The following is a 72089-nucleotide window of genomic DNA, read 5'->3' on the forward strand; positions in this document are numbered from 1 at the left end:
GGTGGCCTGTAATCAAGCCGGACAATCTTGCGATCAATGAACCAAATTATCCAGTTGTTAATGTTAGATTTCAACTTCAGAGTAGATTTTCAGACACATGATCTAAAAGAATAATTAGGTTTGATTGCGTCACAGCTGTGGTCAGTTTAAACAATTCTTTTGCAGTTGGTTCAGCACAGATAAATGATGCTCAGGTTATGCTGAAACTCTGAGGCGGTACCAACGGCGACATCGATTCATTTCAATTAAACATTCAATCCCACTACAGAAGAAATACAGTTTGTGGTTACAGACAAAAACTGCCGTAGAGAAGAAAGTACACTCATAGTGCTGTGGGATTATATTTCAAAACTGAAAAGGACTTTACCAGTGCTGAGGGTGGAACATGATGCACATTGCTGTGTTTCTTCAGAATTGTGATAAGGCGGAATTTCTTAGTGTCAGTCAAGTAGTAGAGGATTCATCCCTCCTATTGTACAGGTTGCAAAAATATATTCTGGATGTACGATTCACCTTCCAATGTGTGGTAATCAAGATAACCATTTTGCTTAAGGATACAACAGTTTAGGTTTACACAAGTCAAATGCTTTACATGTACATTGTTATTATAATATTCTGCCAGTGGTTCTTACACGTTTCAGTTTCCGTGTGTAGACCACAACTGCTTCCGAAATATTTGACTGGAATCCATAGTGGGTGTTTTCTCATCAGTGCTATTGGGTGTATATAGGGGTCTTTGTTTGCATCTGTCTGGAACAGCGTATATTATTTTATTATATATTATTTGTTTCTTGTCCCATTGTTGTCCAGTGCGTTATCTTTACATATACCTTTAAGGAATATGTCGTCAGTGACAAGTGAATCTTGCAATTTCGGAAGGATAATGCGATCGCTCATTTAAAATGTCGATTGAAGCTGTTGGAACTGACGGTTAGCATAAAGGTATCCCACGAGTGTTGCAAGTTAGCTTAACCAGTATATGGCACCAATCCCTGGAAATGCTCAAATAAATTCTACTCTGTCAGGATACCCACCTCCACATAGAGGCGTACACCATCACAATTATGTTATTACATAATTATTAAGATAAAACTGTAGCAGAGAGAGTTCGTATGGTCCTGACACAGCCTGGCTCATCATCAGCTCAGCTCAGGGCCCTTGCCCCTCTACACGCAGCCCAGGCAGCGAATGGGACTTTTTTTAGTCGAACCAACAAAGAACTTTAAGGAGAATATGAAGGCTCCCCAACAGTGAAGCCTTCTGCAATACCCAGAGTGTCAGAAGGACTGTGCCCCCGGTGGAGAACTTGGGCACTCTCCTGATCTGCGCCAAGAGATCAGGAGGTACCAAACCAAGGGCACCGAGAACAACGAGGTACCCTACGACAGTGTATTTGGGATGCAAGCGAGACATCTCAAAGGCGAGGTCCGCATATATAGCATGCTTTTCCTGAATCTTGCCAATCACTTTGCTGTCAAAAGGGACAGAAAATTCCCAATCCTAGTGACCAGCATACATAAATGTATTAACGATTAGTGTTGAGCCGCCACTATCAAATCATCACATTGCCAATTGTGTACACAGCGTCGAAAACAGATTAAACCTCGCTGATCACATGTCATGTTTGTCAGTTAGTCACGATCCGCTTTGAACTTCCTTGTCTGGCGACGTCGAAACGAACGCCAAGCAATAGTGAACCTGGCACCTCATGGCAGATTTGACGGTTGATAAATGTATGCCTTCCAAACAAGGAAGTGGGGGAAAGGAAGGAATGAGATCCTATTGTTCGGTACTGAGATAAAAGGGTGTTAACTTCCGACCTTCCACTTAGAGAAGGCGGTGGTCGCACTGACCCGTCTAGTCAAAACCAATGCTGAATGATAAAGAGTGAGTGAGTGAGTGAGTGAAAGAGTGAGTGGTTGAAGGAGTAAAAATGTCTGTGAAAGAGCGAAGAGGGAATGACAGTGAACGAACAAGTGAAGGAAGGAGGGAGGGATAGAAAAAGGAATGAGTTCACCATTAACAACCTGACAGATCCTTACAGTCATACTCTTGTAATGAGTGAGTGAGTGAGTATGGTTTTACGCCGCTTTAGCATATCACGGAGGGGGGACACCAGAAATGGGCTTCACACATTGTACCCATGTGGGGAATCGAACCCGGATCTTTGGCGTGACGAGCGAACGCTTTAACCACTAGGCTACCCCACCTCCCCTATTATTGTACAAAAGGGAACTTGTCATATGGTAGGTCAGTCATTTGGTTTGTTGATTGGTTGTCTAGCCAAAACTAGCCACAGTAATAAAGCCGGAATACTGCTGATTGCAATGTCAAACAATACACAAGCAAACAAATCGAAACACGTTTCTTTGTCAAGAACTTCATAAATGCCCTTTGCTTCGAAGTGATGAAATGCTTATGGGCAACTATTTCTCAACTATATTCAATTTGAAGTGTAGCTTGGAATACGATTGACTACAAAGAGCCGGAATGTCTTCAATACATGCGGTAACATAATTATTGCAGCTGCGTAACTTTGTTAACCCTTCTCGTAATGCACCCTTGATGGCGGAGGATGGAACCCCATAAACATGAGGCGTTGGCGCAATCAATTACCATGTTGAATAAAGGCCACCTCTGTAATGACCATGTTGTTTCAAATCTTCCACGTTTCAACTATCTTGATAACCGTTTAGCATACCCTAGCTATATGTTCCCCCGATTATATTAATAATTTTGTTTCTATTTTATTCTTATTTTCGCCACCAGACTACTACATGCATGCATACGCAGTATACTAGTATTTCTATAAGGAAATACATGCAGCATGCACTTTGTAACCTGGGATTAGGTTCCTCGAAACATATTTTATCTAATGATTGATCTACCTGAACATCTGATCAGTAAATGCTGTTGGTGTTCATGGTAAGCTGGCATTTAACTGAACCATATTCCTGAACACCTCCCGAGTATGCTGAAGCCACGTATTTTACAGTTATTTGACGTTCTATCGCAGTTATCATGAACTTTGTTTATACAAGGAAAACAAAACAACCTTTCGAAACCTGAATTTGCGACAGATATTCTCCTTCCGTCTTAAAATAAGTTACGGTTTCATTACAAGTGTGTGTTTGTATGTCCTCAAGCATTCACTGGGAGGGAGCGTATATATCGTGTACGTGTCATGTTTATGATGCTCCCTCCAGAAGACGCTTCAATCCCAGGTAAGACGTTCACTCTACCTCTTAATTCGTTGTGGCAACATCTACTCAAAGACAAATCTAAATATGTTCTTTGATTGGCATTCTAGAAGTTGGGTAGATGAAGAATGAGGGCTATTTTTATGAATATACTACTTCTTTATTCTATAGAGGAGAAGTTTCGACATAGATTCTCATGTCCTTGTCAAGCAAGTGGTACATGGGAAGTATTTTAGGTGATATATATACACGAGATGCTTGTACAATAGGTGGGGGATGAGGCGAAAATGAGTTGTTTATACAATAGAATAGGTTGATAACACAGAATTAAGTAGGTTGATAGGACGCCAGTAAAGAACATGTACATAGTTGTATACATATGGGATTAAGGATGTCGATAAGCTGCCAGTAGGGAATGATATACATAGGTTGTTTACATAAGTGATAAAGGGACTGTTGGGAAGCCAGTGGCGAAGTGATGTTTAGACAATGGATAATGTACAGTGTTACACAATGGATAATGTACAGTGTTACACAATGGATAATGTACAGTGTTACACAATGGATAATTACAGTTTTACACAATGGATAATGTACAATGGTTGAGTAGGGTTACATGAAGTTAATTGAGCAAGCGATGATAGGCCTTGGGGGTGAAATATCCTTCATCTCTGTTGATGGCTGGGTACATCTTCTTTATATGGACAGCTTCAAGTAGTTTTCGGGTTTTGAAATCAGGCTGGTTCATTTCGATGACGTTGGTGGTGTTTCAACTGATGTTGTGGTTTGGGGTGGCTTTAAGGTGGTCGGTTATGGCGGATTTAGAGTCTTTGTTTCTTACTGAGGCCTGGTGTTCTTTGATCCTAATGGTGACTGGTCATGATGTTTCACCAATATAGGAATCGCCGCAGTCGCATTCTATCTGGTAGACTACACCTGCGGGATGTGGCTTCTTTGCCGGGGTGGGTCTGCCTGTGGTCTACCAGATAAAATGCGACTGCGGCGAAAAAAATTCGTGTACGCCCGATAGGTTGCAAAGCTTTATATTTAGATAGTACTGAGGGCTCGCCCCACCTTTTTAGCGAAACCAATAAATGAATAAATTATGGTAACTACTCCCCTTGAAAAGTATACATTATGCGCAGTTTTCATTGTGTTAGATGTGAAGGTTAGGGTTGAAGATCTGGTTACTGAACTTTCCGATGCCGTTGAAAAGAGGAAGAGGTTTGGCCTTGCATGAATATACCTTAATTTATCACATTGTCCCCTAGCCTGTGTATATAAGTCAGGAGCACGTCTGTGTTTGCCCTGAAATAGATATATCCATTCTGCACTGAAAACGTATGTAAACTCATGATATGAAAGCTTCCGCCTTCCTTGCATCAGGACAATTGACGCAACGAAGGTGATGCGTATGTATGTAGATCATATGTATGTATGTATGTATGTATGTATGTATGTATGTATGTATGTATGTATGTATGTATGTATGTATGTATGTATGTATGTATGTATGTATGTATGTATGTATGTATGTATGTATGTATGTATGTATGTATGTGTGTGTGTGTGTGTGTGTGTGTGTGTGTGTATGTGTGTGTGTGTGTGTATGTATGTATGTATGTATGTATGTGTGTGTGTGTATGCATGTATGTATGCACATTTCACCCGTGCATGTCCGAGATGGGGGAATGAGGACGACTCGACTCATTGCTGATCCTTACGTTCTATGGACATTGTACGCTGATTATTTTTGCAAAGGTGATTGCAACACCGATGATTGATACACAGGTGAACACTGATGGTTTATTCAAAGTAAACAGTTGCGTTGCTGTCATGAAAGACACGTCGATCAACACGACTTATAAACATGTCAACAAAGGGTTTGATTATCTCGACCTGTCGAATGGCCCTTCCTTGCACATAAAGGAATGGTGTCCGCTCAGTTACACCCGTACCTCAAAACCATAACCGGTCTACCGACAAACCTGTCATGAGATGCCAGGTTGATATGGCTGACCGTACGTTTCGATCGTCACTAGACGCGAAAAAGCCTAACAAGGAAGTGCAAAGCGAATCGTGACTCATTGACAAACATGACATGTCATTAGCGAGCTTTTTATCAACGTTCGATGCTGTGTACACGATTGAAAATATGACGATTTGTAAGTGGCGGCTCAACACGTGATCGTCGAACGTTCAGATGAGCTGTAAATGATGATTACCTGCCAGAACTGTAACCGACTGACACCATGAGGTGAAGATGCTGCAATTAGATTCTCCGTTGAAATGAACTCACGCATCTATCTTTCGTTCTTATCTGTGTTTGTTATGACCTGGGACGCCCTAAACGGAATCGACGGCAACATTTTGGGTTTGATGCTGTCAGTCAATGGTCAGCTAACCACAGACCATACCACGGAACCTCGAGGTCATTGCATGCTGACTTCTACCAGTGTCCAGTGTGTGTGTTCCCGGGTGCTACATCATTTGTCCATTCCCAAACAAAGAAAGATGTCAAATAAATCACAACGGTGTGATAAGCATTTGTTGTTGTATGTCAATGGTCACCTAACCGCAGATTATACCAATAAACGTCGTGATTATTACATGCTGACTTCTATTTCCGGTATGTTTGTAACCCGGGCGCTGCATTGTTGTTCATACCCAAGCAATGAATAATAATAATAATAATAATAATAATAAATAATAATGATTAATTTGTATTGCGCTCAGTGGTGGTTAATAGTTTCTGATCTATATGTCAACTTTGGATTAAGAACTGGAGTTGTAGGCGTCATTGAAGAGGAAAGTTTTCAAACGGCTTCAAAATGATGAGTAGGTATCTGCACTCTTGATCTGTTGTGACAGGTGATTCCACATATTGGGAGCCTGCACAGAGAATGCTCTGTCAAGTAAATCCCAACAACTATATATTAAGCATAATCAAAAATACATAATAGCCTAGAGATATTAATCTACCTACCTTGATAGTATCAAACCAGGAATGACGTCCTTCAAGCATGTGTGGCTCTCCTGGTGGAGCCACGTAAAAACATATAGGATATGTGTTTTGGCGTTACGTTTTACAGACATAAACGGTCTTAAATAGGGCATTTGTCATCATCACTTTGTTTACATTCACATCTCAGTATCTCCTATTTAAGACCATGTGATCACTGATCACCGTGGATTTAGCAATATTCCGCGGGGGGTAAGTTAAAACTGGACTTCATATCTCTAGTTTGATATTTGCTCAGTTGCTCTCAGATTACCAGAACAAATGCATTTATTTATTTATTGTATTGAAGATCTGGGTTCGATTCCCCACATGGGTGCAATGTGTGGAACATATTTCTGGTGTTCGTGTTATTGCTGCAATATTGCTCAAAGCGACGTAAAACCATACACACCCACTCCAATAGCATTACGTACAGAGAAACAATTGACTGTGCACATGTCACTTGAATTCAAATTCAAATTTGCAGTTGGTGCAGCCGGCCAGTGCGCCATAGCAATCGTTGGATCGTCGTGTGTTGTTCTACTACTGATGTACTGCGTATGGATAAGGTACGTATCCATTGTGAGTGAGTGAGTGAATGTTGTTTGATGCCAGAGGTAGCGATAATCCATCTATTTATTGGTGCTGCATTAGCTATCGAACCTGACCAGATAAACATATGAATGATGGTGAAAGTCATTGATCTTCGTAACGGTGCGATGGACCGTTGAAGATCCGGGTTACAATTGGCATTCAGTAAACCATGCTTCCCACAAAAGGCGACTATGGTCGTAAGAGGCGACTAACGGGATCGGGTGGGCAGGCTCGCTGACTGGGTTGACACATGTCATCGTATCCCAATTGCTTAGATCGATGTTCATGCTGTTGATCGCTGGATTGCGTCGTCCGGAATCCGCTAGAAGTATTAACAGGTTGCCGCCATATAGCTGGAATATTGCTGAGTACGGCGTAAAAAACAAACAAGGGTGCGAGCTGTAACGAAATGACGACAAAAAGGGGAGCAAACGGTCGGATCCGGTGACTCGGATGCTGCATGTCATCGCATCCTAATGGCCTAGATCGATGTTCATTAACTCGACCATTTACAGGCAACCGACATACTTATTGAGTGTTGCCGAGTGCGGCATCAAACAACATGCAACGAAACCAAACCATTTACATGACACAAATATTTCTGAACAAAAACAGCGCCAGATGGGAATAGTTGTTTACTAGGAGTTCTTGTGTTACAAGCATATATAACACAGGGGCAACAGTAAGATGTATGAATGATTGCAATCATGAACGTAATAAAGGACCTGCTGATTCCAGTCGATTGGGATGGTGCTTCTGAAATTATTTTGAACTATCTGGAGAAAGGACCCTATGGTTGCTAAACAATTTTCGACATTACCTTGCATTGGTTGCGTTATTTTTTGCCGTTAAAGTGAACGTTTAAACTTTAAGTGGATGTTTTGGCTCCTCATCGATTGCAACAACACTGCGTGAATATACAAGAATCATTGTTCCGTAGATGCAATAGTTTCAACAACACCCACGTGAAATGAGATTGCTATGACTGTCATTAGTGGACATGATAGCTTCCACTGTGAAATTAAAATATGTTTTCTTTTCAGAGGTCTTAAACTTCCTCGGTGGGTGTCGAAGCGACGCACGCGCTACAAGACTCCCGTTGCCCGATATCACAGCGATTATGGCGTTGAGTTCGACCTTGACGACGCCTACGCCTACGCAAGCGTGGACGACCAAGACCTAAGAAATGAACCAACATCTAGTCAGGAAAGGACAAGCAGTTATGATCAAATAGGTGGCGCTTCCGGCATATATGAAGATACGTCATTAAGACTCCAGCCTAACGCCTCGTTGAATACCAGTCTAGAAGGTACAGATTACAGCTACAACCACCTGAACCACAAACCCAAGCCAAGAGTCCTCAACCATCAATATGACTTAGTCATTCCCCAAGGACTAGAAGCTGCGCCACCTTCAACGCCAACGGGTTCTCAGCACCACGTTCTTGGTCCACCTGTGGTCCAAACATTGGTAAAAAATGACTACGACGTTGCGAGGACATCGTCAGTAGTTTATTCAGTAGCCTCAGATCCTAGTAGCCCCATACAACCATCAGAAGCTGATGTAAAGGACGACAGCAGTGATGAGGAAGCGCGCAATTCTGACACTGATGAAAACCAGTGTATTAACAATGTTCGTGTCAGTTTAGATGTTGGCGGAGAGATAAGTCAGTGCAGAGATGAAAGTGAACCTGTATATGCATTGGGCACCGTCATGGCTAGGCCTGACAGTACGTCTCAGATATACGACATCCCGATGCTACCAGTGTCTAAAATAGGAGCGTCGGAGCAGAAGGAAAAGGCTGTTCTACAAAAATGTCTAAGTTATCCTGAAACCGTGGCGGAAACCCAAAATGTTCAGCAAGTGTATTCAGTGGCTACTGGTATTGAGCCTGTCTGTGAAACTAATGCCAATACCAACAACCGTGAAATCCGGGAGAAACAGGAGCCCAAACCTGCCAAGGTCAAACCTCCCATAAAGAAGAGGCTAAAGGTGAAAACACCATCCAGGTCTGTCCAGGCCTTGGCAACGTTCTATGACACGCAGCTAGATGCTTGTTCACTTGTGAAGAAGCCTCGTAGTCCTAGCTCAGATCTGATATCTGAGTGAGTGAGTGAGTGAGCGTGTGAGTATGTTATATCAGTCTTAACCCACTCTTAGAGTCTCACAGTTAGTGACTCACAACGTGTCAGCTTAATGTTGGGGAACTGCCCAGAAGACAAGACTGCCCATACTCAGACCGGACCTAGATGTGTCTACCCCTTTGGTGAAACCCATGAGCACTGCTATGGTCCTGACAAACCGAGATTCATAATCGGCAAACCTTGATAGGAACACAAATGCTGGGCAGGTTTCTTGTGTGTTGAATGGAAGCAACTCTGGCGGCAACCCCTTTGCTGAAAACCGGACAAGATGCTGACACAATAGACGTGACACAAGATGTTGGTCATTTGCTCAGACCAAGGTGTCTGAGGAAGGTTTAAAACTTAGACTAAAGGACTTCGAGGCTCGTGTGTCTTTATTTTATTATTCACGTGCAACTTTTGTAACGCTGGAATTAGCACCAGGATTGTACACACAGCCTAGAACGTGCACTAATTCTGGAGTTTCTACATTGAGAAATTAAGACGCCATGATTAACGACATTCTGCCGCGTGTAACCAGGCTGAGGACTCAGGACTCATTTTCGTTTGTGTATATATAACTTTTCTTATAAAGCAGGAAGTGTTATCTAACATTCGAAAGAGTCAATGATTAGTAGTAATATTGGATTCTTGATGATTATGTTTGACCTTTTTATACTCGTTTCTGGCACCTACCATAATTAATAGTATCGAGGCCTGCTTCATCTGTTTGAGACATATTAGTAAAAGCGAGCGATGGCACATTATGCCTCTTCGCGTTAAATCTCATTACCTCTAAGAAAACAAGCCTTACAGCATGCACAGCGTAATTTGCAATGCTTTTATAAATCATATTTGTTCACCACCTCTGAGAAACTATAACCTTCTTTGTGTGTTATTTAAAATCAAAGTTAACAGTACTTCAGAACGTCACCGCCTATGTTACGCATACTAAAAAACATATGGTGACAAATGATTTCAATCTCTAATATCCGTTCTGAAACACTTGAAAACGCATATTATTGTATAAATATGTCGTACTTGTAGTGTAGGTATGAGATAATAAAAAATGTCGTTATGGTTTGAATCTTATTGGAAGGATTTGAGGCAGATGCGTGAGCTCGTGAAGATCCGGGTTAGAATTGATCTTCAGTAACCCATGCCTGTCGTAAGAGTGAGTGAGTGAGTTAATATTTAACGTCACATCGGCAAGATCTCAGCCATATCGTGACGAGAACAATTTAACTTATATCAATATAAAACAATAGATTGAGAAAATACAAACCTTTCATCGAAGGATAGTAAAACTACTAGAATATCACAACTCTTAATTTAAAACTAGTACGCTGTCATACAAATATATCACTATAGACAAATATACAATATAAAACCGGTCTATAGATCACCAGCAACTGATATTAGGGACCATGGGCACTTACAGTACTTTGGCTACCTGCATGGACCCTAGCTGGATTTTCACCACCCCTTAAGCCACTGGTGATTGTAGTGAAATTTAGCCATTATTTAAAACAACAATTATTCTACGATTAAAATTATGCAGGTCGAAATTGACTTTGAAAGTTTTGAGACTTACGTATTCTCTCAGTAGAAGCCTGTCGTAGGAGGCGACTAAGGGGATCGGGTATTCAGGCTCACTGACTTGGTTGACACATGTCATCATATCCAAATTGCGTAGAACGATGCTCATGATGTTGGCCACTGGAATATCTGGTCCAGACTCGATTATTTACAGACCGCCGCCTTATAGCTGGAATATTGCTGAGCACGGCGTAAAATTAAACTCACTCACTCGCAGATGCGTGATCTGTGATAGGTGGTGATGATCATGACCAACACGCATACTCTCGGCATTGAACATTCATCCTTGTTTATTCAATACTTATATACTTATACTTATATTTGGTCCGCATACCACTATCTTCTTTTCCAAAGTGTACACTGAAACTGAACTATGAATTCATTGTTAATTTAGCGCATGCAAATACGGGTATTATTTTCATTTTTGGTAATTCCGTACTGCGGAGTCTAAGTTGTTATAACTAGTCCCCAGTACAATAACTTTGTGAACACATCGTGTTAAATCCACTGGTAAAACCACATGATTGTGACATGCTATTTTTGTCCCGTAAGGTCAAGTGTGATGGAAATGAATAAACGGGCACACTTGCAACAAGGAAACAAGTCCCATATGAAATGTAATGATAGCATACAGCAATACGAGGAGGCTAACCGCTCTGATCATTATGCGCATTTTAACTCCAAATTCATACTGTATAAGATTAAATCGTGCTGATATTAATGGAGTCATTAAGTCGGGTTTAATTTGCACTGAGTTTGTTCGTTCGTTCGATCGTTCGATCGATCGCTCGCTCGTTCGTTCGGTTGGTTAGTTTGTTGCATCTTTTTTTCTTTCTTCTTCATCTTTAAAAAGTTCACTTATGTCGCACTCACCAGTATTACCATAATATAATAACGAGTTCCTGTACTGAATCGTTTTAGGCTTACGATTTCATACAAGTGGTCGTTATTATGAGCAGCTATCCAGACCAGTCAGGTCATGATGACACGCTGGGTATAAATGAGAGAGTTTAGTTTTACGCCGCTTTTAGCAATATTTCAGCAATATCACGGCGGGGGATACCAGAAATGGGCTTCACACATTGTACCCAGGTGGGGAATCGAACCAGGGTCTTCGGCGTGACGAGCGACGCTTTAACCACCATAGGCTATCCCACCGCCCCCGCATTGTATGATGTCACGGAACTTGTCCCACCTGACCCATACTGTCGCCTGGTACCAGGAGAAGTGATTCACAGGGTCTGTCTTAGCGTCCTGGTCGCCGACTAACCTCTCGAATAGCAGGTGTCATCCTGGTTAACTGACTGACTGACTGAGTTTGGTTTTACGCCGTTTTTAGCAATATTCCAGCAATATCACGGCGGGGACACCAGAAATGGGCTTCACACATTGTACCCATGTGGGGAATCGAACCCGGGTCTTCGGCGTGACGAGCGAACGCTTTAACCACTAGGCTACCTCACCGGGTTAACAATGAACTGTGTATGAGTGGGCCTGGGGCCGTATTGATCATTTTCGTCGTTTCTGTCGCATGAGTGAGTGACTGTATGTCTGTAAACAATGGTCACTTTATATCAGTATGGGGCCTTCTACTACTGAGGAGGTTTTTTATGACGTGTAGCAGACACCGATAACCTTTTTTGTCATTTATAATCCTAGTGCGTGAGTGAGTGAGTGAGTATGGTTTTACGCCCTTTCTAGCAATATCCCAGGGCCCCCTTAACCCCCGTCCCCTAGCCCCCTGTTGTTACAAGCTACTATTTAGTTTCTCTAGCCCCTCGGCTGGCTGTTCTGTTAGCTGTTCTCACTCCCCTGTAACAGGATTAAGTACTATTAATCAACTCGTCATCTCTATCTGCATATTGCTTTCTACCTGTAGGAGCAGTCTGTCCACATTTAAGTTGCAAAAGCTGTACTTGGCTGGATGCTTCCTCGTGGATAAATAAATGGCTGTTGGTTCTGGGACCGTCATACTTAAAGATGGCTATTTTATAACAGCAATTTATCCTACGTCAAAACACCTAACCTAACGAGCTTAGTAGCAATTAATCTAGTTACACGGGAGTGAGTACAGCTGACACAACAGCCAGGCGAGGGGCTAGAGGTACTAATCAGTGGCTTATGACGAAGGATATATTGCTCTTATGAAATAGCCATGTCACCAGAAGTTCAGTATGATTCTGGATGAACGGACAATACCCACTGGACATATGGAACTTCTTTAAGTATGACGGTCCCAGAACCAGTACTTAATCCAGTTACAGGGGAGTGAGTACAGCTAACAGAACAGACAGGCTAGGGGCTAGAGGTACTAGATAGTAGCTTGTAACAACAACCTGCTATCCTGACGATTTCAGACGTAATCAAAACGTCCAACAGGCCCTCGTGTCTTTGCGAGGATTAAAGATGTTGAGAAAAATATGAAAAGATTTGAGATGACCCCCGACTCGAAATGCTTCACAGTACAGTACATTATGACATAATGTATTGTACTGTGTAGCACTTCGAGTCAGGGGTCATCTCCAAAATATTTTGTTTAATCTTTAATCTTCGCAAAGACACGAGAAACGTCCGTGTAAACGCGGTTCGACTGTATATGATTGTATCACCAGGATGTCACATCTCCGGACGTTATGACAGTCAAGACAGTGTTGAGACATGAGTAACGAAATGATTAGTCATGTCTGTTTCCGGGTGATATCGAGCCAGTCGTATTTGCATAGACGCGTATACGTACTGATATGTAGTTCTTCCCGCCTACGGGCGGTTTCCTAGGAAATCCCGACTCACGTAATCGTTTGGACACACATACGTTTCAGGTCAACACGGATGGTATAACGGTGACACTTTTAATGCATATTTGGCAATACTTGTTACATTTGGGGTAACGCCTTCTCAGTAATGTAGTTTGATTACTTGAGTTTCATCTGGGTTTCGAATCCACACTCTCAGAGTGAGATACTTAAAAGTCAGCAAACATATGTATGTATGTATGTATGTATGTATGTATGTATGTATGTATGTATGTATGTATGTATGTATGTATGTATGTATGTATGTATGTATGTATGTATGTATGTATGTATGTATGTATGTATGTATGTATGTATGTATGTGTGTGTATATGTGTGCGTGCGTGCATGCATTCATGCATTCATGTATGTATGTATGTATGTGTGTGTGTGTGTATGTGTGTGTGTGTGTGTGTGTGTGTGTGTGTGTGTGTGTGTGCTTGCTCGCGTGCGTGCGCACGCATAAACATCACATATTTTCATACGTTTCCTGCTGTGTCGAGTATAACATAACTGGTGTGGCAGCCTTCATTTTCTGCGTGCATGAGTGCGTACGTGTGTGTTTACGAAGGGACTTCAAGTCCTTAAATAACCCTTTGCCTCTGTAAAGCCAGAAGTCGGTTATTCGAGCTTACAAGGACGATATGCATTTGCTGTTAGAGTGGAGGTTGGGATGGAAGTGACATGGGGTCAAGGGTTGTGTCAGATACTTTGGGGTCTGCAGTGGATCCCGTCGTCAAATAGCGGAATATAGCCGAGTAGGGTGTCAAAAAAGCGTCATTTTCAAAAATGTATTAAGGTCAGCCTAGGCATTTCGACAGAAGGGAAGTAACTCAACATATCAAAAAGCCATGACCCAAAATACGATTGAAGCATCCGTAAAATAATACAAGCTTTACAATACAAATATCATCAGACAAATCTTTCATACACTGGATTGCGAGGTAATAGTGATTAATTCGCAACTTGTGGATTTTAATATCTGGATCATTCTTCCCTTCCTACCACCAGAACGTACATGAAAAGTCTGATCGATCTGGAAACTCGTGTAACGAAATTAATATTCAGTTATAAGAGTGAGTGAATTCAGTTTTACGCCACACTCACCAATATTCCAGCTCTATGTCGGCGGTCTGTAAATAATCGAGTCTGGACGAGACCATCCAGTGACCAACATCATGGGTATCGATGACATGTGTCAACCAAGTCAGTGAGCCTGACCACCCGATCCCGTTAGTCGCCTCTTACGACAAGCAAGGGTTGCTGAAGATCAATTCTAACCCGGATCTTCACGTGTTTCAATTAAATAGCTCTGCTGTTAACTGTAGCTCACGATGTTCATTTCATTATGTTCAACCATGCACCACGTCCTGGAGGAATCCTGGTGTGAAATGTAGAATTAGCACCTGCAGCAATCAAATGTCTTTTCACAATTTTTAGCAGTATTGTACCCATGTGGGGAATCGAACTAGGGTTTTCGGCGTGAAGAGCGAACGCTTTTCATCACTAGGCTACCACACCGCACAGATCTACAGGAAGGAGATTTAAATGCTCTCTCTGTGCACAAGTCAATCACAAAAAGGATGTTATCAACATCGTTGTTGTCAAAATTATCAAAAATATCAACGTCAATACAGGAATGTGGTTGAGGTGTTTGTGCCACCATATATGACGTTTGGTCGGCAATATAGTGCGTTACGACAAAGTAGTCATATCATACAGAAGCCACAGGCCCTCTTGTCACTGTGAGGATTAAAGAAAAATTATTTTAAAATTGACATAACCCCCGACTCGAAATATATCATGATTTATTGTACTAATTCATATTTTTTTATAAATCTTTAATCCACGCAAAGACACGAGAGCCTGTGACAGAAGCCAGTGGTTCGCAGATAGAGACTATGACGCGAGCAAGTGTGTCATACACATTTACGAGGCGAATATAAGAATTCTTGTAATGCTCGAGCGAGATCGAGGGCAGTGGATGGATTTTCACACGAAGATCGTGAAATCAGTATAGGGTGATAATTCTTGTCTTTCATCCTTCCTCAATCCTTCTGACATCCATCCCCAGTTGAAAAATGCACTCAGAATACAAGTGTTGAAAGATGTCAACAATCTTCATTTTATGGAATCAGCAATGACTTGATAATCCGCTGTTGTGTGTGAAGTGCTACTTACAGTAAGATGTTCATGAACTCAGGTAGTTGAAACTCAGTGACTAATGATATGTACAGTAGAATTACTGGACTTTGTAATACGATGACACTCAATCAACAAACGCCCGATCGACTGTTGCGACAAGCAGTTGATATTGTGTGTTTCTATGTTCTTTGATGAGTTTATTCATTATTCATTAGTCTTTGGCAAACCATGGGAACTATTCACATAGTGGATTTCAGAATGTATCTCTGCTGCTTTACTACACACCGTTTATGTCAGCCATTTTCCATGGCGCGTCGAACAGATTCTCCGTTTCTGATTGGTCAATGTTCCCATCCTTATTCATATCAGCAGAGGGAAGTTCATCATGTAATCTGGTGTGACATATACGACAGCTTACATGTGTTTTAGTTATATTATAAAGTAATCACTTCTCATTTCGATTTAATTTGAAATACCAATTCGCATTGCATGAATTGGATGATGGTATACCGTTTGGGTTTGTTGCTTTATATACTCTCTCCAAAATGAAACGCACAGGTGATATTGATGTACGAAATTTCAAATAAGTTTCAAACTGTGAGTGAGTGTTATAATTTCGTCAATGTAATGCTGGTTTGTGTATATGGAACGAACGCACAGCGCAAATAGGAATCTTTGGAAACGTTACTGCACGTTTGCGTTCGAAACTTGCATGAACATGACATAGAGAAAAGTGGTTTGCAATATGCACGTGAAGTTCTTATGAAACGTGAGCAGGGACATTGCCTATATAAGGGGCCCTTTTGCTTTTAGACGCACATTGACATATTGTTAGCTAAATGAAAGAGACTTATTCTGTCCATGCCGACACGGTGCAGAGCAGTTTTGGGGACTCATGGTGGCCACAACAGATACTGAAGACAGCACCCAACTGGGAACATACGCCTTCACTTATTGAACTTTATATTAGCTATACATGTTAAAAGACATTTTGGTCGTTTATATTGTGAAATTTGGCTGCAACTAATCCAGAATTTCATTTGTTATCTCACTTGAAAGTTACCAGATTAAATTCGTGAAAATACACCTTTGAGTTTCTTATTTGGAGAGAATACTGTAATGTTTTTTTATTAATAATATACTAATGAAGATAATCACGCATGTAGGGGACATTTTGATAACTTATAGAGAGTAATTTGGAGCATACAGCAAATTGCTAAAGCTTAGTTTGAATGCACAGATGTAAAGATCATACACACGACGTTATTTTGCAAATATTTATTTCCAAGCATCATGTTATGTCATCATAATGCGCTTGTTTTCAAACATCTATTCAGCATCTGAAACAAATAAAATGCACAGATAAAGATGGGTTCATTTGTTACTTATTATCACAAGAGTGAGTAAGTGAGTTAAGATTTTAAGTTACATCGGCAATATGTCTGCCATATCGTGACTAAAACTAGTTCTAAATTCATAATGATATAGAAAACTCTGTCAACGAAGGGCAGTAAAATTACTAGATTATCGCAAAATGGGTTAAAACTAGCTAGCAGATATCGTTAAAAGTAGAACAATATTTTTGGACAATACAATGTACAAATGGGCTTTTGAACGCCAACAACTGAAGGTAGATCACCATACCAGGGTCCATGGGGACTTACATTACTTTTGCTACCTGCATGGACCCTAGTTGGATTTACACCATCCCTTCAGCCATTGGCGTTTACACTGAGATTTAGCCATACATTAAAATGACAAAAATACTACGATTTAAAACCCGGTAGACATAAATTTACTTGAAATGTTTTGGGACTTACGTACCCTCTCAGGAGGACACTATTTTTACGCTACGTCAACCCCCTCTGAAGGTACAGCCACTCACAAATCTAGTTTCTAATTTAAATCACCATACTAAAAATGCATTTATCTACAAAATACATGAATCAAAATTCATCTGTTAGTTCTATTATCACAAGAAGAATAAAGACGTTTAAGGTGGCGTGTACTAGTATTCGAATGACACATTAAAACTGAAGTCACCTACCCTGGGAGAAAAGCTCCTCCAGACCTCGGATAAACTCATCATGACTAACAACCGAATCACCTGAAGCACACAAAAAGCAAACATCGGAAGATTGCTATGAGTATAGCAAATGAACGAGGAATACATAAGGTTATAATCCAACTCAAAACCTTACTCAAATTTTAATCAGATACTTGTACAATCAATGGCGACAAACCGATTTTGGAACATATTGGGCATGTCTTGTATAACAGGAAGTATCCTTATGTCTGTTTCCGATCCGCATGGGAATCACACACACTTGGCTGGCTTAAAACTGTATCTGGTTCGTTCTTACCGTCCATGTCAGCCATTTGCAGGATTTGTTCTGCATCACGCTTGTCGAAGAGATTCTCAGCTTCTGATTGGTCAATGTTCCCATCCTCATTCAAGTCAGCAGTGGCAAGGTCATCTTGTACATCTGGAACATATACGACAGTTTACATTTACACCTTCTCTGACTGATCAATGTGTTTTATTCAATATAAACACTTCTCATAGTTACGCATAGTCCCTGATTTTAGTAGAAATAACCACTTTCATTGAATGAATGTTATGTTGTATGTTGTATGAAATTTGCTTTGAAAACAAAGAAGATAGTATTTGATGTAAAACGTTGTCTTCCTCTTGCCATCAGTTACTTATTAAACTATATAATATGCAACAACTATTCTGTGGAGAATACAAAACAATATGGATGCTGGTAAAGCATATTCTCTTTCTGTTCACAACTACATGTGGGTTATTTATAACAGTGATTGCAGATACAAAAAGGGTAATAGACGCTTTGACAATGGTCCCTTTTTTGACTAGACAGTCAAAGTTCAGCTGAGTTATCGTAACTCATATTTACAGTTACAGATCGGATGATTGTCAACATAACCATCGTCTTACCTCTCTTTCCTATCAGTCCCAATCTCGCAGCAACACCAAGACCAGTGATAACTTTTCTGCCTCTGATACGGAGCCATCTGCGTCGACGACGACGGAACAGACCCTCCGTTGGGAGAACAATCAAAGCAATCAGGAGGAATACCACGATGAGTCTCATCTAGAAAATTGAAGCAAACATCCAGTGATGAATAGTAAGCACAATAACAGTGGACTCAACAAACTGCTTGCACAACGACCTGTGCACAGAACAGATTGCTGTATCTATGACTGTGTTACTTTCTTCTGCTGTCGAACAGATGGATAGAAAATGTTCTCATCATTCAATTCATGTTTCGACATTTCAGTACTTTTGCCCGGACAGTCATTGACAGAAAATGCTTTTCCCATTTCGGTTCAAGTGAAGAATGGTTCGATATTTTTTAATTTGCGTCGGACAGTCTGAGCCCGAGAATAACAACCGAAATGGTACATTCACTGTGAGACTAAGAATTATTATGCAAACACAGGGCTGTTTGCATTTTACATCCAACCTCGAGGAAGGAAAAAATGCATAAGAATAAACATCATCAATGGAATTTGTCTTACAGAGTCGTTGACGAACACTTGTCTCCTAAATACTTTGAGCTACGAAAGAGTCTAAAGATTGACTTACCTTCAAGAGAATCTCGAATCTGGATGCTTGGACTCAATGCTGAGTGGATTATATAGAACGTGCATGATCACTTTCACAGCTGAGGTGTTTAATGTAATAAATGATGGATACAATTTTTAACACCACATCACACACCACAATATGTGACAAATAAGCACTGTTTAATTAATGGCATCAAGCTATCAGTTAGTACATGTGATTTATGTTCATGTCAACACATGGAATTGTGTCGTCTTATTTCACCAAAAAACTATTATTATAATATGCAAAGATCTGTGTTTCTGAATGATGATTAAATATGCTCCGATTGTTTAACCTTATGATCTTTGATGAAAACTATTTACACATAGTAAAGATGATTTCAACAGTTGCAGTCCACTAGTTCTACCTTTGCATCTGCCAACATTCTGTTAACTTATGTATTCTGTAGCCCTTGTTACTTAGATATTTATATTTTGCATTTTTTAAATTAATTTTCCATAAATTCGACATGTAATTTTAAACTGACAATTCATAAACAAAATGTATGAGTACTGATTTATTCACAACGGTGAAAATGTCAATCATGAATTTCCTGGATATTTTGAAGGGAATTACTTATCCAGTTAAGTTGTAACTCACTTAGAGTTGTGTCAGGTGTCGACGGGTGACGGTGTTGTTGTCAAGGAAGTCACAGGTCACGCACCTGATATCAAATATGCTGTCCAGCAGGATATTAGATCAGTATCATCTGATCTGATGATTAACTGATCACATCAAATGGTTGTCACATGAATAACTCAATAGCAAATTGCGAATTACAAACGATCGTCAGAGTTTAGTTAATACACAGATACATGTACTTAAATAGTTTAATGTTTATGCGTTAGTCAGTTCTACAGATTTCTAAAACTAAGTTACACTTGGACATATTTCACCAAAGTCAACAATACATATTAAAATTGTCTGTTACACGACAATGGGATCAAATCAGTGTTTGAAGTTTGTATACAGTGTGTGGAACCTACGTCACAGAGGTGATAGTGTGTAGGTGAAAACATTTACATTGATAAATAACTGTTCATTTATTTCTGTGTGGATTTCTACAATGTATGGTATTTCCACTAAATAAGACAAGAGCGCGTTGCTGTACCCGCTGCAACAAAATAAAGCTATAGACGGATTAAAATAGAAACACAGAAGAAGAAAAACCTGAATAATTTGGGGCGTGTTGAGTGGATAATCAAATGTTCACAATGTTAGAAACTCACTAAATACTCTGTAACCGAATTATATGATTAAGAAAACCTAAACTGACTGACTGAGTTTGGTTTTACGCCGCTTTTAGCAATATTCCAGCAACATCACGGCGGGGGACACCAGAAATGGGCTTCACACATTGTACCCATGTGGGGATTCGAACCCGGGTCTTCGGCGCGACGAGCCAACGCTTTAACCATTAGGCTACCCCACCGCCCCAAGAAAACCTAAAGGTTAATTTATCCTGTCAATAGCATGTCAAAGAAGCTCCAGTGCTATCTGTTTCATTCTGTACATAACTTGTTAAATTAATCAACCTGAGTACTGATGCTTTTGCCAAAGTTATACTTGGAGATGTATTTAATTGCAAGTACTGAACATTGTCGTGGCATCAACAATGTACAAGTTATATATCATCTGAAATTCGACTTTGGAATCTTTACTCCTCTAATAGGATGTGGAATAGTAAGTAGAACATGATTGTTGACGACAAAACGTGGTAGAGGTAGAAGTTGTCATCACGGGGAGTATCTATCGAATTTAGTATTTGAAACATATATATTTTAGGTAACTGGATATTAAGTAATTCCCCACCAAACATCCAGACACTTCAAGGATGACATTTGAACCGTACTGGATTAATTGATATGGATATCAAATTGCGAAATTATGGAAAAGAAAGAAATGTGCAAAATATAAATTGCAGAATTTTTTGCGGATGTAAAGGTATAACCAGACGACTGCAACTAATGATATCCTCTGAACAGTCTAGGTAGTTTTCATCAAAGCCTTGAATAAAAAATGTGCCATTTGTAACAGAATGTATCGGAGGTTAAAGAATGTAATATGTTTTCCATACTGTTAAGAAATTTTGTAAAACATTCAGTTGTGTATATTTCAAATACAAACGAAGAATTTACAACTTTTTAAGAAATAGTGTTGCCAGTAGCTTGACCCTTCACTAATGACGCTGAGTATAGCTTATTTTGAGTTAGGAAAAACACCATCCTTTGTGTTGAAGTGAACATAAATAACTTATAGTCGCTGATAGGTTGATGTCATTAATTGAACAGTCCGCATTAGTCACATCTGCAGCATCTGATGTGGTGTTAAAAATAGTATCCATCATTTATCACATTAGACACCTCAACTGTGAAAGTGATCATGTACATTCTATATAACCCAGTCAGCATTGAGTCCCTGGCATCCAAATTCGAGATTCGCTTTAAGGTAAGTCTAATTTTAAGCTCTTTGAGACCTCATAGTTAACAGTGTTTTAGAGACAAGACTTAGTGTTCGTCACCGATTCTGTTAAGAAATGTATTCTTTTGCGTTATTTCCGTACTTGACGTTGACAATGTTAAATGCAAACAGTTCTGTATTTGTATATTGATTCTCAGTTGCGCAGTAAATGTAACTGTTCGGTTGTCATTCTCGGATTCAGACCGTTCCACGCAAACTACTAAAATGCTGAACCATGAATTAAATGATTAAGAACATTTTCTGTCCATCTGTGTCATGGGACAGTAATACAGTCACTGATACAGCTGTCTGTTTAGTGTCCCAATGCAGGTCGTTGTGCAAGGAGTTTGTTGAGTCCCCTGTTATTGTGATTCCTATAAATCACTGGATGTTTCCACTCATTGTCTAGATGAGACTGCTCGTTGTATTCCTCCTGATTGCTTTGATTGTTCTCCCCACGGAGGGGCTGTTCCGTCGTCGTCGACGACGCAGATGGCTCCGTATCAGAGGCAGAAAAGTCATCACTGGTCTTGGCGTTGCTGCGAGATTGGGACTGATAGGAAAGAGAGGTAAGACGATGGTAATGTCGAGTTGAGTTCAGTTGGGCTTTACGTCACATCGGCATTATTTCAGCCATATAGTGACGAGATCAAGTCTGCATTCATGTATATTTGATGGTAATGTTGACAACTATGAATTACGATAACGCAGCTGACTTTCAAGATTGTCTCGTCAAAGAATCACTGTTATAAATTACCTGTATCTAGTTGTGAAGAGAAAGGGAAATAATAATGCTTTACCAGCACCTGTATTGTTTTGTTTTCTACACAGAATGGTTGTACATTATATAGGTATATAATGAGCTTATGGCTAGAAGAAGGCAACCTTTTACATCAATTGATTTCTTCAATCTTTTTTAAAAACAAAAACAACTTATAATGAAAGAAATTCAAAACACATCATACATCATGCCATTCACTTAATGCAAATTGGTGTTTCCACTCAAATCAGGGTAGTGTTCGTTATGATGAGAAGTGTTCACATTATCTAAAATACATTGATCAGTAAACTGTCGTGTATGTGCCAGATGTACAAGATGACCTTGCCTCAGCTGATCTGGATCAGGATGGGAACATCGACCAATCAGAAGCTGAGAATCTCTTCGACGAGCGTGATGCAGAACAAATCCTGCAAATGGCTGACGTGGACGGTAAGTACGAATCAGGTACAGTTTTAAGCCAGCCACGTGTGTTCGGATCGGAAACAGACATAAGGACACTTCCTGGTATGCAAGACATCCCCAGTATGTTTCAAAAAGGGCTTGTAGCCGTTGATTGTACGATTATCAAAAACATAATTTGAGCAATCTTTCATTTGCTATACTAATAATCATCCTATGTTTCCTCTTTGTGCGTTTCAGGTGATTCAGTTGTTAGTCACGATGAGTTTATCCGAGGATTGGAAGAGCTTTTCTCTCAGGGTGAGTGACTGGCATTTATTGTTACATCCTAATACATGTCACCTTAAATGTCGTCGTTTTTCTTCTAGGGATGGTAATTAGCAAATGATCACATCTTTATCTGCGCATATTCTTTGTTTCAGATGCTGAATAAATATTTGAAAACAAGAGCGTTTATAGATGTAATATGATGTTTGGAAATAAATATTTGCAAGATAATGTCGTGTGTATAATCTGTATGCCTGTGCATTCATACTAAACTGTATATTCCACTTCAATCTCTACAGGTTTCATTATGAAACGTTCCTTAAATTATTATCTACATTGGTATTACACTCTATTAAGAAAAATACTTTATTTAAAACGTTAGGGTATTTCCAATTCGTGGAAAACCAAGTTACATGACTGGATTGGGATTTAGAACTTGATTATAAAATTCCCGATAGCAAACACAGTAGCTTCGTGCATTGGTTTTCCTTGTGCACGTGAACATGTCGGAGTAGCATCCAAAATTCACTGTGAAGCATGTGAGTGATATAAAACAGCGTACTTCTAATGTGTTGTTATACACTCAATTGAACGGTTTTGACATGTTGTGTCTGTCACGCAAGGAACGGCTACCTTAAATGACATGTTGAAAGTTGGAACAAGACAGAGCATTGTCGCTCGATCTCTAAACGTTTGACAATCAGTAGGTATTAGATTACACTCACGATAAGACAGACAAATAACGTTTGTGACAGACGCATTCCTGATCGACTAACGACAGGCTCCCAGATGAGATCACCGTAAATGGCTGAACATCTTTGCCTATTATTTACGGGGGTGTCAATTGGCACTACTATCGTGACAACATCCTTGATTCATACGTGATGCCATTTGCGCATCGACATTGACACCAAGAGCACACAAGGTTACTGATTACCTCCTACAAGAGAACATAACCACCAGCACTTAGTCAAGACGTATCACCGATCAAAGATGTCTGGGATGTCTTTGGACGGTGTGTAAGTCACCGTCAAGAATCGCATACCACTTTTAACAAACTTGGTGCCGCCAAGCAGGAATAATGGGATGTAATTGGCCAAGTTGACATTGGAAGTTTGAGTTAGATGAACGTTATAAGCCTGGTCACGACAAGAGGCATGAATTGAACAACAATAACACTTCAAGGGTTTGTTTGGTTGTGATCCACAATCTCCGTGAACACATAAGGTTGTTATTTGATACCATGTCTAAATTGGAATCTAAACTGACAGAGATTTCTTCTTCCAGGGAAACAATGCCTAGCAAATATTCAGTCCGCGAATGCTCTGTTACGTAATATATCCATCAGTTGTGTGAATGTCTCCTCTACACATTGTTAAGGTTTAGGATCAACGTCCAGTGTCAGGCTTATCCATATTGTATGAGTAATACACTGACTAATTTTATTCCTGTAATGATATTGGCGATACAAATATGATACGTAAGTGTATATATAGAACACCGAGAAAATATTTCTCAGGCGTTTCTTCTGTTCTGATGTTAAATCTCCGTTGGATACACATAACCTGAAACTGATCAATATCCAGTTATACAATTTGAAAAATCCAGCCAAATGTAACTTGCTGTGTCATCAAAATAGATACATTATATTATGGTATAAGTACTTAATACTTATGCTCGAAGCTTGGATTGCTCACCTACGTACTTTACTTTTGAGTAGTTGAGAGTAATTTCACAGTGTACTTCTTTTATCTAACAAAATGTTTGTCCCAATTCTGAATTAGTTTTGTATTCAGTAGCAGTGGATGAGCTGGGGTGTATGCTAACTATGACATGTTTGAAACACGTGACACGATCGCTTGCTTTGATATTTAGGTCAAATATTTTGGACATATTGTCACTTGAGATCAGAGACTTTACATAATCTTTATTTGTTCGCAATTTGTAGAATATCACTGTCTTATTGAATGCACTTGAAATTTATTTCGTTAGAAAGTTGAAGCTGTCTGACAGTTGAATGTTCAGAACACATTATTCTATTATTCTAAGGTCAGGTATACTGCAACAGATAAAATAAAGCAAATAATGTTTGGATGCACACGTCAGGGGTTCCTGTCCACTCCTCCTGAAGCGCTCTCCACGTTCGGCGTTTAACGAAGGCGTATCCTGATCATGTCCACGTGTGCTCCATGGTGGAAAGGTTAGGACTCATGGCAAACCCATTACATTTTCTTAAATTCTGGGTCGCAGAGAACAAGTTTAAGAATTGGTTTTAACCTACATGTGTATTGAACTGAAACGTCATGTTTACAATGTCCTACATTCTACAACAGGATGATAATCGTATCATCACAGAAGAGTGTGGCCATATTCTCTCATTGTGGGATCATTTGAAAATCTAGTGCATATGGATTGAAATGTACGGACGGCTGGAACCTTTACAAATTAAGTCAAAAGTCAATCGAATACGATATTTATATATTCTCTACAGTCATAATACTGATGCGGAAAAAGTGGAAAGTGTTATGTAACTCCTCTTTAAGTAATTTACAAAGGATTAATAACTTGTTTGAGTAGTTCATCACTAATGGCTAACTGTGCAGTTATGTTGTTCCTTAAATGTCCTTAAACCTCACACATAAATGTCGTTTTCTGATTGGCTGAGCACTTTTCTGATTTTTTTCCAGCGTATCCCGCTTACAAGCGAGTAACATTTTCTATGTTACCCGCTGGAAATGCCGAACTGTGGGAATTCATTTGGTACTTCGTGATAGTAATTCTTTATCTCGACTAATGAAGTCATATTTGATGTACGGAAATTTCCGATGTTTTGCGAATGCAAATCGATGAAAGGAGTTAACTCTGAATTTTTTTTCTTGTATGCTGCTAGATTTGGTGTCATCGGTATTGCCTAATTGCCTAACTCTGTTACTCCTTATTATGATCCGATACCCGTGCTTCTGAGTTCAAAATTAAATGCGTTGTGCACTGGTCCCTATGTACGTTTGTGAACAACGTATAATGTGCTAGATAAGTGATCAATTCTCTATTTAGCTTAATCCTACAAGCATGGTTAAGTTTGTCTGCTGTAACATCTTACAATGATTCCATAGGAAGACATGTCATGATCAGTCAGATGAATGGGAGGTCAAGTTCATTTTCAAAAAGGCAATAAACCTAGAAGTGAATACAATATGTTCTCAGGAAGGAACTGTATATAAAGATGTAGACATCCTTCTCTTGTGTAAGACTTTGTAGTTTGTTGCTTGTTGTTTTACGGATTGTCAAAGTAATTTTAAAATGACAATATAAAAACACTTTGTTGCGTACTTTTTTATTTGCAAATTTCCAGAAGAATTGCTCAGGTGTGTTTTCATCCTCTTGTACTTGTATCGAAGTATCTACTCAGCATCTATAAGAGAAAAATCAACATACAGAGAAGGAAGTGGGGAGTTTAGTTTTATGCCCAACTCAGCAATATTACAGCTATATGCCAGAGGTATGTAATAATCATCTGGACCAGACAGTCCAGTGATCAACGGCACTAGCATCGACTTATGCAAACGGGATACCATGACATGTGTCAACCAAGTCAGCGAGCCTGACCACCCGATCCCGTTAACCGCCTCTTACGACAAGCAAGGGTTACTGAAGATCAATTCTAACCCTATCTTCACGGGTCAGGAAGTGGTAGGCATATGAGTTATATACGATGAAATAGAACAAAGCTCACCTTGAGAGAAAAGGTCTGCCACTCCTCGGATGAACTCATCATGACTGACAACTGAGTCACCTGAAACATGACAGCGAGACAATGACAAAGAAAACGACAGGCTTATTACAATTTACAACGCGTCATATTACAATTTCTAACCCTTCGACGTTATGAAATAAACAAGGCAGTTCAAGATCTATGTTACGCTGATTAAGGAATCGTTATGTCGCCTACTCACAGGATATTTTCAGCACGCAAAAACATGTTATTCTTTTGTGCACTTGCCCACTGTATCAATATTGTTTTGGATTTGTCAGATTTCCAAAATTCACAAAATAATTGTAATCAGTTCAATCAATGGCACACACGTGGCTGGCTTAAAACTGTACCTGGTTCGTACTTACCGTCCATGTCAGCCATTTGCAGGATTTGTTCTGCATCGCGCTCGTCGAAGAGATTCTCAGCTTCTGATTGGTCAATGTTCCCATCCTGATTCAGATCAGCAGAAGCAAGGCCATCTTGTACATCTGGAACATACACGACAGTTTCATTTAAACCTTGGCGGACTGATCAATGTGTTTAGTTACTGTAACCACCTCTCATCTCTGATTGGTCGAAATAACAATTTGCATTGCATGTTGTTAATGGAATTTGTTTCATTAATTTGTTTCGTTTCTTTTATGAAAGATAAATGATATCCTTTCATGCAAAACGTTCCCTTTTTCTTATCACACGATCAGTATTTAACTATACGGTATGCCCAACTACTCTGTGAAGAAAACACAACAATATAGGTGCTGGTAAAGCATATTCTCTTTCTGTCAAACGTATAGGTAATTCATATCAGTGAATGTAGATACAAAAAGGTAACAAACGCTTTGAAACGGACCCTTCTTTGACTAGATATCGTCAAAAGGTTACAGAAATTCGTAGTTACAGTTACAGATCGGATGGTTGTCAACATTACCATCGTCTTACCTCTCTTTCCTATCAGTCCCAATCTCGCAGCAACGCCAAGACCAGTGATAACTTTTCTGCCTCTGATACGGAGCCATCTGCGTCGTCGACGACGACGGAACAGACCCTCCGTTGGGAGAACAATCAAAGCCACCAAGAGTAATACCACGAGCAGTCTCATCTAGACAATTGAAGCAAACATCCAGAGATTACATGTATAGGAATCACAATAACAGTGGACTCAACAAACTGCCTGCATAACGAGATGGGGACGCTAAACATATTGCTGTATCTTTGTTGTATTACGTGTTTTCGCTATTAAACAGGTTCACACCCATAGCCCCTACACTCTCATTTCACCTACAACCCAGTTCACCTACACTTAATCAATGCATATTTTCGCAGTACCCCTATACTTTGATCTGGTTCTACCCAACTAACAAGTGGACTCACCCAATTAACAAACGGGCTTGGCTCATTTCTGAAGAAACTTGGGTCTTGATATAGACTATGAGCATATTAAGCTTTGATTTCTCAGTAACACAATTGATTTTGTATTTTTAGCAACTTTACATTCTTATACTATTACATTAATATTTGATGGTACAATCCATTTTAATATTTATGTGCATTTTATAGATATTGTTAAAATGAGAAAAATATATACATGTCAATGTAAATGACATACGATACCTTTTAGCAGGTGCGAATTATTTATAAACTTCTTTTGTCCACAAATAAATTATATATACCGTATAAGTTAAATATATTGTTTGTACAGATTGAAAGAGTCCATTTTATACGGGAAGGTGTAAATCATCTACAGTGTTAATTGAAGACAACCCCCCACCCCCCACCCTCACTCCTATTACCCCTACACCTTTTGATCCCAAAAAGTGTAGGTGAATAATTGAGTGTGTAGGGGTAGTAGGGGACGCATAAAACAGATGAACAGAAGATGCTCTCATCATTTAATTCATGGTTCGACTTTACATTACTTTTGCGAGGAGACCGCCTCCGTGGTGTAGTGGTTAGAGCGTCCGCCCGAATAGCGGAAGGTCGCGGGTTAAATCCCCGACCGCGTCACGCCAAAAGACGTTAAAATATGGTACTTGTTGGCCCCTGTCTGGCGCTCGGCATTAATGGGTACAACAAGGACTGGTCGGCTCGGAGTCAGTATACTGTGTCTGAGTGGGGTATTCATGCTTCACTGCGGCATGGTATCTCAGTGGGCTAGCACTATAAAACCAGCTTAAGTCTGGGCTAGTACAAGCAGCCGCACATACACATACACACGCATGCACGTCGTCATATGAGCGAAATATTCTCAAGCACGACGTTAACCCAATTTCACCTCACCTCACTTTTGCGAGGACAGTGGTGGAAAGAAAATGCTGTGATCATTTGGGTTCTTTGTGAGGATGGTATAGGACGGTCTGAAGCCGAGAACAACAACCGAAAACGTGAGACTGAGAATCATAGACACACACAGGGTTGTTAACATATAACATTTGCAACTTAATGCAAAGAAAAACACATCATGAATGAAGATCTCTTAACAGAGTCGTTGACGAGCACTTGTTTCCAAAATACTGTTCGAGCTTGAGCTTGCAAAGAGCGTAAAGACTGACTTACCTTCAAGGGAATCTCGAATGTGGATGCCAGGAACACAATGCTGAGTGGGTTATATAGAATGTTCATGATCACTTTCACAGCTGAGGTGTTTAATGTAATAAATGATGGATGTTATTTCTAACACCACATCACACACCACAATATGTGACTAATAAGGACTGTTTAATTAATGGCACCAAGCTATCAATAATAAGTATAAGTTATCTATGTTCATGTCAACACAAACAACTGCATTATAATAGGCAAAAATAAATAAATAAATGATAATTACATATGCTCAGATTGTTTAACCATATCATCATAATGAAGACTACCTACAAATAGTTCAGATCATATCAGTAGTGTTCAGTCCTCTTATTCTACCTCTTACATCTGCCAACATTCTGTTAACTAATCGCTAATATTCTGTAACCCTTCTTGCTTTGATCTTTATAAGTTGCTTATGTTTTCATTTTCCCTAAATTCGACATGCAATATTAATAGAAAACATACAGTTTATTAAACAAAATGTATGAATAATGATTAATTTACCACGCTTCAAATGTCAATCATGCTTTATCTTGATATTTTGTAGGAAAATACTTATCTAGTTACCTGTAATACATACATTTCAAATTCAAAGGTTTTTTCATACCAAATGTTTTTAATCTTAGAATATCTGTTATTTTGATTTTTTACTGTAATTGCCAATGGCTGAAGGGATGATGTAAATCCAGCTAGGGTCCATGCAGGCAGTAAAGGTACTGTAAGTCCCATGGTCCCTAGTATGGTGATGTACCTTCAGTTGTTGGCGATCTATAGCCCGTGTTTTATATTGTATTGTCTTGCATAGTTAAGATATGTTAGATTTGTATATTAGTTTTACAATTATATCTGTGATATTTTAGTTATAATTTACCACTCACGCACACACACATACATTTCAAATACTGATGGCAATTGCCCTCAGGCAATGACAAATTTTACCTCAACCATGTTTTGTCGTCAACACGTCAATCAGTTTCTAATACATAATGTCAGAGGTGTCTCAGGTGTTGACGGTTGAATGTGTTATTCTCACGGAAGTCACACGTCACACACGTGATATCAAATATGCTGTCCAGCAGGATATTAGATCAGTATCATCTGATCTACTAATTAACTGATAACATCAGATGCCTGTCACATGAATAACTCAAAAGTGAGTGAGTGGGTTTACGCCTGTTCAGCAAATATTCCAGCAATATCACGGCGGGGGACACCAGAAATGGGCTTCACACATTAAACAGATGTGATGAATAGAATCCGAGCCTTCGGCTTGACGAACGAACTTTAACCACTAAGGCTACCCCACCGATCCAACTCAATAGCAAGTTGCAAGTTACAAACGGTCATCAGAAAGAAAATCAGCTGAGAAAATTGCATGCCAGTCAAAAACGACACATTAGACTTGAATTATGTCATTTCTGTGTGCTCTTGGGTAGAAGCAGTTATTTTCAATTAAAATACATTGTGGCTGTCGTATACATTAGATTCGCTATGATCATTTTAAATGAATTAAACGTACAGAAAATGTACTTTCATTTTAAATGTGAGTTTTATGCTTTAGTCAATTCTACAGATTTCTAAAACTGAGTTACACTTGGACATATTTTCACATTTGATATATCTCTATGGTCACGTCAATCACCAATACATGTTTGAACGTTCCTGTGAGGAATTTAAAACTAACATTTACAGAATTATTTGAGTCGGTTACATGGCAATGTAATCTGATTAATGTTCGAAATATGGCTACAATATGTGGAACTTACGTCGCAAAGGTGATACTGTGAGGAGAGAGAGAGGGGGGGGAGAGGGAGAGGAGAGAGAGAGGAGAGAGAGAGAGAGAGAGAGAGAGAGAGAGAGAGAGAGAGAGAGAGAGAGAGAGAGAGAGAGAGAGAGAGAGAGAGAGAGAGAGAGAGAGAGAGAGAGAGAGAGAGAGAGAGAGAGAGAGAGAGAGAGAGAGAGAGAGAGAGAGAGAGAGCACAAACTCTATTGTGCCTTTATCGACTTTACAAAGGTTTCGATACTGTTTGGCGATTGGGATTGTGGACAAAAAACGCAAATGGTTGGTATAGAGGGTAACTTCCCGAATCTTGTTAAATCATTGTATAACAATATCAAATCACTTGTACAATGTAATAATGACGAATCAAACTACTTCTCATGTACTTCTCATGACGTCAGACGGGGAAAACCTGTCACCATTATTATTCTCTATTTTCATAAATGATATTGAATGTCATTTACCATCCATGTCAGGACCATCAAAATGCATAAAAGTTAAGTTTCATTTGGATGGCGATTTACTTGAAATAGTTCATAGTTAAACCTACCTCGGTATAACGCTCAATTGAAATAGGAAACTCGTATCAAGTATGAAACTGTAGGCAATAGTGCTTCAAAAGCAATGTATAGTTTAGTGAAAAAAGCTAGAAGGTTAGGTTTGCCTCCAGACTGTTTATTGTTAGCATTTGACTTAATGGTAATAATTATCTTGGCCTGTGGTGCAGAACTCGGGTATTTCGAAAGCATTGACATTTTGGAGAAAATTCATTTAAAATTCCTGAGACTCATTACAGGATTCAGAAATTAAATCATTACAGTATTTAGAACTAGGAAGATTCCCCATTAGAATTATGATACATAAACGTTTGGCGCAAGTTAACTTACCAAGAAGGTTTATTTAAGCTTACCAACTTAATTTACAATTATTTACCACATCAAAGAACAATAAATAAAAAAGATAATCCCTGGCTCTCGCACGTAAAAATATATTAGACAATACTGGACTATCGTATGGTTTTCAAAATCCCTCAACGTGTACAACCCAGTGGTTGGTCTCAAAAGTTGAACACATTCTTATCGATCAATTTATCCAAAACTGGCAAAAAGACATTATTTCTAGTCCCAAGGGAATTTACTATCAACACCTGAAGCCATTTCCTAATTTTGATGCATATGTACTCCTTCCAAAACGTATTTCTTTATTGAGATTTAGAACAAATAACCATAGTTTACCTATTGAGGTGAGGTGAGGTGAAATTGGGTTTAACGTCGTACTTGAGAATATTTCGCTCATATGACGACGTGCATGCGTGTGTATGTGTACGTGCGGCTTCTTGTACTACCTCAGATTTAAGTTGGTTTTGTAGTGCTAGCTCACTCAGATACCATGCCGCAGTTAAGCATGAATACCCCACATTATACCGACTCCGAGTCGACCAGTCCTTGTTGTACCCATTAATGACGAGCGCCTGACAGGGGCCAGCAAGTACCATATTTTAACGTCTTTTGGTATGACGCGGCCGGGGATCGAACCCGCGACCTTCCGCTCTCCGGGCGGACGCTCTAACCACTACACCACGGAGGCGGTTTTACCTATTGAGACGAGTCGCTGGTATAATATTCCAAGGGACGAGAGAACGTGTTTATGCACTTCTAAAAGCATCGCAGATGAATAAACATTTTTCATAGCAAAGCACTAGATACTTTGAAGAAACAATATTTACCCACCCATCTAACCTCTTTTCCCAATAAAACAAAGTTTACAAAAATATTATCTGCAAAAACATCTCGAGACATAGTAAATTTATCAAACTATATCATACATCTATCATCTCTTGTCAGAAAAAACAGTTAATATGTTGTTTTCCTTTGTTTGTCTGTCATCTTGAATTTGTATTTGTATATATGTAAACAATATATGATCTTGTACCACCAAGGTGGTTTATGAGAATGAAGAATTGACTTGAATTGAATTGTCAGCTCCTCAGTGTGCGAAATAGACACAGTTCCGTTTGCCCGTGGGTACTAAAATCCAGTCAGGTCAGTAAATCTCTACAGTCACTGGTCTGACTGGCTAGTGAATTTTTCATGGGGTCATTTTGAGAATATATCACTCCTCCCGACTGGCTAAGTTATAATACACTTTTAAGTCGTGCAAGATTATGGAATGATAAAACTGTTCATCATATTAGCAGTTTAATGATGAAACTTGTGTCATGCCGACAATATCTTATTCTCATTTATTTTTGCTATCTTTTGCTTAGTTTCTACACTCAAATTTCGGGCTATGGAATTATTTTGTGGGATAGGATCTGGATAAGACAATCCAGTGATGAACATCATGAGCATCGATCTACCTAGTTGACCAACCGATCCCGTTAGTCGCCTCTTATGACAAGCATGGGTTGCTGAAGACCTATTCTAACCCGGATCTTCACGGGTCAGGTTAGATTACAAACAACACAACATGGTTTATGACACTACGATGGGCTATAGCCAGTAGGATTCTGTTTCAATCTTTCTTCAGAAACGTCAGTTTGTCATAAGCAAAGCTTGACTCTACCGTTTCATGAAACAATAAACCAAAATAATACAATTTATCATATGATTTATATCGTTAATTTAAATGTTCAAAACAATTCTTTCTTCCTTAAGTCTGTTAAAACATCCTTTACCATATGCTTATAACTGACACGAATTATATTGCTTTGAAACCTGATTGGGGGTTAATATTTGTGGAACTTATATCTGTAACTTACAAGTTTCCTCTTTTACGATGCAGTCAACAACACAGAGGCGCGTTAAAAAGTCGAGAGATATCCGTAATACAAAATACAGATCTCTTTAATTCCAGTACCGAAGAGGCCATATGTCTATACTACAAGGGGCGCTGGGGTAGCCTAGTGGTTGAAGCGTTCACTCGTCACGCCGAAGACCCGGGTTCGATTCTCCACATGGGTACGATGTGTGAAGCCAATTTCTGGTGTCCCCCGCCGTGATACAGCTGGAATATTGCTAAAAGCGTCGTAAAACCATACTCACTCACTCACACTATACTACAAAGTATAAGTATAATGGCATGCAATCACAATGTTTGGTGACGGGATTTTCTTGATGCAAAACAGTGGTGGGCATACATACGAATATTACTTGTATTATTAGTGTTAGCGTTATCATTATTAAATATTAACACTAATATCAGTGATAAATATCATATGTCCCTCGTTTTTTTAGTCCTAGGTATCTATTCTACCCAAATTGTATCTATTGTACCAAAATCCGAGTATGTACAAGTTTGTCAATTGTGAAAAATAAGTCTGAATATAATATAATAAGTTAGCCAAGTTTGTCTATCATGTCCTTAAATACAGAGGTAATGATAAAATGTTTGCTAAGACAAACTAGATATTTCCTGTTTTCAATATGCTGTCACCAGGCAACAATTTGGTGAGAAACGTGCCTATAATATTTGCATTTGCTGCCATTATGTTGACTTGTAATCTGTACCAACATCCGATTACATATAAGTTTATAAGTGTAAAACAGTGTTTTTAAAATAACCAAGTTGCCAATCACATATCCTTATATCCTTGTTTGTTGCTAACATACTGTCACCACACAATGTTGTTATATTTAGCTTTCATTTATCAGTACCATAGGAGATATGCCTATATGTGCATTATTGCAATCTGAATTGTAACCAGTAATTTGGCCTCTGGCCTATTCAGAAATAAATTTAATTCAATCCCACCTTGGTGTCCCACGATGGATACTGATAATGAAGGATTATCTGCTCACTGTTAAAAATAGACAACGATTACACAATGGACACAATTCTTTAATGAAAAGGTTTCTTAAGCTATCGCTGCATGGCATCAGCAGTATTAATTTTATAGAAAGGGAATATTTTAAATTTTATTTCCCTTCCTGCTGCGCATTTTGCAGTATTAGACTAGAAACATTATGCCATTATGGCTGGTTTACAGAAAGTAGATTTTGTTACGTCGCAGATGGGAACAAGTCAAGTATTTCTTTCAAGGTTATCTGTACAGCAAGAAAAAAGTAAGACAGGCATGCATACACTGGAGGTGTGTTGTACCAGGATGCAACGGAACTGAAATGAGCGTTAACTAATTTGCATAAATTGACCAATCACTTAACTAAGTGTTACTGGAAATATATTTCACAAACGTAAATTTAGTGGCTATGAGACTGATATTGTATTGACCCAATATAAAACTGTAAATAAGGCATATTATCCAATAAATACACATACTTTTAAGAATAATTATCTGGACCCGGTTGGATCAAACTTTAATGAAGCATTAACGTGCCATTAAGCGTTCATTAAGTAATGTATCATTACATTCTGTTGTACTAACGTTTTAATGACATCGTGTTGTCATTAGCGCGTCATTAGTTCCTGGGGTATCATTAGAGCGTCATTAAACTTACTGGAAAAGTGAACATTGCGCCAGAATTTCGTTTGCGCCGCACTGGATCTACCTACAGCTATAAAATTACACAGAAATGTAGAGTATTAAATGTCCTATCTCATGGTATAAACTCAGTTTGAAAAGTAGACACTGCTAAATGTAACTCCTAATTTTGTAATGCGTTAACAACAGTAAATGTCTCTGCTTTTTATCGTGCACTGATAAAAGTACTGTGCTACTATATTTTCAATTTGGCATCTTTACGGAAAGTGTGAGCGAACAAAATTCTGCCTGATACCTGAATGACATAAGTATGTATTAAATTAGTTTGTGTTCTTATATATAACGTTATACACTCAATCTTGTATATGTGTTGAAAATGGATTTTCCCCTATGACGTCAAATGGCTACATAAAGGTCATGTACGCTTATAAAGATAAGGGGGCCTCACTCCGCTATGCTTCATACCAAGTCACTGCAATTTGCTGTGAATAAGGACACTATATTTTCGTGATGTTTTGTTCACGGAATTATCAAAAACAATCATATTCAAAACATTTGTGACAAACGCGCACCTGGAGAATGATTATACGCCATTGTTTTGTCTGTAACACAACATAAACAATTCAATGAACAAGACATATCCTTTAAGACGTGTGCACACTTACATTTCATGATATAACAAATCATTTTTATCTATTGTGTCAGTTTTACTTAGGTTTAAAATACTAAATGTTGATAATGAAGTTAGTTTCATTACAAATCACATGTGAGCGATACGCAAAGTATACATTAATAATAAAAGTGTAATCCACAGGACAGTGTGATTGTGTTTACTCTTATTCAACCGACCTTCATCTCAAAGAAATTGCCACATATGTCCAACAATGTTGACGTATGACATCACTACCAATGACAGATTTCTCATGAAATGGCGGCTTCGTGGATATGGGTGCCCACGATTTTGCGAGGGAACCTTTGTCCATAAATGTATGATGTAAGTAATCGGAAACATTCTGATTATCTGCGTCTGGTTATTTGTTTTTATTGTTTTCATTGAAAAAGTCAGAAATACCGATAATTGCCTATGTCGTTCTCCATGATTTTGCGTCTGGCATGGCGTCACGCTACACAGAACTTTCTTATGGCAACACAAATTTCAGTATTGTATCTGTTTTTAATTTTCTAGTTCTTGCTACAAAACTCTTTCCGTGCATATTCTAAAAATATTGAGCTTAGCATGCTACGAATAGACAAACTGATGTCCGAAAACTTGAGAAAATGCTGCCCAGTATAAAATCTGATTTTCGCTTTGTTTACTTTTCTAGCAAGCGCTGTGTTATGAGCACAACGCTCCGTTTTCACACCCAGTATGTTTCGTTTTTTTCTAGACAAAGACCATTTGTAAGTTGATTCTAAAAAGTATGAGGAATTCAGCGATGCATTTTTCACAACTGAATATGAAATATACGTGATGTAATAGGTGTCATAATACCGGCCTTAGCAAAACTTGATTTTGTAAACACTATCCAATATGGCGGAAAGCTCAATTCGGCGTTCGTGTTCGTGTATTTTCCAAAACATCCCAACCGATTCTAGATTTATCGGCGACGTTTCAGAATTATTTAGACGTGTTTCTTCACAGCAGACGAAATGTTTGTTTTTGTTCCGAGGTTTCGTGTTTACATCTCGGAATTGTGGGAAAAATGTAGGGGAATCCCGGGATTTAATGAAAACATTTACATTAGGACGTCATTAGATAATGATACGCTAATAAGTGTTTGATACAACCGTTATTAACGTTGCCACTAATAATGGTGCATTAAGGATTTAATGTATCATTAGGGTTTAATGTTGACATTAGTTAATGAAGCAATGATACAACCGGATCCAGGTCATTTTCATGAGGTAACGTGGATTACACTTGTATGGAGACATCATATTAAACAAAAATTCTAAAAACACTAAACCATGTAAAGATTTGTTCTGGGTATGGGCGAAAGGGGCAATACCTTATGTCAAAAAAGTTAAAATGTTTTAGATTTAATTACTAGTTTTACATTTTTATCTGTGATATTCTAGTTGTCTGTGTGACGATAAATATTAACTCACTCACTCTAGTTGTTTTACTGTCCATTGTCGACAGGTTCAACTCTTCACAATGTTTTCATTTTTGTATCATATAAATTGTTTTCGTCACGATATGGCTGAGATATTGCCGATGTGACGTTAAAGATTAACTCACTCACTCACTCATTATGTCGAAAATCTAATCTGTTGTGCTCACATTAGATGAATATTTACTTTGAAATACTCACTCAAAATGTTATACTATCATTGAAGATATGCACATTTTGGTGATTTTGACAAACATTTTACCCTGAATCACACATTTAAAGAACATATTATTACCACTTTCTATGTCCGGGTACCTACCAGGCCTGTCGCCTAATATAAACAGGTAAAATCAGTTAAAAGGTATCTTTTTTATGCGGGGAAACTTTTTTACACGGCACTCAGCAATATTCCAGCTATATGGCGGCGGTCTGTAAATAATCGAGTCTGGACCAGACCATTCAGTGATCAATAACATGAGCATCGATCTTCGCAAATGGAACCGATGACATGTGTCAACCAAGCCAGCGAGCCTGACCACCCGATCCCGTTAGTCGCCTCTTACGACAAGCATGGGTTGCTGAAGATTAATATTCTAATCAGGACCTTCACGAGTGGCAGAGATGAGTGTCATTGAATGTAATTGTAATTGACATATGTGAATAGAGACGAACATAATATATGTATGAGCATTTCATTACATGTTATTCATGACAACATGATGCTATGATATGAATAAATTATATACATACATGCCATTCTTTTCTCAATCGAAATAACTTAACTGGGTTCTTCCATTTCTCTATCAAAGGTAACAGCTATCTCGACTGCTGTGCATTAGACCGTAAATGTTGTTGTTTTAAGCTGTCTGAAGAATAGGAGCTATGTTTATGGGGGTCAAATATGGAAAATATAAATTGCAGAATAGCAAGGGCTACAGAAGATATAGCGATAAGTTAACAGTATGTTGGCGGATGAAAAGGAAAAACCAGATGACCGCAACTACTGATATCATCTGAACAATCTTGGTAGTTTTCATCAAAGGCTACACGGTTTAACAATCGGAGCATACTTAATCATTATGCAGAAATAATGAATCTTTGGCCTTTTACAATTTACTTTTTTTAAATTAAGAAAACAACATCCTTTGTGCTGACATGAACATAAATATCTTATACTAATTGATAGGTTGATGTCGTTAATTGAACAGCCCGCATTAGTCACATCTGCAACATTTGATGTGGTGTTAAAAATAGTATCCATCATTTATCACATAAAACACCTCAGCTGTTAAAGTTAGCATGTACATTCTATATAACCCACTCAGCATTAGGTCCCTGGCATCCAAATTCGAGATTCGCTTTTGGGGTAAGTCAACTTTTAAGCTCTTGAGAACTCAAACAGCGTTTTGGAGACAAGTGTTCGTCAATGATTCTGTTAAGAAATTTCCATTCGGAATGTTTATTCTTTTGCATTATTTTCGTCATTGACGTTGACAATATCAAATGCAAAAATCACTCTGTGTGTATTTGAATTCTCAGTCTCGCAGTAAATGTACCTTTTCGTTTGTTATTCTCGGATTCAGACCCTCCGACATAAATTACTACAATGTTGAACCATTCGTCGCTTCAACCACAATGGAAAAGAACATTTTCTTTCCATCACTGTTCTGAAATTTCGAACCATAATTAAATGATAAGAGCATTTTCTGTTCATATGTTCGATACCAAAAGAACAAAAAACAGTCACAGATACAGCAATCTGTTCCGTGTCCCCATGCAGATGCACAGGTCGTTGTGCAAGCAGTTTGTTGAGTTCACTGTTATTGTGATTGCTATACATCACTGGATGTTTTCTTCAATTGTCTAGATGATAAAAGTTGTCGATTGCTGTTCTCCGAATAATTGCTCCGCATAACTAATCATCCAAATGGCCTTCTCTGTTTCCAGATGAGACTGCTCGTGGTTTTACTCTTGGTGGCTTTGATTGTTCTCCCAACGGAGGGGCTTTTCCGTCGTCGTCGTCGACGCAGATGGCTCCGTATCAGAGGCAGTAAAGTCATCACTGGTCTTGGCGTTGCTGCGAGATTGGGACTGATAGGAAAGAGAGGTAAGACGATGGTAATGTTGACAACCATCCGAACTGTAACTGTAAAGATAAATTACGATAACCCAGCTGACCTAGTGACAGAATGGGCCATTTTTACAGCGTTTATAACCATTTCTGTTTCTGCATTTACTGTTATGAATTACCTATATGTAGTTGTGAAGAGAAAGAGAATATGCTTTACCAGGACCTTTGTTGTTTGTTGGCTCCGCAGAATAGTTGTACATATAGTTATAGTTAAATAATGAGCTTATGGCAAGAGAAAGGCAGTGTTTAACATCAAATGATACCATTCATTTTAAAAGAAAACGTAAAATACAACGAATTCCAAAAACAGCATCATACCATTCATTCAATGGAAATTGTTGTTTGGACTAAAGTCACGGGTGTGTGCGTTACGATTAGAAGTGTTTGCAGTATTTAAACTGCATTGTTCAGTAAACGAAGGTTTAAAAGTAAACTTTCGTCTGTGTTCCAGATGTACAAGATAACCTTGCCACTGCTGATCTGAATGAGGATGGGAACATTGACCAATCAGAAGCTGAGAATCTCTTCGACGAGCGCGATGCAGAACAAATCCTGCAAATGGCTGACTTGGACGGTAAGTACAAACCAGGGACAGTTTTAAGCAACCACTGAGTGTGATTTCAATGCGGATCGGAAACAGACATAAGGGCACCTTCTGCTTTTTTCAACTGATTGTTCGAGTATCTGATTAAAGTTAATTTCAGAATTTTGGAAATGTGATGTTGTAAAGTTATGAGTCGAATTATAATGTCCTCCACTTTCATTTGGTTTCCTAATAATAATCATCCTATCTTTCAGGTGATTCAGTTGTTACTCATGATGAGTTTATCCGAGGACTGGCAGAGCTTTTTTCCCAGGGTGAGTGACTTGCATATTTATTGTTACGCTCTATTACGAGGGGCATTCACAAAGTTCTAAGTCCCACCTAGAAAAAGATACAAATGTTGTTGTTTTATGTTTTATTTTTCTACACATTACCTGTAAACCTCAAGCAAATTGGTTTTGATATGTTCCAGCCTCACAATCCCCGTTTGACTTTTTTTTTGACTTGGTCCTCCCACAAAACGCAAAAATCTGCAATAAATGCATCACAAACTTCAGGCAGAAGTCCGCTGGATTCAAACTTAGATATTAAAGTGCATGAAAAAGCAATTTGAAACTACAATCGCTTGTTAAAGCTTTTTGTTTTGGAAACACTACCCACCCTCCTTTCAGATGACGTAATCATAAGGACATAACTTATGCTCATGTTTTCACTTGTTCATTCATGAAGCCAAGTGTTCAAACTAAATACTGAATGGGCACACATGTGTCAGTGCTGAATATATTGTAAACAGTGCCAGCTTAAATATCTGGCCGAAATTTTTTTGAAACTACTAAAATGGGGGTGTTCTTAAAAAGCAGCTCCCGTCTAAATATAAATCAATCAATCCAAATCTTTGAATGTTGATTATGACGCGTAGTCATCCAATACTATACTGAAAATATTTGATATGATATTATCTGAAGGCATACCATTATCCAAGAGGTACGAAATGACAGACTGTTTTTCATTTTCTGCATTTTTGCAGAAATATTATAATCCCAAAGTGTTATGATGACTAATATCTCGTTAACCACATTACACATATATGTAAAAAAAATATATGGCTTTGCTAATGATACCTTCAAAATATAATGGAAGCTTTTCAAACAAGAGAATGGTGAGGCTGACTACTTTTTTAACGCTCCTCGTACGTGTCACCTTAAATGTCGTCGTTATTCTTCTCGTGATCATAAGTAACAATTGAGCACATCTTTATCTGTGCATATTTTTTTGTTTGTTTCAGATGCAGAATAGATATTTGACAGATGATGTAATATGATGCTTGAAAATAAATATTTTCAAAATAATGTCGTGTGTATTATCTGTACGTCTGTACATTCAAGCTAAACTTTTGCAGTCAGATCAGTTTCATTAGCAAATGTTCCTTCATTTGTGTTTCCTTTTAGAAGGTTTTCATGCGTGATTATCTACATTGATATCTTTAGACAAACATATAACTGTTCATGAAGAAAGGGGTATGCTATTTCGTGGTGATCTATTCCGAAACCAAATTTTATGACTAAATGGATTTAGATCATGGTTATTAAATTCACAACGTGTATTCTTTTTCCTTGTTGTGCACTTGAACACGGTCAGAGTAGCATTCGAAATGTACGGTAAAACAGTGAAAAACAGGGTTATTCCGATATTGTTATAAACTCAATTGAACGGTTTTTAAAATGGAACGGCCTAAGTAAGATAGACATGTTGAAAGATAGAACAAGACAGAACATTGTGCCTCGAATTCCTATCTTTTCACTCAGTAATTAGCAGATTGCAATCACATAATCGACATACAAATAACCTTGGTGACAGGCGTCTCGTTAACCAACGGCTGCGACTGGATCACAGGTGCAGTCACTGTGACTGGCAGCACATTGCACAATATTTACGGATATGTCACTGGGCACTACTATCGTGACAACATCTTGGATTCACACGCTGTGCCATTTCCGTATCGGCAGTGACCTGTGTTTCAGGATGACTACGCAAGAGCACACAGGGTTCGTATTGTTACTGAGTACCTCCAACAAGGGAACATTAACCACCTCACGATGGCCAGCACTTAGTCCAAACTTATCACCAATGTCTTATATATCTTTGGGCGGCGTGTAAGTCAGCAGGAATAATGAGATGCAATTGATCAAGTGCACATTGGCAGTTTGATTAAGATGAACGTTATACGATCTGGTCACGACAAGACGCATGAATTTGAAACATTAACACTTTTAAGGTTGTGCACATATGGCCGCTATTTGGTGCCATGTCTATCTAAAACGAACATTCAAAACGATTCCTTCTTCCAGGGAAACCATGCCCAGCGAAGAATAAGGAAACAGATGCTATGTTACTTAACATATTCCTAAGCAGCGTGCGTGTCTCTTCTCATTACTCAGGTTAGGGATAGATCAACGTCAGCGCCAGGATCATAGTAATAGTAATATACTGACTAATTTCATTCTTTGCAGTCTGCAATAATACGCAAATATGATACAAATACAAATATGATACGCAAAGGCATATATAAAACAACGATAAAATACATAACCTGAAACTGATCAACATCAAATTATACAATATAAAAAATAAAACTAAATAAAATATCATATCCAAATGTGCTGTGTCATCAAAACAGGTTCAGATATATAATATTATGGTAAGTTCAACATCATTACTATTAGAAGCTTACACACTCTTACATGTAGTACTTGTGCCTAATTTCACATTCACAGGGGGGAAGCCCTGTCCATGCTCAACTGGAAGTTGGTCGTCATCAACTACCATTTCCTCGATAGACAGTAGATTTTGATATTTCCAAGTTGAAAATGTTTATGAAATCGATTTGTGTTATAAGCTGAATGGTCATGGATTATAACCCCTATATCATTTGGTCATGACACATTATATTTCAATTACATTTGAAGCATTTCTTGACACGTCTGTCGGCGCGAATCGGAAAAGCCGAGCAATCGACCACTTTCGACGTATTTACAACATAATCAATTGAATTCATTTTACGTATGAAGCATTTTTAGGGTAGATGAGTTTATGTAGCCGCTTTGTCATCATGTTAGCTTCTGTTAAACCATACAAACTGAGATATTAACGAAAACAATAACTGTACGCATCGATGGTAGTTGCTTCATCACTCTACGGGTTGTTGGTTTCTTCTCATACAAAACTGTCTTGGTAGTTGCAGGTATCGAATTCTGATTCGTTCCCTTTATCCGCTATTTACAATGAAAGGATATACTAAGATGATCTGTTCGTTTGCCTTCAATCATGGGTGGATTTTTCCATTGTTATTATTGCACAGAGAAATCGGAAACATTGTTAAACACAACAGGTTTGCCAAAGAATGTCTGACATTGACAGTAAAAACAATAAAACTTCAAAACAAAAAAATTGAAAATATAATTCCCTTAAATATAAAAAAAGTGGCTAGTCGTGTACACTAGATCCATTTACATTGTCCGTGAGAGTTGAAGATATAAGGCCCACGTTCAAAAAGAAACAGAAGGTTGATGAAAATAACACTGGCCACATTGCGTGCAGTAGATTGTTAGCTTGGTTGACACCTGGATGAAGTTCAACCGTTTGCTACACAAGGAAAACTCACTTTGGATAACATTGCTTTCCTATCTTTTGAAGAAGTAAAAAAGTTATTTCACCGAAAATGTATCTGCTTTATGAGTGGGATTAAAAACAGGTCACTTGGAAGAATCAGATTAAGGTGACTTAAAGCCAGAGGATTCGAAGATTACCTTTTCTGTGCCATCACAACATATTTTGGGTAAGGTTGAAAACATATTTAGGCGCACAGATGGACCTGAGGCGTGTTCAACAGAACGAATACTCGTTTAGCGAGTATGCGCGTACACGCGAACGGCTGCTGAACGGGGAATTGGCTTGCTAGTACTTTCCAAGATGGCGTCGAAAGACGAAATGCACACAGTCTTTTTCGCTACCAGAAATATGAAATTTGTTACGATTCATTATAAAATCTGGAGGTTTACTGAAATTAGGCCTACACCAGTCAGTGAATTTCAACTGAATTTGAATTTCAAATAAAACTGCGACAACTCATGTTTAAAGGCTTGTGGCAGAGACATAACGGTTTGCTTTTAATATTCCTTGACTACAGTCCCTGGGCGTGAGTACATGTATTCGTGATTCAGATGGGACGTCATTTCCATAGACTTGTTTGCTCAGTTGGTGTAGGTAATATGATTTCAATCATTTACATTAGGATGGACCTTCGTCAAATTTTGTACCAGTGTGAGGAATCATGTTAGCGCGAACATAGAGCTACCATGTGGGTAATGTTGAACGGACACATCTGTGAAAATTGTGTTCGTGTGCCTGAAATGACTTTCTAATTAACTGTAAAATTTCAAACTCATCCTGCCGAAATGAACTAAATTATTTCACCAACACCTAATTGACATGCAAGTCTAAGGACAATAGGTCCAATCACGAATACTTTTGTGTATGGGAAAACACTTCTGTGAGCAACACTTCACCTGGATGAGGCTAATTAGTGTCACCCACCAGGACCAAATTTCACGGTGACCAGTGTAATCACTAACCCGTGTACACTAATCCTCTTTAATCCCTTATCATAACTTTAGGGTGGTGGGTAAGTGAGAATGACCCCTTCTGTCCACCGACTAATATATATCCTAAGCAGTACTGGACGGCAAATATTACGTGGGCGCTGGCCGGCTGGGTAGCAGCATAATGATGAACATCTTGGAATTATCTTCCATTTGCAGCTGGACAGGTTCAAGATTTACAACACGGGCGCCATCTTGGCTCGCTAGGCGTGACTGCTCTAAAGTGGTCACGCGTGTATTAGCGGGTACGCGAGACCTCGTTTTCGTTCAGCAGCGCATATTCGCGAATGCTCGCGGGTATTCGTTCTGTTGAACACGTCTCTGGTATCTTTAATGACGTTCTGACTAAAATTTCTGAATATTTCAGTGACATTGCTTTAAGCGTTTGCTTAGTCCCAGTATGATTATCTACTTTCAGTTGTTGACGATCTATAGCCCGTGTTTTATTTTGTATTGTATACTTTACTTAAAATGTTTTAGTTTTACATGCTAGTTTTGGTTTAAACATATTTTTATTCCTAGAGAATCTGGTTTGGTAAACAAGCAGAACTCTGCTTATAACAATACCTCACAAGTACATATATCATTTAAACAAATACACAAGAACTTGATACAAAAACCGACAAATTAAATCATATATGTGCGTTGTAGGTGCTTATAAACATTGAGCTTGCAGCTACACTTCATTAATTGATTGCATATAATTGTTAGTATAATTTGTCAAATCGTTTAGACTTATAGATGTATTGATGCAGGGACTCTATTATGTTCTTATTGACGTTGTTGTTTGCCGAAGGTATTCCGTATAACACAGTTTGGAGATTGTGGCCATTTGCATAGAAGTAGGTATTATTTCTAATAGCAGTGTATAACTTAGATGTAAAAAGATAATGATAAGTATCTTCATTGTGGTATCCACAAGCGCATCCAGGGTTGTTAGAAATGTGTCTATTTACTTTATCCGCATTCAAATCACTACAGCCGAGCTTAAGTCGACAGTGTACGATCTGACAAAATCGACTGCCATAATTTAGATCTAGATAATTATTTGATTCATCATTTTTAAGCAGAGATTTGAATTCACCGATTGAGTTAACGAATTCTAAATTATCAGGTAATGAATTCCAAATTTTAATTGTGTCAGGTAGGAACGACTTTTCATATATTTTAGTCCTACAATTTATTGTTTGTAACTTAAATTTATTACGGAGATTATATTGACTGTTTTCAGAGACAAAGTTAGGGACAAGGTCACAGAGGTAGTCAGGTGCGAGATCGTTATTCATCTTGTAAAAATTTATTAGTTTAATGTCGCGCCTCCTTTCTTTTAATGGTTGAGACTTTGTTTTGATATATAACCTATGGTGACTAGTGCCACGAACTGCGCCGCATGTTGTACGAAGTGCATCTAGATGTAACCGTTCAAGAATAAGACACTGATCATTTGTACAATTATCCCAGATATGACAACAATAGTCAAATATCGGCATCACAAACGATTTGTACATGGTTTCTAGCGTTTTTTCTGGAGAGGCGATATGTAAAACTTCGAAGACAATTTATCATGGGGCTAACTTTCTTAACAATATCTTCAATATGACTTTTCCATCCACAATCACTCTGTAGAGGTATACCCAGGTGTTTATGACTTTCCACTTCTCGTATCAGGGTTTGGTTCATGTTCAAGGTCGGAATCGTGTCGTTTTTATGTTTACGAGAGAAATTGATTGTTTCGGTTTTATCAGGGTTGAAGGTAACTTGCCACTTGTCTGCCCAACTAGAGATACGGTTTAAATCATCGTTCAGACAGGATGCGGCAGTATCGTGATCATCTACAATTACGTAAAGTGAGGTGTCGTCAGCAAATAAACGTATGCTAGTTTTATATTCATATCTCTGAAATATAATGTGTCATGACCAAATGATATAGGGGCTATAATCCACGACCATTCAGTTTATAAGACAAGTCGATTTCATAAACATTTTCAAAATGAAATATCAAAATCTTACACAGTTTGGGACTCACTCTCTACCGAGATCCACTGTCTATCGAGGAAATGGTAGTTGATGACCAACTTCCGGTTGAGCATGGACAGGGTTTCCCCCCTGTGACATTGTATGTCCTTAATCTGAAACTATTTTTGTCCCACTTCTAAATTAGTTTTGAATTCAGTAGCAGTGGCTGAGCTGTGATGTATGATAAATAAGCCATGAAATTTCATTAATTAAAAAGTTGATAATGTCTGTCAGTCTAAGGTTCAGGACACATTTATTCTATTTTTCTAAGGTCAGGTATACTGTAACAGATAACATAATGCAAATTGTGTTTGGATGCACACGTCAGGATCCGGAGTTCCTGACCATCCCTCTTGAAACGCCCCCACGTTCGACGTTTAACGTCGACGTATACGTATCCTGGTCCAGTCCATGTGTGTTCCATGGTGGATAGGTTAGTACTCCCGGCAAGCACATGAAGCCAAACTGTCAATCTGGTTATGTCAAGTATTAACTTGTCTTAAATTTCGGGTCGCAGAGAATAAGTTTTGGATTTGTCATTAACCTTCATGTATATTGAACCGAAACGTCATGTTTCAAATGTCCGACACTCTGCTACAAGAAGATAATTACATCATCACAGAAGAGTGTGGCTGTATTCTTAATTGTTTGAATAATGTGAGAGGTCCGTGCAGATGAATTGAGGGATGGACGGACGGATAGAACCATAACACAGTAAGTCAACTGTCAATCTAATACGATACGCATGTGTTCTGTAGTCATAGTACTCATGTGGAGAATAAAGGGAAAGGTTTTGTAGCTCTTCTTTAAGTATCAATGTACAAAGTATTGATAACTTGTTAACGAAGTTCATCACGAATGGCTAACTCTGCAGTTATATTGTTCATGAGCCATGGTACATGGTTTCCGTTGACGTAATGAAGCCTTATACTACAAGAACGGTAAGGTTTGGCTCTTATTACACTGATCACACAGGATCACATGTTCGTGAAAGAGGTCATGACCTGTCAGATAAATGGAATAATCCCAGACGTGAATGCAAAAGGTTCTCCAAAGGGAACTGTTTATATAATGAAAACATCCCTCTGTCGTGTAGGACTTTGTAATGTGTAGCTTGCGTTTTAAGGATTGTCAAGTTAACTGATGAATGACAATATAAACACACTTTGCTCCATATTTTTTTATTTTCAAAGTTTTTCAATGAGATGTTATTTTATCTTGTCGTGCTTGTCGAAGTATCTACTCAGCAATTATAAAGAAAACATACATAGTTAAGTGGTAGGCATACCAGAATTAAGGAAATGCCATTATAAACGTAATTATGTTCGATGAAATACAACAAAGCCTACCCTGAGAGAAAAGGTCTTCCACTCCTCTAATGAACTCATCATGACTGACAACTGAGTCCCCTGAAACACGACATGTCGAGACAATAACTTGTGAACAAAAACAACAGGCATGTTACAACTTGAATTCATAACTCTTCATATCATAAAAATCAACAAGGCACCTCAAGAACACTGTTATATTGATCAAGGTAACGTCATGTTTACAGGATATTTTCAGCACGTAAAACCATGTGATTCCTTTAGTCACTTACCGTCTGTATCAATTATTTTCAGGATTTTATTCTGCATCGCGTTCGTCGAACAAATTCTCTGCTTCTGATTGGTCAATGTTCCCACCCTCATTCAGATCAGCAGATGCAAGGTCATCTTGTACGTCTGGCAATGTAAACAGTTGTTATCAAACAATGGAGTTCTTCCAAAACCGAATGTGATAACACCGAGCTGCTTCATATACTTTTAATTGCCATACAAAACAACATTTAGTTGCATGAGTTTGTGAAAAAATATATTTTGTGGGTTTCTATGTTACGCTGCAGTGTGTCATATGCCAAGTAAATAAACAAGTCTATTCCAGACAAGCCAGTGGCTGGCCTTATACCATGGCGTTTAGTAAATAAACGGGTCCGTCGCAGACAAGATTGTGAGAGATTGTAAACCATCGCAGATATCCCAGACAAGCCAATAGTTGTCTTTTTACCATGGCGGCTAGTAAATAAACAGGTCCATCTCAGAGAAGCCAGTGGTTGGCTTTTTACCATGGGAGCTAGTAAATAGACGGATCTATCTCAGACAAGCCAGTGGTTGCCTATACTATTGAGGACTAGTGAATGAAGGGGTCTATACCAGATTCGCCAGTGATTGACATTAGCACTCTCCTACCCAGAGTTCTATGCGACCAGCATAGTACCTATGCACAGGCCAGGCAGATGTGACAATTCATCATATCTTGCACAGCCCATGTATATTATACCTATTTCTTAGCTCTTTTATTTTTGACGAGTCTGCACATCTAAATAAACATCTTCGATGGAATGGTTTACTTTCACTTACAAAATATCTTCACACGTGTAATACTATATCGATTTTGGTAGCCATTCTTTGTTTACATAGGTTGTGCGGTTCCATGTGCTGAGAGCAACTTCATGTAGCCACTTTTATATATAAATATGAATAACCATAAGCCTTACTTTTAGCGATTGCAGAGGCATATTTATGTAACAACGTAAAGAATATGAAGAGCGCACCGAAATGCTTGCATTCTTCTGAGTTACGAATATGCCCGTTTGTTTACAAACAAGAGAAAAATCACATGATATGGAAATTACCCTGTGGATATTACCCTAAGTGGCAGTGATATGTGTGGCATTATGAACAATTTCTTATGTTGACGTCTTACGATAAGCAAGCACGATATGCCGAGCCGTGGATAAAATGATTTCGATTTGTGGTGCAGTTAGTATCTTCAACATTTCAAAAGATAAACAAACGGTACTAGTTAATCAAATTTCATTTCGGTCAAAGGTGCATTCTCCTCCACATGTCTATTATAAGATTATACGAATTTTTCCATTTGACCTCTAGGTTCGAGACCTTAGTCAAACAACCTTTCAGCAAGAAAGATAAAGAAAACGCTCTATATTCGAGGTTCTTTAAGTCTTACAAAAAAGAGCATTTCGATCGTACCTCAAAAGCAGGAACACTGAAAAAGAAACACTTGTTTTATAGATTCTATAACAAATTACGTCTCTTTCCTATCACTCCAAGTCGTGCAGCAAGGCCAAGACCAGTGAGCACCGTCCTGCCACGGATACGGAGCCATCTGCGTCGACGACGACGACGACGAAACAGCCCTTCCGTGGGGAGAACGATCAGGGCTATGAGGAGGAACACCACGAGCAGTCTCATCTGGAAACAGAGAAGGCTATAAGGAAAGTGAGTGAGTGAGTGAGTTTAGTTTTACACCGCACTCAGCAATATTCCAGCTATATGGCGGCTGTCTGTAAATAATCGAGTCTGGACCAGACAATCCAGTTATCAACAGCATGAGCATCGATCTGCGCAATTGGGAACCGATGACATGTGTCAACCAAGTCAGCGAGCCTGACCACCCGATCCCGTTAGTCGCCTCTTACGACAAGCATAGTCGCCTTTTGTGGCAACCGTGGGTTGCTGAAGACCTATTCTACCCCGGATCTTCACGGGCCCCATATGGAAAGATTAGTTATGCAGAGCAATTATTCGGAGAACAGCAACCGACAGTTTATAGTGACAGAATGAATACATTCGGTGTGACGCCACTTGTAAAAGTAATTCAGTTACAAACCGAGGCACTGGACTGGTTGTTAACGAAAGTTTTTTAGGCGGCTAGAAACAGTAAAAAGCTCTGTTATTGAGTACTACCAAAGTGTTGGCTAGATTTTTGTCATGGTAAACGTATGGTTGTTCGACATTTTTTAGATTTCTTGATTTTACTCTGAGTGTTCTATTTGGCAGACCTCACGACTATAACATTTTCATTGCAAAAGTCATTTAAATTGTCAACAAAGAAAAACCAGATACTGACCAGATACTCGAACATATGCTCATATCATGAGGGTTGTGTGTGGACCTCTCTGTTATTTACGTCGGGAAAAGAGATGCAAACATTTAAATATCATCAAAGCACTTTCAATAGCATCTTTCCGCAGTAACGTGCCTTGAATAGACCCTCAGATTCGGATGCCAGAGACTCGCTGTTAGCTGGTTTATATAGATGGCATATGGTCATTATCACAGTTTGCCTGATAAAAGATATTCAACACCTCTCAGACACCACAAAGGGTGTAGATGTTTATTTGGAAGCTATAGCTACCAATTAATGTGAATTATTATTCCCATATCGATATAATTAATGAAGGCCACGAAAACGATATGAAAGAAATGTGTGGTTCTTATCTATATTATGAAATGCATACTTTGTTTAATTACACCGCTATAATCACCCAAGTCACATATTCATTTGTAGATGTTCTTTAGAACAAACGAGCATTCTTGTTTCGTGTAAAATCTATGAAAATCATACAAAACACTGACCTTTCAAATGTCAGTTATTAGTTATTTGGATGAAACCGTTTGCACCTGTGAGTCACAGCTGTACCAAGCCCAACCCATATTTCCACGTCAGGGTATAGATCATATTCTACTAATGGCCACACCAGTTAGAGGTGCAACATTTTGATACCAGCCGATGAGAGCCAGGATGTGTTAACAGGATTTACACATTATGAAGCATATTTGTCATCCAACACCTACAAATGTATATTTCTATATAATTCCTATTGACGAGTAAAATAGAGCCACACAAAAAATTATCTTCTCATTTCACCTCTAAAAGTATCAGGAGGTACTAGGCATTAACATCTTTTACAAAATATGTTTTGCGGGGAATACGCAAAAAAGTATGTTTTTACCAGACATGAGCGTAATGTCCAAGAAATAGTCGTCGTTTATCATTTAACCCAACATCTTACAAGTAATATAGGATTATAGAACCAGCCATCTTTGAAATAATCATATTGAAAATCACCATCGGCATCAACTTAGAGTTACGTAATGCTACACTGAATGCCTAATATGTGTGTGTTATTATAAGAATTAATCGAATACTATTCTAGTCGTGAAGACGTATTCTTTGTGGACTGATCTTCGGTGATATTTTCCTACCTTTTGTTGCTTTTACTTTATGGCTAGATTTGTCTTTAATCACCAATGGCTGAAGGGATGGTGTAAATTCAGCTAGGGTCCATGCAGGTAGCAAAGGTACTGTAAGTTCCCATGGTCCCTAATATGGTGATCTACCTTCGGTTGTTGGCGATCTATAGCCCGTTTTATTTTGTACTGTCTATAGTGATTTAATTTTACGATAGCGTACTAGTTTTAAATATATATAGCCGTGATACTCTACTAGTAGTATTTTTACTGTCCTTCAATGACAGGTTTTTCCGTTATACATTTATTGATTTGAATATTGATATAAACTGTTCTCGTCACGATATGGCTGCAATATTGCCGATGTGACGTCATTGGTTTTTTTAAATCAGGTATGGTCAGACATGTTATTCATCAGTAATAATATCAAATGATAGCAATAAGTAAGGGTAATATTTACAGGAAAATGTATATTTCATCAGTGTTTTTCCGGGAAAGAAAATATTTTTAACAACAATAAATGCGATTCTTAGAAATGTATAAATGCAAATGTTAACATAACATATTATAATTTGCTAAACAGGAAAAAACACTCACACGAAATTCCCTTGCGCTAGATTGCATATAAAACCTAAAGAAATCGAGTACTTGTACTATTGTGTATAAAGGAGGACGGCTATGGTTCCGGGTCAGAATTAACCCCAAGCCATGCACTGATGTCTTTAAAGTTGGTAAGATAGATCACGAGATCAAGTTCTTTGCGTGTAGTCGGTGCTCGTAATATCGATCACAGGATTGTCTCATCCAAAGCAAACATATCGACTTGCAGCCGTCATAAAAGTTGGTTCTTGTAGAATGTTGCAGTGAGCAACAGTCACTAGAATAAGAAGCATCTGTAAAATACCGAAACATATGCCATGTAATAGGATGAGCTTCACGTGTGTCATCGCTGATCGTCTTCCATCATACAAGGTTCACAGTCATGTTTCCTTTTGCACCCAAACAGAATTTGTTTCTGGTGATAGTCAAGACTGGATATTCTGCTTTTGCACTGATGTTCTATGTTCAAACTATTTCCATGCTTTGGTTGAATCCATATGGGCGTCAGTCAGAAGTTTCTATTTCTGTTTAGGGACTAAATGTTTCGTATCTCAGTTTGAAATGATCTAGCGTATGGAAATATATCTTTTCAGTATATCAATTACTTGATTGGTATGTTTCTAAAACGGCGTAAAATTAAAATCACTCACTCATTCCTCTAGAACGGTGATATTCGTTTGTTTTCTCCACATATCACATGCACAAAGTTACATCTGATGGTGACAAAGGTGTTTCTCTCTAATATGTATATACGCACCCGTTGTGGGTCCTGGAAGACCTTTACCCATTTTTATGTAACCAACGAGATAGCAAAACTAGTGGCACTACAACCTAACAGACAGGATTAAGAGGAACCAGAAATCCGACTGAGGTCTTTAGAGTGCAACCTCTATTGAGAGCAACCACCATGCTTACACACAGGCCCTCGTGTCTTTGCGAGGATTAATGATTAAAAAATATTGTTTTTGAGATGACCCCCAACTCGAAATGCTTCACAGTACATTACATCATGTCATAATGTATTATACTGTGAAGCATTTCGAGTCGGGGGGTCATCTCAAATTTTTGAATATATTTTATAAAATCTTTAATCCTCGCAAAGACACGAGGGCCTGTGTGCTGACATACCAATTCCAAAACCGTGGTGTGCAACAGAACGTTATATTTCCGAAAGGAAGTTTGGCAAACTTACATAAACTCTGAATACGATAGCTTGTTTTGTTTAATACGATCCTAACGACAGACCCGTGATTCAAGAATCAGGGCGTCCATAACATACACGCTGAATAAGATCATGACGTTTTGCCTCTAATCTCCACACCACAAGATGCTTGTATACATGAAAGAATGTACCGAAGGCTCTGATATCAACGACTATGCTGCTACTCCCAGCCAAAGGTGAAGCCTAGCTGACATGATTCAATTTGTGTCACAAGTGTTTTGTAATATATACACCTCGTCAAAAGTATCGCACCACCCATTTAAAAGACAAAGTAGAAGTATAATGTTGGGGGTTTTTTTACACTACAAGTACATATGTAATATACGACATCATCTGTGGACATAATATCACAAACACACCTTTTTCCGAGCTGCACGTGCATGCTTCCCTTAAGCATGCATGTTCCGGTAGTCGGTTTGCTATAAATGCAGTATGCACATAGCCCCTTTAGGCTTATTTTATGTTGACAGACACAGCTCAAATTTGATTGTAGGCATAAATGAAGCTTTATTTTGACCTACAAGTGAAATGCCCAAGTGTCCAGTGTCTCTGAACCAAATTATTCGTATGCACCAGACTGGTATGTCGTGCTATTGGAGCACAACTGAACATGCAGGCTGATACGTAAGCATACTGCTACCGGTGAAGTGAAGGATGCACCGAGGTCTGGACGTCACAGAAAACACAATGACAGGGAAGATCGTGATCTCGTACGCCATGCCAGACGAAGTCCAATGTCTACTTGTACACAGCTGCGACATGGATGGCATCCATACAACAGACGATGCCTACATTCTGCAGGATTGAGAGCAAGACGACCAATCAGACGTCGACTCCTCACAAATCAGAACCGTTTAGCCTGGTGTCAATTACGTGCTCGCTGGAACCTGAGGACATGGTGAAGGATCCACAGGTCCGTTGATAGCCGATTTTTGTTGCATCATGCAGACGGGAGGGCACGTGTTTGGAGGCAGAGAGGCACAGCATATGATATGAAAGCTGAAGTTCCATTTGGGGTTGGATCCGTCATGGTATGGATGTGTTGTTCCTATGACTGTAAACTTGACCTTATCACAGTTCCTGGGGCATTGAATGGACAGAGGTACCAGAACTCGATCCTGTACGGTGCTGTAGTGCCTCATTTCGATAACCATGCTCTCGCCAAACGTCTGTTGTGCCCTTAAACGCACAATGGTCTTAAGTGCACAGAAATCATGAATATTCATGAGTGGGCGGAGCTTATGTCACTACGTCACATACACGGCACAGTATCTTCCGCGGAACTAGTAGAGGGAGTTGACCTATGCTGCTTCGTCTGTTATTGCCTTATACAATGTGACAGCTACAATATGCATATGATGTATATGTAAACATGAAGTATACGTGCCGTTTATTCAATATAATGTGCTGTATTGAAGTTTTGCGACGCAACCTCCCATGGTGAAGGAGTTCAAGCGAGAAAGCCTCCTCGAGAACAACCACGGTACCTTGCGTTGCGATGGAAACATTCACATGTCAATATTGTCATTGCTCAGTCCTGACTTATCATAACTCTCCAACCAAACAGAATAACATCTCTTGTCAACCAACTAAATACTTATACAATACATATGTTCATGTACGTACATATTGCCAGATCTAATTAAACTCCACGTATTTCAATAGCGTCAGCTCTGATAGGGCGTCTTATGAAGGAAGGAAAGGTTACCCAGGCAGGCCAAAGTATCCAAAGCTACCTTTCCATGGCTATCAAGGCACTACAAAATTGAAACAAATATTTGAGATATATATCCCAGGGTAACCTATCATGGCAACAAATATTTCGGGAATTTGGGTAGTGTATCTGAAGTACCTGAGGAATCCCTCCAAATGGTAAAATTACTAGTTTCTGGTGTGAAGGTGCAGATAAATATATTAAGGATAAAAAAACAACAACACCATGTCAACACCTCGGCCAGTTTAAATGTCTGGCAAAGTATATCCCTCCAAAGATACCATACTGCCAGGGTGTTTTGGTACTTTGGCAAGTCTTACTGAGTTTACTTATTGCCAGTTAAAATCACTTTCAATTATTTCCAACTTAACTTCCCTCTAAAGTAATTAATATCAAATCATTTTCATGGCATTTTCAACACTCCTTTCAACCTGATCCCTTTGACCATGTACAACCCCTCTAGACTGAAAAATTTCATTCAATCTCTACCCCATTTCAGCCTAGCTGGGCCGCTTCCTCGGCGCGTCAAGGCGGACAGTCAGTGTGCACCACAGAGGTTCTGCCAGCTGCCCAGGAGAGCTTCATCCAGCCCCAAGCACCCCAGGGGACTGGTAGGAAATGAAATGCATGTTGTTTTTGCTGTGCCTTTTAAAAGGTCCATTGTGCATTTAAGGGTTTTCTGTGCACTTAAGGTTTCCTATAGCAGTCCTTAAGTGCACAGAAAACCTTAAATGCACAATGATGTCTTGGCCCCTCCCTGGACCCTCTTGGCTGTTTTGGCTGGTGCAGAGGCCCCACCTGATCCCTTTGACCATGTACAACCCCTCTAGACTGAAAATTGCATTCACTCTCTCTCCCATTTCAGCCTAGCTGGGCCGCCTCGCGCTGGCGTTAAGGCGGACAGTCAGTGTGCACCACAGAGGTTCTGCCAGCTGCCCAGGAGAGCTTCATCCAGCCCCAAGCACCCCCAGGGACTGGTAGGAAATGAAATGCATGTTGTTTTTGCTGTGCCTTTTTTAAAAGGTCCATTGTGCATTTTTAGGTTTTCTGTGCACTTAAGGTTTCCTATAGCAGTCCTTAAGTGCACAGAAAACCTTAAATGCACAATGATGTCTTGGCCCCTCCCTGGACCCTCTTGGCTGTTTTTGGCTGGTGCAGAGGCCCCACCTGATCCCTTTGACCATGTACAACCCCCTCTAGACTGAAAATTTCATTCACTCTCTCTCCCATTTCAGCCTAGCTGGGCCGCTTCCTCGGCGCAACATGACAGTCAGTGTGCACCACAGAGGTTCTGCCAGCTGCCCAGGAGAGCTTCATCCAGCCCCAAGCACCCCAGGGACTGGTAAGAAATGAAATGCATGTTGTTTTGCTGTGCCTTTTTAAAAGGTCCATTGTGCATTTAGGTTTTCTGTGCACTTAAGGTTTCCTATAGCAGTCCTTAAGTGCACAGAAAACCTTAAATGCACAATGATGTCTTGGCCCCTCCCTGGACCCTCTTGGCTTTTTGGCTGGTGCAGAGGCCCCACCTGATCCCTTTGACCATGTACAACCCCCTCTAGACTGAAAATTTCATTCACTCTCTCTCCCATTTCAGCCTAGCTGGGCCGCTCGCTCTCGCTGGCCACATGACAGTCAGTGTGCACCACAGAGGTTCTGCCAGCTGCCCAGGAGAGCTTCATCCAGCCCCAAGCACCCCAGGGGACTGGTAGGAAATGAAATGCATGTTGTTTTTGCTGTGCCTTTTTAAAAAGGTCCATTGTGCATTTGAGGTTTTCTGTGCACTTAAGGTTTCCTATAGCAGTCCTTAAGTGCACAGAAAACCTTAAATGCAATAATGATGTCTTGGCCCCTCCCTGGACCCTCTTGGTTGTTTTTGGCTGGTGCAGAGGCCCCACCTGATCCCTTTGACCATGTACAACCCTCTAGACTGAAAATTTCATTCACTCTCTCTCCCATTTCAGCCTAGCTGGGCCGCTTCTCGGCGCCAACATGACAGTCAGTGTGCACCACAGAGGTTCTGCCAGCTGCCCAGGAGAGCTTCATCCAGCCCCAAGCACCCCAGGGGACTGGTAAGAAATGAAATGCATGTTGTTTTTGCTGTGCCTTTTAAAAAGGTCCATTGTGCATTTATGTTTTCTGTGCACTTAAGGTTTCCTATAGCAGTCCTTAAGTGCACAGAAAACCTTAAATGCACAATGATGTCTTGGCCCCTCCCTGGACCCTCTTGGCTGTTTTTGGCTGGTGCAGAGGCCCCACCTGATCCCTTTGACCATGTACAACCCCTCTAGACTGAAAATTTCATTCACTCTCTCCCATTTCAGCCTAGCTGGGCCGCTCTCGGGCGCCGGCCAAAGGACAGTCAGTGTGCACCACAGAGGTTCTGCCAGCTGCCCAGGAGAGCTTCATCCAGCCCCAAGCACCCCAGGGACTGGTAAGAAATGAAATGCATGTTGTTTTTGCTGTGCCTTTTTAAAAGTTCCATTGTGCATTTAAGGTTTTCTGTGCACTTAAGGTTTCCTATAGCAGTCCTTAAGTGCACAGAAAACCTTAAATGCACAATGATGTCTTGGCCCCTCCCTGACCCCTCTTGGCTGTTTTTGGCTTGTGCAGAGGCCCCACCTGATCCCTTTGACCATGTACAACCCCTCTAGACTGAAAAATTTCATTCACTCTCTCCCATTTCAGCTCTAGCTGGGCCGCTCTCATGCTGGGCCAAGGCGACAGTCAGTGTGCACCACAGAGGTTCTGCCAGCTGCCCAGGAGAGCTTCATCCAGCCCCAAGCACCCCAGGGACTGGTAGGAAATGAAATGCATGTTGTTTTTGCTGTGCCTTTTTTAAAAGGTCCACATTATAGAGAAGTTTTCTGTGCACTTAAGGTTTCCTATAGGAGTCCTTAAGTGCACAGAAAACCTTAAATGCACAATGATGTCTTGGCCCCTCCCTGGACCCTCTTGGCTGTTTTTGGCTGGTGCAGAGGCCCCACCTGATCCCTTTGACCATGTACAACCCCCTCTAGACTGAAAATTTCATTCAATCTCTACCCCATTTCAGCCTAGCTGGGCCGCTTCCTCGGCGCGCCAAGGAGGACAGTCAGTGTGCACCACAGAGGTTCTGCCAGCTGCCCAGGAGAGCTTCATCCAGCCCCAAGCACCCCAGGGGACTGGTAGGAAATGAAATGCATGTTGTTTTTGCTGTGCCTTTTTTAAAAAGGTCCATTGTGCATTTAAGGTTTTCTGTGCACTTAAGGTTTCCTATAGCAGTCCTTAAGTGCACAGAAAACCTTAAATGCACAATGATGTCTTTGCCCCTCCCTGACCCTCTTGGCTGTTTTTGGCTGGTGCAGAGGCCCCACCTGATCCCTTTGACCATGTACAACCCCTCTAGACTGAAAATTTCATTCACTCTCTCTCCCATTTCAGCTTAGCTGGGCCGCCTCAAGCGCACAAGCCATGACAGTCAGTGTGCACCACAGAGGTTCTGCCAGCTGCCCAGGAGAGCTTCATCCAGCCCCAAGCACCCCAGGGGACTGGTAGGAAATGAAATGCATGTTGTTTTTGCTGTGCCTTTTAAAAGGTCCATTGTGTGATTAAGGTTTCTGTGCACTTAAGGTTTCCTATAGCAGTCCTTAAGTGCACAGAAAACCTTAAATGCACAATGATGTCTTGGCCCCTCCCTGACCCTCTTGGCTGTTTTTGGCTGGTGCAGAGGCCCCACCTGATCCCTTTGACCATGTACAACCCTCTAGACTGAAAATTTCATTCACTCTCTCTCCCATTTCAGCCTAGCTGGGCCGCTCGGCGGCCAAGGCGGACAGTCAGTGTGCACCACAGAGGTTCTGCCAGCTGCCCAGGAGAGCTTCATCCAGCCCCAAGCACCCCAGGGACTGGTAGGAAATGAAATGCATGTTGTTTTTGCTGTGCCTTTTTAAAAGGTCCATTGTGCATTTATAGTTTTCTGTGCACTTAAGGTTTCCTATAGCAGTCCTTAAGTGCACAGAAAACCTTAAATGCACAATGATGTCTTGGCCCCTCCCTGGACCCTCTTGGCTGTTTTTGGCTGGTGCAGAGGCCCCACCTGATCCCTTTGACCATGTACAACCCCTCTAGACTGAAAATTTCATTCACTCTCTCTCCCATTTCAGCCTAGCTGGGCCGCTCTCGGGCCACAAGCGGACAGTCAGTGTGCACCACAGAGGTTCTGCCAGCTGCCCAGGAGAGCTTCATCCAGCCCCAAGCACCCCAGGGACTGGTAGGAAATGAAATGCATGTTGTTTTTGCTGTGCCTTTTTAAAAGGTCCATTGTGCATTTAGTTTTCTGTGCACTTAAGGTTTCCTATAGCAGTCCTTAAGTGCACAGAAAACCTTAAATGCACAATGATGTCTTGGCCCCTCCCTGGACCCTCTTGGTTGTTTTGGCTGGTGCAGAGGCCCCACCTGATCCCTTTGACCATGTACAACCCCTCTAGACTGAAAATTTCATTCACTCTCTCTCCCATTTCAGCCTAGCTGGGCCGCTTCCTCAAGGCCACATGAGGACAGTCAGTGTGCACCACAGAGGTTCTGCCAGCTGCCCAGGAGAGCTTCATCCAGCCCCAAGCACCCCAGGGGACTGGTAAGAAATGAAATGCATGTTGTTTTTGCTGTGCCTTTTTAAAAAGGTCCATTGTGCATGAGAGTTTTCTGTGCACTTAAGGTTTCCTATAGGAGTCCTTAAGTGCACAGAAAACCTTAAATGCACAATGATGTCTTGGCCCCTCCCTGACCCTCTTGGCTGTTTTGGCTGGTGCAGAGGCCCCACCTGATCCCTTTGACCATGTACAACCCCTCTAGACTGAAAATTGCATTCACTCTCTCCCATTTCAGCTCTAGCTGGGCCTTCCTCGGCCAAGGCGGACAGTCAGTGTGCACCACAGAGGTTCTGCCAGCTGCCCAGGAGAGCTTCATCCAGCCCCAAGCACCCCAGGGGACTGGTAGGAAATGAAATGCATGTTGTTTTTGCTGTGCCTTTTTAAAAAGGTCCATTGTGCATTTATAGCTTTTTCTGTGCACTTAAGGTTTCCTATAGAGTCCTTAAGTGCACAGAAAACCTTAAATGCACAATGATGTCTTGGCCCCTCCCTGGACCCTCTTGGCTGTTTTGGCTGGTGCAGAGGCCCCACCTGATCCCTTTGACCATGTACAACCCCCTCTAGACTGAAAAATTTCATTCACTCTCTCTCCCATTTCAGCCTAGCTGGGCCGCCTCAAGGCCACAATGACAGTCAGTGTGCACCACAGAGGTTCTGCCAGCTGCCCAGGAGAGCTTCATCCAGCCCCAAGCACCCCAGGGGACTGGTAGGAAATGAAATGCATGTTGTTTTTGCTGTGCCTTTTTAAAAGGTCCATGTGTATTTAAGGTTTTCTGTGCACTTAAGGTTTCCTATAGCAGTCCTTAAGTGCACAGAAAACCTTAAATGCACAATAATGATGTCTTGGCCCCTCCCTGGACCCTCTTGGTTGTTTTTGGCTGGTGCAGAGGCCCCACCTGATCCCTTTGACCATGTACAACCCCCTCTAGACTGAAAATTTCATTCACTCTCTCTCCCATTTCAGCCTAGCTGGGCCGCTTCCTCGGCAGGCCACATGACAGTCAGTGTGCACCACAGAGGTTCTGCCAGCTGCCCAGGAGAGCTTCATCCAGCCCCAAGCACCCCAGGGGACTGGTAAGAAATGAAATGCATGTTGTTTTTGCTGTGCCTTTTTAAAAAGGTTCATTGTGCATTTAAGGTTTTCTGTGCACTTAAGGTTTCCTATAGGAGTCCTTAAGTGCACAGAAAACCTTAAATGCACAATGATGTCTTGGCCCCTCCCTGACCCTCTTGGTTGTTTTTGGCTGGTGCAGAGGCCCCACCTGATCCCTTTGACCATGTACAACCCCCTCTAGACTGAAAAATTGCATTCACTCTCTCCCATTTCAGCCTAGCTGGGCCGCTCTCGGGCCAAGGCGGACAGTCAGTGTGCACCACAGAGGTTCTGCCAGCTGCCCAGGAGAGCTTCATCCAGCCCCAAGCACCCCAGGGAATGGTAGGAAATGAAATGCATGTTGTTTTGCTGTGCCTTTTTAAAAAGGTCCATTGTGCATTTAGGCAGTTTTCTGTGCACTTAAGGTTTCCTATAGAGTCCTTAAGTGCACAGAAAACCTTAAATGCACAATGATGTCTTGGCCCCTCCCTGACCCTCTTGGGTTGTTTTTGGCTGGTGCAGAGGCCCCACCTGATCCCTTTGACCATGTACAACCCCCTCTAGACTGAAAATTTCATTCAACTCTACCCCATTTCAGCCTAGCTGGGCCGCTCTGGGCCATCAAGGAGGACAGTCAGTGTGCACCACAGAGGTTCTGCCAGCTGCCCAGGAGAGCTTCATCCAGCCCCAAGCACCCCAGGGGACTGGTAAGAAATGAAAAGCATGTTGTTTTTGCTGTGCCTTTTAAAAAAGGTCCATTGTGCATTTGTTTTCTGTGCACTTAAGGTTTCCTATAGCAGTCCTTAAGTGCACAGAAAACCTTAAATGCACAATGATGTCTTGGGCCCCTCCCTGACCCTCTTGGCTGTTTTTTTGGCTGGTGCAGAGGCCCCACCTGATCCCTTTGACCATGTACAACCCCTAGACTGAAAATTTCATTCACTCTCTCTCCCATTTCCAGCTAGCTGGGCCGCTCTCGGCGCAAGGCCAAAGGACAGTCAGTGTGCACCACAGAGGTTCTGCCAGCTGCCCAGGAGAGCTTCATCCAGCCCCCAAGCACCCCAGGGGACTGGTAGGAAATGAAATGCATGTTGTTTTTGCTGTGCCTTTTTAAAAGGTCCATTGTGCATTTAGGTTTTCTGTGCACTTAAGGTTTCCTATAGCAGTCCTTAAGTGCACAGAAAACCTTAAATGCACAATGATGTCTTGGCCCCCTCCCTGGACCCCTCTTGGCTGTTTTTGGCTGGTGCAGAGGCCCCACCTGATCCCTTTGACCATGTACAACCCCCTCTAGACTGAAAATTTCATTCACTCTCTCTCTCCCATTTCAGCCTAGCTGGGCCGCTCTCGGCTGGCCAGGCGGACAGTCAGTGTGCACCACAGAGGTTCTGCCAGCTGCCCAGGAGAGCTTCATCCAGCCCCAAGCACCCCAGGGGACTGGTAGGAAATGAAATGCATGTTGTTTTTGCTGTGCCTTTTTAAAAAGGTCCATTGTGCATTTTAGTTTTCTGTGCACTTAAGGTTTCCTATAGCAGTCCTTAAGTGCACAGAAAACCTTAAATGCACAATGATGTCTTGGCCCCCTCCCTGGACCCTCTTGGTTGTTTTTGGCTGGTGCAGAGGCCCCACCTGATCCCTTTGACCATGTACAACCCCCTCTAGACTGAAAATTTCATTCAATTCTCTACCCCATTTCAGCCTAGCTGGGCCGCTCTCAAGGCCAAGGCGGACAGTCAGTGTGCACCACAGAGGTTCTGCCAGCTGCCCAGGAGAGCTTCATCCAGCCCCAAGCACCCCAGGGGACTGGTAGGAAATGAAATGCATGTTGTTTTTGCTGTGCCTTTTTAAAAGGTCCATTGTGCATTGGGTTTTGTGCACTTAAGGTTTCCTATAGCAGTCCTTAAGTGCACAGAAAACCTTAAATGCACAATGATGTCTTGGCCCCTCCCTGGACCCTCTTGGCTGTTTTTGGCTGGTGCAGAGGCCCCACCTGATCCCTTTGACCATGTACAACCCCCTCTAGACTGAAAATTTCATTCAATCTCTACCCCATTTCAGCCTAGCTGGGCCGCTTCTCTCGGCCACAGGACAGTCAGTGTGCACCACAGAGGTTCTGCCAGCTGCCCAGGAGAGCTTCATCCAGCCCCAAGCACCCCAGGGGACTGGTAGGAAATGAAATGCATGTTGTTTTTGCTGTGCCTTTTTTAAAAGGTCCATTGTGCATTTAAGGTTTTCTGTGCACTTAAGGTTTCCTATAGCAGTCCTTAAGTGCACAGAAAACCTTAAATGCACAATGATGTCTTGGGCCCCTCCCTGGACCCTCTTGGTTGTTTTTGGCTGGTGCAGAGGCCCCACCTGATCCCTTTGACCATGTACAACCCCTCTAGACTGAAAATTTCATTCACTCTCTTTCCCATTTCAGCCTAGCTGGGCCGCTCTCGGGCGCCACATGACAGTCAGTGTGCACCACAGAGGTTCTGCCAGCTGCCCAGGAGAGCTTCATCCAGCCCCAAGCACCCCAGGGGACTGGTAGGAAATGAAATGCATGTTGTTTTTGCTGTGCCTTTTTAAAAGGTCCATTGTGCATTTAATAGTTTTCTGTGCACTTAAGGTTTCCTATAGCAGTCCTTAAGTGCACAGAAAACCTTAAATGCACAATGATGTCTTGGCCCCTCCCTGGACCCTCTTGGTTGTTTTGGCTGGTGCAGAGGCCCCACCTGATCCCTTTGACCATGTACAACCCCTCTAGACTGAAAATTTCATTCAATCTCTCCACCCCATTTCAGCTCTAGCTGGGCTCTCGCCTCGCCACAAGGACAGTCAGTGTGCACCACAGAGGTTCTGCCAGCTGCCCAGGAGAGCTTCATCCAGCCCCAAGCACCCCAGGGGACTGGTAGGAAATGAAATGCATGTTGTTTTTGCTGTGCCTTTTTTAAAAAGGTCCATTGTATTTAAGGTTTTCTGTGCACTTAAGGTTTCCTATAGCAGTCCTTAAGTGCACAGAAAACCTTAAATGCACAATGATGTCTTGGCCCCTCCCTGGACCCTCTTGGCTGTTTTGGCTGGTGCAGAGGCCCCACCTGATCCCTTTGACCATGTACAACCCCTCTAGACTGAAAATTTCATTCACTCTCTCCCATTTCAGCCTAGCTGGGCCGCCTCGGCGCCAAGGCATGACAGTCAGTGTGCACCACAGAGGTTCTGCCAGCTGCCCAGGAGAGCTTCATCCAGCCCCAAGCACCCCAGGGGACTGGTAGGAAATGAAATGCATGTTGTTTTTGCTGTGCCTTTTTGAAAAAGGTCCATTGTGCATTTAAGGTTTTCTGTGCACTTAAGGTTTCCTATAGCAGTCCTTAAGTGCACAGAAAAACCTTAAATGCACAATGATGTCTTGGCCCCTCCCTGCACCCTCTTGAGTGTTTTTGGTTGGTGCAGAGGCCCCACCTGATCCCTTTGACCATGTACAACCCCCTCTAGACTGAAAATTTCATTCACTCTCTACCCCATTTCAGCCTAGCTGGGCCGCTCAAGGCCAAGGCGGACAGTCAGTGTGCACCACAGAGGTTCTGCCAGCTGCCCAGGAGAGCTTCATCCAGCCCCAAGCACCCCAGGGGACTGGTAGGAAATGAAATGCATGTTGTTTTTGCTGTGCCTTTTTAAAAGGTCCATTGTGCATTTAGTGGTTTTTGTGCACTTAAGGTTTCCTATAGCAGTCCTTAAGTGCACAGAAAACCTTAAATGCACAATGATGTCTTGGCCCCTCCTGGACCCTCTTGGTTGTTTTGGCTGGTGCAGAGGCCCCACCTGATCCCTTTGACCATGTACAACCCTCTAGACTGAAAATTTCATTCACCCTCTTTCCCATTTCAGCCTAGCTGGGCCGCTTCTTCGCTCGGCCAAGGCGACAGTCAGTGTGCACCACAGAGGTTCTGCCAGCTGCCCAGGAGAGCTTCATCCAGCCCCAAGCACCCCCAGGGACTGGTAGGGAAATGAAATGCATGTTGTTTTTGCTGTGCCTTTTTAAAAAGGTCCATTGTGCATTTATGTTTTTCTGTGCACTTAAGGTTTCCTATAGCAGTCCTTAAGTGCACAGAAAACCTTAAATGCACAATGATGTCTTGCCCCTCCCTGGACCCTCTCTTGGCTGTTTTGGCTGGTGCAGAGGCCCCACCTGATCCCTTTGACCATGTACAACCCCTCTAGACTGAAAATTTCATTCTCTCTCTCCCATTTCAGCCTAGCTGGGCCGCCTCGGCAAAGGCGTTGGGCCAAGGACAGTCAGTGTGCACCACAGAGGTTCTGCCAGCTGCCCAGGAGAGCTTCATCCAGCCCCAAGCACCCCAGGGGACTGGTAGGAAATGAAATGCATGTTGTTTTGCTGTGCCTTTTTAAAAAGGTCCATTGTGCATTTAAGGTTTTCTGTGCACTTAAGGTTTCCTATAGCAGTCCTTAAGTGCACAGAAAACCTTAAATGCAACAATGATGTCTTGGCCCCTCCCCTGACCCTCTTGGCTGTTTTTGGCTGGTGCAGAGGCCCCACCTGATCCCTTTGACCATGTACAACCCCTCTAGACTGAAAATTTCATTCACTCTCTCTCCCATTTCAGCCTAGCTGGCACGCTTCCTCAGGCCAAGGCTATGACAGTCAGTGTGCACCACAGAGGTTCTGCCAGCTGCCCAGGAGAGCTTCATCCAGCCCCAAGCACCCCAGGGGACTGGTAGGAAATGAAATGCATGTTGTTTTGCTGTGCCTTTTAAAAGGTCCATTGTGCATTTAGTTTTCTGTGCACTTAAGGTTTCCTATAGCAGTCCTTAAGTGCACAGAAAACCTTAAATGCACAATGATGTCTTGGCCCCTCCCTGGACCCTCTTGGCTGTTTTGGCTGGTGCAGAGGCCCCACCTGATCCCTTTGACCATGTACAACCCTCTAGACTGAAAATTTCATTCACTCTCTACTCCCATTTCAGCCTAGCTGGGCCGCTCCTCGGGCGCCAAGGCACAGGACAGTCAGTGTGCACCACAGAGGTTCTGCCAGCTGCCCAGGAGAGCTTCATCCAGCCCCAAGCACCCCAGGGGACTGGTAGGAAATGAAATGCATGTTGTTTTTGCTGTGCCTTTTTAAAAAGGTCCATTGTGCATTTGTTTTCTGTGCACTTAAGGTTTCCTATAGCAGTCCTTAAGTGCACAGAAAACCTTAAATGCACAATGATGTCTTGGCCCCTCTCCCTGACCCTCTTGGTTGTTTTGGCTGGTGCAGAGGCCCCACCTGATCCCTTTGACCATGTACAACCCCCTCTAGACTGAAAATTTCATTCACTTCTCTCCCATTTCAGTTTAGCTGGGCCGCCTCGGCGCAAGGCAAGGCGGACAGTCAGTGTGCACCACAGAGGTTCTGCCAGCTGCCCAGGAGAGCTTCATCCAGCCCCAAGCACCCCAGGGGACTGGTAGGAAATGAAATGCATGTTGTTTTTTTGCTGTGCCTTTTAAAAAGGTCCATTGTGCATTTAGTTTTTTCTGTGCACTTAAGGTTTCTCTGTAGCAGTCCTTAAGTGCACAGAAAACCTTAAATGCACAATGATGTCTTGGCCCCTCCCTGGACCCTCTTGGCTGTTTTTGGCTGGTGCAGAGGCCCCACCTGATCCCTTTGACCATGTACAACCCCTCTAGACTGAAAAATTTCATTCACTCTCTCTCCCATTTCAGCCTAGCTGGGCCGCTCAAGCCATTACAAGGACAGTCAGTGTGCACCACAGAGGTTCTGCCAGCTGCCCAGGAGAGCTTCATCCAGCCCCAAGCACCCCAGGGGACTGGTAGGAAATGAAATGCATGTTGTTTTGCTGTGCAGGGACTTTTTTAAAAGGTCATTAGATGAGAGTTTTCTGTGCACTTAAGGTTTCCTATAGGAGTCCTATGCACAGAAAACCTTAAATGCACAATGATGTCTTGGCCCTCCCTGGACCCTCTTGGCTGTTTTTGGCTGGTGCAGAGGCCCCACCTGATCCCTTTGACCATGTACAACCCCCTAGACTGAAAATTTCCATTCACTCTCTCTCCCATTTCAGCCTAGCTGGGCCACTTCCTCGGGCGCCACAATGACAGTCAGTGTGCACCACAGAGGTTCTGCCAGCTGCCCAGGAGAGCTTCATCCAGCCCCAAGCACCCCAGGGGACTGGTAGGAAATGAAATGCATGTTGTTTTTGCTGTGCCTTTTTAAAAGGTCCATTGTGATATTTTTCTGTGCACTTAAGGTTTCCTATAGCAGTCCTTAAGTGCACAGAAAACCTAAATGCACAATGATGTCTTGGCCCCCTCCCTGGACCCTTCTTGGTTGCTTTTTGGCTGGTGCAGAGGCCCCACCTGATCCCTTTGACCATGTACAACCCTCTAGACTGAAAATTTCATTCAATCTCTACCCCATTTCAGCCTAGCTGGGGCTTCCGCCGGGCGCCAAGGCGGACAGTCAGTGTGCACTACAGAGGTTCTGCCAGCTGCCCAGGAGGGCTTCATCCAGCCCCAAGCACCCCAGGGGACTGGTAAGAAATGAAATGCATGTTGTTTTTGCTTGTGCCTTTTATTTTAAAGCGTCAGAGAGAGCCTTCAGTGCTGACTGAATCAAATGACAGCAGTGATTGGATGATTTTATGTTGTTAAAATGTGCATTCATCCACTAATTAAAACTAACCATATTTTTCAATGTGTAGTTGCTTCTTTTAACCTGATTGCTTCTGCAGAATGTGTGCAGAGATATTTTCAAGTAGGTTACATTTTAATGCTAAACTGGGGTCGGCGCTTTTCACACTCCTGTATTACTCCCTCTAAGTTTTACCATGACCGGAAGGAAAAATAGGAGAATGTAGTGCCTTGTTTAAATGCACTGATTTGTCTGTGCTAATTTATTCAGGGTGACTTGTGACAGCTTAAATGAAAGATCAGACATTTTACTTTACTGCCATTTGTTTTGTCCTCAATCTGCACATGTTATTGACTCCAGCCTTTCATGATTTGACCCCAAGTTCAAGGCTGTTTAGTGTATTTCAGCTCGAAAATTCTCGTGACCGTTGTTGACAGTGGATACAGCAAAACTGAAATACTCGGATCCAGACCGGATATTTTGATGGGTAAGTGAGAAGTAATAGGTTGGTCAGCATGCCACAGGACAGCCTAGGACAGATATTCATTATGGTGCTCTGGCCATGGCATGTCACTGTAGTTAGTAAAGTGGTCTGAGGCTATATGTACTACATGTATTGGCTGTTAACAGCCTGGTTGTTTTAATGTTGCTTTGGAAGTTAATGGAAAACATTTGATTTTGTGCAACATGTAAAGGTGAGTGCACATTTTAGTAATTCATACATTACATGTATATGCTTTCCTATTTATGTTTCACCATGGATACAAGTTGGCATTGTTATAGAGACTAATTTAAGGGAGTGAAGCTAGGGCTGCTTGAGTTGAATGGATTGTTTTAGTGGCCTTGATTTGAATGTAGCCTCGATTTGTGGTCTAATAGTGACAAGAGCCCACATGGTAATGGTTACCTGGCTTCTAAATTTGTTGAAACCGATGAATTGACAACAAATTAGGATAAAGTCACCACTGACACAATTTGGGTGTCTGTGTGTAAAGTCATATGATATGAGTATTGTGAGTATGAAATGTGTTCACTGCTGATGGCACAATATGTCACAAAACCCTCTTATCTTAAGTAAACAGTGTTGCATATGATCCATTCTTTCTGTTACACCCTTTTTGCATATGAATAAACTTTTTTCTCTCATGACTTTCAAACAATTATTTAGTTTCTCCAAAAACTGTCTCATGGCTGTTATGGTCTTTATGATTGAACATTTAATATGATCTTGACACTATTTTCAGCTTGGAGAATGACTGATGGTGACTGGGGAGGTGTATCTTTGCACATACAGCAGAATCAGAAGCCTTCACATCCAATGTTGTGTTTCAACAAGTCGGTCTGATGTTGGCAGTGTGTGCACCCTCCTTTAACCTTGATATCCTCTACCACCTTGAACAAGTTGTGGTACTTGAACATGTAGGTACATACAGTACATTTAAGTGCCCCAGTCCAGTTAAGGCTGTATCTCAAATTTCATAACTCTCTCAACCTCAGCCATTAGATATTTCTGATGAATAATAATCACTTTTGGGCAGGGTAACTAATAAACTTCAGTTATCTGGATTTTTTTCATGTTGTTTTTCATATATGAAATTGGCAAGTCTAGCATTCTCAAAACAGCAAACAGTGAATTTTTTTTATTTCATGGAAGTATTTCGAAGTCTTAGCTTGATGAATTGATAGACTCATGTGTAATTTCGTTTCATGCTGTGGTCTCAAAGAGCTTTCATCTGTTTCAATTTCAATTTCCTGGCTTTAACAGGCAGTAGGGTTCTTTGGTCAGTGTTTCACATTGCTAGGCATATTCCAACCCCTTACTTTATACTTTCTGGCAAAATTCATTATTCAGCCTTACATATGTCAGGACTTTAAAGCTGTTTATCGTGACCCTGGCCAATTTCTGGCCTGAATTCTGTGCTTTCTAACTTTGAACAATGTTTCTGATTCCTCTCCACTTAGATCACCAGCCTACATCAAAAATGCTTACACAAATGACTTTGGGGATAAACAAAAGATCAGACACTGGTGTTAGCCCTCTCATAAATGGTTAATCAAACCTGGACTGTTGTTTGTTTACAACATAAACAATGCAGGAGTGTGTGTTGAAACAGTTTTAAACTATCTCAATCACATCAGGTCATGAATATCAAAACCATATTCTATTAATGTAGCAGACTCCTGCTATGATTTGATGATGTCAGCAGAGGAAGGCAAACAACTGACCATTAATGAACAGGAGGTTGCATAGTTACTAGTTTTGAGGTTTTAAAGATTTTCTGTCATTCTAAATATGATGTTGCATGAAATTATCCCATGACACTCTTTTTATGTGACAAATGAATAAACATCCATGGTATCTGTATGATTATAAAACATTCTTTATTAATGCAGAAATACATTTTGCAAAACATTAATGAAATAGACATAATTTATCTCTCTACAAGTTTTCAGTGTAACAAATCTCTGTATCTTGTGCCATATAGACATATTGGACAGGGAAAAGTATTGAAGCTTCATCCAATTCTTTTAAAAAAATTCAAGTGACATGTACACATATACAGGGCATGGGGTAGCCCACTGGTTTAAGCTTTTTCCCAGGTCCATTCCCCCACACGGGATGAAGCCTATATATGGTGTCCCCCGTCCGTGATATTGTTGGAATATTGCTAAATGCTGCATGTAAAACTAAATTCACTCTCTCACTCACATGTACACATACAGTACATAAAACACAGATTTGCCTAGTGCAGATGTCTCCATTTTTTTTCAACATTAAGACCTTTCTGTATGTTTAAGGGCAGCTGCAGAAGGGTCATAAGTACACATATAAACATCACATAGGAAGACAAGGCATTATTGACTCCATGTAGTTTAGTGATATTTCATGCAACATGTAAGTGCATGTAAGTATCCATTTCATATTTTCATATTTATAATAACCTGAAGATTACAGCAAAATATATCAAAAGGAAAACACCAGCTGTTTATCACCTAAATAATTTTCTTTTTGCAAACTGCTTTGGAGACTACCACATGTGAAATATTATTTAGTTGCCATGTCATTTACTCTGTTCATAGGTTAGAGCATGTAAAACACATTTTGGACCAAAGGCCATTTTGGATGTATTTGACTAGGTGCTGTGAAAGTCTGACAATATAATTATGTTCACAGCTGAGTTGGCTAGATCACTGACTTTGTATGTTGGCGATTTGGTGGAGAGAGTCGGTTCAAATCCTGATGGGACTGAACCCCAAACTTGTCTAGAATGTGTATTTTACTGAGAAAGTGTAATCTTGCATATAACATGGTTTCATGTGTACAACTTGTATAAATGTGATATGTTTTGACAATTATTATGTATATTGAAGAAAGGATTTAATGGATTTGAAGGACTATATATGGATAATAAATGTTTCTTTTCCATTTTAAAAGGCTTTATATAATTATTATGATTACCATTAATACATCACTGAGATGTACTACCACTTCAACAAGTAATCCATCCTAACAGTAACGCATACAGAACCTAGCCTTTGTTTCTAGTTAGAAGATAATTGTTAGTCATGTTAGTGTCTCATTTGCCCTAGGCCCTAATTCATAATCAGCCACATATTAAGCATAGGCAGCAGCTGAATCCTATTTTGGGTGTGATTACATCTTGATAAGTGGTATGTTAATAATGGTGTGCATTAATATAGTGTTCAGTTACTGTTTATGTGTTTCATATGTGTTTATTATGTTATAATCTATTGTGCAGTGATATGTTCATTGCACTATACCTCGTCAGTATATTTACCCAAATAAACTCCTACAGAGCAATCTTACGCTGATGAGGCAACCACATTAAAACATGTTTTAACACTCAGTTTGGTTTGTCTTATTCTTTTCATTTTTTTGTGGAATAACACTCCATATAGAATAAAGAGGGTCCTTTGTGTGTACCTTTTGTATTGTATACATTTGTTAATAACTTTGTAAGATAACCCAATAAATTATATAACATTATTAATATTAATCACATAATGTGAGATAAAATAGAAACAAACATATGAGGTAAACAATTGAACCTTAATGATGGATTTTGATGCATTTTCAGGCTCAACCTTCAAGAAATAGAAGCATTGGTGTTCTTCAAAATGACATCACGAC

The 72089-nt window shown here is 40.4% G+C and overlaps 4 protein-coding genes across 4 annotated transcripts; 3 read left to right on the plus strand and 1 right to left on the minus strand.

Moving 5' to 3' along the window:
- The first annotated feature begins 3107 nt into the window (after positions 1-3107).
- Positions 3108-9999, plus strand: LOC124270578. The gene is made up of 3 exons (XM_046705596.1): positions 3108-3224; positions 6689-6770; positions 7839-9999. Exons 1-3 carry the CDS (start codon positions 3185-3187, stop codon positions 8902-8904), a joined length of 1188 nt encoding a protein of 395 aa, XP_046561552.1. The 5' UTR covers positions 3108-3184; the 3' UTR covers positions 8905-9999.
- Positions 10000-16717: 6718 nt separating this feature from the next.
- On the minus strand, positions 16718-29366 carry LOC124270571. The gene is made up of 5 exons (XM_046705587.1): positions 29301-29366; positions 27687-27846; positions 17818-17940; positions 17502-17561; positions 16718-16794 (listed from the first exon to the last, which is right to left on the minus strand). The coding sequence occupies exons 1-5, from the start codon at positions 29364-29366 to the stop codon at positions 16784-16786; spliced, it is 420 nt and encodes a 139-aa protein (XP_046561543.1). The 3' UTR covers positions 16718-16783.
- Positions 21945-23224, plus strand: LOC124270569. Its single transcript, XM_046705585.1, has 4 exons — positions 21945-22115; positions 22634-22756; positions 22967-23026; positions 23149-23224. Exons 1-4 carry the CDS (start codon positions 21956-21958, stop codon positions 23157-23159), a joined length of 354 nt encoding a protein of 117 aa, XP_046561541.1. The 5' UTR covers positions 21945-21955; the 3' UTR covers positions 23160-23224.
- Positions 29367-39609: 10243 nt separating the features above from the next.
- Positions 39610-41660, plus strand: LOC124270570. The gene is made up of 4 exons (XM_046705586.1): positions 39610-39769; positions 40245-40367; positions 40592-40651; positions 41623-41660. The coding sequence occupies exons 1-4, from the start codon at positions 39610-39612 to the stop codon at positions 41631-41633; spliced, it is 354 nt and encodes a 117-aa protein (XP_046561542.1). The 3' UTR covers positions 41634-41660.
- The last annotated feature ends 30429 nt before the right edge of the window (positions 41661-72089 follow it).

Source organism: Haliotis rubra, unplaced genomic scaffold, assembly GCF_003918875.1.
Source record: "Haliotis rubra isolate DU_JTF1 unplaced genomic scaffold, ASM391887v1 Scf1529, whole genome shotgun sequence".
NCBI lineage: Eukaryota > Metazoa > Mollusca > Gastropoda > Lepetellida > Haliotidae > Haliotis > Haliotis rubra.

Excerpts from the sequence above, each read along its gene's own strand:
- LOC124270578 (XM_046705596.1), top strand. The coding sequence starts at position 3,185 with ATGTTTATGATGCTCCCTCCAGAAGACGCTTCAATCCCAG. Across the intron at positions 3,225-6,688 it reads AGAAGACGCTTCAATCCCAG|TTGGTGCAGCCGGCCAGTGC; the intron begins GTAAGACGTTCA and ends TCAAATTTGCAG. Across the intron at positions 6,771-7,838 it reads ATGTACTGCGTATGGATAAG|AGGTCTTAAACTTCCTCGGT; the intron begins GTACGTATCCAT and ends TTTTCTTTTCAG.
- LOC124270569 (XM_046705585.1), top strand. The coding sequence starts at position 21,956 with ATGAGACTGCTCGTTGTATTCCTCCTGATTGCTTTGATTGTTCTCCCC. Across the intron at positions 22,116-22,633 it reads GGGACTGATAGGAAAGAGAG|ATGTACAAGATGACCTTGCC; the intron begins GTAAGACGATGG and ends TGTATGTGCCAG. Across the intron at positions 22,757-22,966 it reads GCAAATGGCTGACGTGGACG|GTGATTCAGTTGTTAGTCAC; the intron begins GTAAGTACGAAT and ends TGTGCGTTTCAG.
- LOC124270571 (XM_046705587.1), bottom strand. The coding sequence starts at position 29,366 with ATGAACATTCTATATAACCCACTCAGCATTGTGTTCCTGGCATCCACA. Across the intron at positions 27,847-29,300 it reads CATTCGAGATTCCCTTGAAG|ATGAGACTGCTCGTGGTATT; the intron begins GTAAGTCAGTCT and ends TCAATTGTCTAG. Across the intron at positions 17,562-17,817 it reads GCAAATGGCTGACATGGACG|GTGATTCGGTTGTTAGTCAT; the intron begins GTAAGAACGAAC and ends TGTGTGCTTCAG.
- LOC124270570 (XM_046705586.1), top strand. The coding sequence starts at position 39,610 with ATGAGACTGCTCGTGGTTTTACTCTTGGTGGCTTTGATTGTTCTCCCA. Across the intron at positions 39,770-40,244 it reads GGGACTGATAGGAAAGAGAG|ATGTACAAGATAACCTTGCC; the intron begins GTAAGACGATGG and ends TCTGTGTTCCAG. Across the intron at positions 40,368-40,591 it reads GCAAATGGCTGACTTGGACG|GTGATTCAGTTGTTACTCAT; the intron begins GTAAGTACAAAC and ends CCTATCTTTCAG.